At 31.1% G+C, this 72,089-nt stretch overlaps 4 protein-coding genes across 5 annotated transcripts; 3 read left to right on the forward strand and 1 right to left on the reverse strand.

Moving 5' to 3' along the window:
- The first annotated feature begins 1,622 nt into the window (after positions 1–1,622).
- On the forward strand, positions 1,623–11,989 carry ACDO1 (Protein kinase superfamily protein). Its single transcript, XM_047296668.2, has 14 exons — positions 1,623–2,027; positions 4,085–4,291; positions 4,362–4,451; positions 4,567–4,713; positions 5,248–5,412; positions 5,565–5,705; positions 5,805–5,984; positions 8,123–8,318; positions 8,918–9,045; positions 9,303–9,374; positions 10,779–10,891; positions 10,991–11,138; positions 11,223–11,292; positions 11,692–11,989. Exons 1-14 carry the CDS (start codon positions 1,761–1,763, stop codon positions 11,754–11,756), a joined length of 1,989 nt encoding a protein of 662 aa, XP_047152624.1. The 5' UTR covers positions 1,623–1,760; the 3' UTR covers positions 11,757–11,989.
- A 6,792-nt stretch (positions 11,990–18,781) lies between these two features.
- Positions 18,782–34,259, forward strand: LOC124824261 (uncharacterized). Its single transcript, XM_047296670.2, has 20 exons — positions 18,782–19,094; positions 19,472–19,540; positions 19,634–19,706; positions 19,899–20,021; positions 20,305–20,474; positions 20,833–20,985; positions 21,880–22,023; positions 22,433–22,493; positions 22,643–22,947; positions 23,738–23,869; positions 23,967–24,089; positions 24,481–24,564; positions 24,698–24,829; positions 24,975–25,092; positions 25,187–25,312; positions 26,051–26,185; positions 27,094–27,236; positions 27,357–27,497; positions 27,924–28,247; positions 33,895–34,259. Exons 2-20 carry the CDS (start codon positions 19,490–19,492, stop codon positions 33,988–33,990), a joined length of 2,634 nt encoding a protein of 877 aa, XP_047152626.2. The 5' UTR covers positions 18,782–19,094; positions 19,472–19,489; the 3' UTR covers positions 33,991–34,259.
- A 2,045-nt stretch (positions 34,260–36,304) lies between these two features.
- Positions 36,305–44,550, forward strand: LOC124824263 (E3 ubiquitin-protein ligase, putative (DUF1644)). Of its 2 annotated transcripts, none has more exons than XM_047296676.2 (4): positions 36,305–36,476; positions 42,278–43,273; positions 43,892–43,928; positions 44,004–44,550. In XM_047296676.2, exons 2-3 carry the CDS (start codon positions 42,423–42,425, stop codon positions 43,926–43,928), a joined length of 888 nt encoding a protein of 295 aa, XP_047152632.1. In that variant the 5' UTR covers positions 36,305–36,476; positions 42,278–42,422; the 3' UTR covers positions 44,004–44,550. The 2 variants fall into 2 exon arrangements, with proteins under 2 accessions (XP_047152632.1, XP_047152631.1); XM_047296675.2 differs by having other exon boundaries at positions 44,101–44,550.
- A 1,637-nt stretch (positions 44,551–46,187) lies between these two features.
- Positions 46,188–49,197, reverse strand: LOC124824264 (Zinc finger protein 622). The gene is made up of 5 exons (XM_047296677.2): positions 48,912–49,197; positions 47,364–47,954; positions 47,099–47,268; positions 46,769–46,984; positions 46,188–46,675 (listed from the first exon to the last, which is right to left on the reverse strand). Exons 1-5 carry the CDS (start codon positions 49,194–49,196, stop codon positions 46,516–46,518), a joined length of 1,422 nt encoding a protein of 473 aa, XP_047152633.2. The 5' UTR covers position 49,197; the 3' UTR covers positions 46,188–46,515.
- Between the last annotated feature and the right edge of the window lie 22,892 nt (positions 49,198–72,089).

Below are 72,089 nucleotides of genomic sequence, written 5' to 3' on the forward strand. Positions count from 1 at the left end.
GTTTATTTCATTTAGAGCTGTTAGCATTTTTAGGTGAGAAATCACACTCAAGTCTACTTTGCAGAGGTACAATGCGTTACCATAACTTTTGTCAAAACGTAGCTTGTATGATACGTCAAAGCATAGGTCTTCAAGGGAAACATTCATAGAATGTTCTTCATATCTCTCAACGTCTTTTTTTAGGTGCAGTGATTCTGATAAAGTCTTGTACTTTTGTGATATACACAAATATCAAGAACAAGGTATACAAGTATCAAAGCACTTTATCGTATATGCATTAAATATTTTGAACGTTAATGAACGTTTAGTTGTATTGCATATTCAAAACATTTTATCATTTATCAATTCATTAATAAATGCATCATTTAGAAAAAAAACATATGATCATCAAATGGTGTAAAACATTAGATGATTTATCAAAAGCTATTTGAGATATGCAGTGTTTAGCGGACTTTTGTTAGACGATACATTTTGTGAGATGCTTGTTTGAATTAACACTGTTTTGAATAAAACATACTTTTAAGCTTCACTGTTAATAATGAGATAAATGCTTCTGTTTGTAAAACATTGTCTTGTAAGACGTTGGCTGTTTAGACGTTTGTACGCAGTTTGTGAAACGCTATTTGTTACACATATAATCTGTTAGATGATTCTTTAATAAATACACTTTTTTTTCATTAGGCAATGTTTATAAAACTTTGTTCATCACACAATATAGTATAGAAAACGTTATCATAAGTTTGTTTTTGTCTATAAAAGAAATTCAAAATATTTTTCTGTTAGACGTTGTTTCTTTTAAACCAAACTTTCATTTAAAGAAATATTTCGTTTAATGTTTTTTTTTAAACTTCAAAACTTGAGTTGTTTGAGAGTTTAATTTGTAGATGATCTTAACGTAATAAACATATATCTTTTTTATCTTTCTCCTTCTTTTTTTATACTGAGGTCTTCTTATTGTTATGCAAATCTTAAATTGCAAACAAACTGATAATTAAATACAAATATATGTAACCATACTTCTTATAGATGAAATCAAGTAGCTACTAGGCTACAACTTTGATGTTAGATTGAGAATATCTTAGAAAATCTAGTTAAACTTTTAAATTCTTAATCTCTAGTAGTTTGTAAGGGTTATATAGTTATTTTAATTATTAAATTTTACAAATTAAGTTATTCAAAACGTTTAAATTTTATTTTTGGTATAATAATTTTGTTTTTGAATTTTTTTACCGAATTATGTTAAGTTATTTAATTTATTTTAATTTTTAAAAAATATTATTATTTTAAATATTGGTCTTCTAAAAGTCAAATTTGAATAACCCACACATATATTATAAAAGGTTGATAAGTTCGGATCCAAATCTAATCCAAGAAGACCATTGCGGTAACCTAGTTTTATCACCTTCCCTGTCCCACTAGTTACATAAATGAAAATGATCAAAACTAAAAAATATAGCGAGATAAGTAGCCAACTCAGCTCAAAAAGTGTCCACATAAATTTACACTTTCCCTTCAAAGAAAAAAATGGTGGATGTGGTTGTGTTTGGTTGTGCCACGTGGACCACACAGCTCTCAAAGTGTTTTTGTTCTCTTCTTGGCAACACCACATTCTCTTGCTACATGCGTATTTTAATGGAAAACCAACGTTTCAGCTCAATTCGGTTCTTCATTGACTCTGAAATCTCAACTCTCTGATCACTTGCAAATGCTCCAAATTTAAGGATTTCAGATTCGATTTAGGGTTTCAATTTCCCTCATCCATGGATTCCATCTACGCGAGCTCCTCGTGCACGGTTCCCCACCTTCTCCGTCGCGACACTCTGCTCTTGCTGCCGCGAACCTTGAATTTGTCTGCTCCATCTGCGCTTCAGCGGACGAAAAGGGCGCGGCGCGTGCGGATTTCGAGTTCCGCCGCGACGAACGGCGCCGTTTCGAGGGCTCTTCAGGGAGTGACCAGCACTGCGCTGGAGCAGCTCGATATCGAGCGTGGCGTCTGCATCCCTTTCCGCAAGTACTCGCCCGAGATCGTACGTACGCATTAAGCCTCTCTCTCTGTGCATGTGTTTTAAGTGTCTCGTCGTCGTTTTAGTGTGTTTGGATATCAGTTAGGATGAACTAAACCCGTGTCATCGCTGGAAAGTTTAGGTGCATGTTTGAATTAAAGTCGGGAGACTGCAGCCGTATTTTATCTACTCTCAAATTAACTCATTTCTCCTTCATTTGCTGCATTTGAATTTGTAAATGTATTTTTCAAACTTTAATCCGAACATAGCCTAAAACTTCCTTTCAACATGATCAAATTGGTCTCCAGACATGCCTTTAGTTTTGAAGCATCTATGGCACGCATCGCTGATTCCGCCTTTTTTGTTTCATTTGCAACTTGGGTTGTATCTGGTCTATTCATTAAACCAGTCTTTTATAATTTGGGTTTGACCTGATTCAATTTTAAAACCTAGTCCAGGAGTTGAACTGGTTAATGTGGGATTTTTATGCTCGGTACCGGACATTTTTATCGTGAAGTTTGCAAGACTAGACATGTGTATGTGGTCCAATTACGAGTTAATAACGGTTGTTCTGATAGGCCTAACACTAACCACTGAGACTATCTTAATTATTTTGATTTGAGTTTAACTCAATTCCAAAAGTTGCTCCCTATACAATATTTAGCCATGTTAGCAATCAACATTGTCATCCAACTTACCAACACATGTTTAATTAGTCACAAAAATATAGCAGTAAAGTTATTAAAAATCTGTCATTGCTCGCCTTATTTTTCATAACTTCATGAATTTAAACTGTTTGGTAAGGTCATGTGATAAAATACTGTCATGATTATTTCTTAGGGTATTTTTTTTTTTGTAATTTTAGAATTTAAATGGACGCGTGCATCTATTACTCAATGTATGCGACGCTTAAATTACATTTGTGTCTTTGGACGAGTGACCCTTTACAATCAGTTACAGTCCAGGAATCAGTTGCAACTGGTTCAAAGTAACCTAATTTTAGGAATGCTTATTTAATGCCATGATTCATAGAGTTGGAGGTGCTAGCTTCGTTGGGATCTCCCTTCTGATAGTGATGCCTCTGCATACCTTTTGCATTTTGTAAAAGTTTTTAGTTTAGTTGTTTGGGTGCTAGACAGAATTGTTTTATTTTAGTGCCCTGAGGCCTTGGATTTAGATGGTTAAAGGGCACGTTATAAAGCGGAAATGACAACCCCTAATCAACGGGGTAGATTCTTATTATTTATTTATCTTATCCATATGAATGTCAACTTTGCACCTGTTTTCCCTATTAATTACACCCTTTTTCATTCTTTTTAGAACAAGGTTTTAAATAACGCATATAGAGGTGCAGAGTTGGCCCTGCCCACTACAGGGGGCTTCTGTAGCATAGCGGTTTAGTGTAGTGGTACCATGTATTGATTCCAAGAAATACCTCAGAACAGGGACATCAGGGTTTTTTTGGAAGCCTATTTTGGGATTTTAATTTCCAAAATTGAAATATTATACAAGTAAATGATAATGAAATTGATAGAGGACTTGGATTTGAAGATTATGACTTATATTTCCTATCTAAGAATCTTGTATTTGACTTTTACTGGCATTTCCTTGTATGTATTGTTTGAGACACCTATGACTTTTTATTGTTAATAACAAATGTTTTTAAGTAACTTTTGTCATTTTTTGGAATTTTTATGTATATATTATACAACATGTAAATTATAAAATAATTCAGTGTGTGCGCAGCTATTTGGGATTTAAAACATTGTTTGAGAATACAAATCCAAATAAAAGGGGTATTTGCCTAACTTAGCAGGTGTTAAAGTAATTTATTTTAGACTATATTGTATGGCATAAGATGTTAAACTTCAGATATCTGCATGACAACTGACAAGTATGTTATGCATGCTACTATAAAATGGACATAGGTTTTGTCATAAATGGGGTTCAGTATCCCGTTTTGCAGAGGGATGGTAGCTTTTCGAAGCCAGAGAAAGAAAAAAAAGCATGCCAGTATGCTGGATGATTATTTCTAATTTAAAGGTACTTAAATTTGATGACATTTTCCTTGTGGTTTATAGGTGAGGAATAATGTGTTGGAATCAAGAGGATCCACTTTGTCACTTATGTTGCGGGGAGTGGAGATAGTTTGGAATCTGGGCTTGTACTGGTCTAATTTGGTGTATGATTTCTTGGTTGGAAGGGATGAAGAGGTTGTTCCATATCGTGCTCGACAGCTTAGGAACCTCTTGTGTGATCTGGGGCCTTCCTTCATTAAAGCTGGTCAGGTGTGTTTCTTAGTTTTGTTCTCATGCCAGCAAGGGGTAGTTTAGGTAGTTGATATCGTTTGTTTGACAGGTCCTTGCAAACAGGCCAGATATCATTCGAGAAGATTATATGAATGAACTCTGCATCCTTCAAGATGATGTTCCTTCATTTCCCAATCAAGTAAAAGTTACCACTGTGCATCAACTGTATTTTCTAATTTTATTTATGCTAAGCATTTAGATACCATAGTCACTTGGACATTATAATTCTGATGAATGACCTAAAAATGTCCTAGATTGCCTTCAGAATCATAGAGGAGGATCTGGGTCAACCCCTTGAAGCTGTTTTCAGCAAAATCTCATCAGAGACAATAGCAGCTGCAAGTTTAGGTCAAGTTTACCGAGCAACATTGCGTGCCACTGGTGAAGATGTTGCTATCAAGGTTTTTGTTTTTCTCACCTTGCATTATAACTCAGTTTTAATGTAAATTGTTTGATCAGCTAATAGTTTTCAAATTATCCGCTAAATTATTTTGCTAATCTTCTTTTTGCTGCATCTAAGCCATTGCCTTTACGTTATAACACTTTAATTTCCTGCTGTGACCTGACTTCTGTGCTAAAAACATTGTGTTTACAACAGTTTTACATGTTTATTTTGTTGGGTTGATTCATTGTTATTGTCCATACTTTTCCCAACCAGTAGACTTTATTTCTTTCTTTTTAATTTTCAATTGTATTTGACTCTTTGTCAATATTTAGCAATTAGTGATGTATGATTTATGACTTTTTCTTCTTGAGTTTCCACTTGTTTTCGTATTTTATTAATTTCTGTTGTCAAATATGGCTTTAACTGAAATATTTATATGGGTTTTATAATTAAAGTGCTCAAATGTATTGCTAAAATATAAACGAAGGGGAAAACATGAAGTTTTAGATCAATATTAAATCAACTTCTGAAGACATTTATGTTCTTGCAGGTTCAGAGGCCTGGGATAGAGCCCATTATATATCGGGATCTTTTCTTATTCCGCACTCTGGCTTCATTCTTAAATGGCATCAGTATACAGAAGCTGGGATGTAATGCTGAGCTGATTGTTGATGAATTTGGTGAAAAGCTTTTGGAAGAGCTTGATTACACCCTGGTAACTTTATGTACTGCCTTGAGTTTGTCATGGTAGTTTAATGGGGTGCTTTGAACTCATCAATGCACCCAATATGTGTTTCTTGGCATTTTTAGTGTCTTTCACTTTATATTTGTTCTAAACAAATTTACCGAGTTCTCTATCTATTTCAGGAGGCCCGAAATCTTGAAGACTTCCTGGAGAATTTTAAAAATGACCCTACCGTCAAAATTCCCAGGGTTTACAAACAATTTTCTGGTCCTCGTGTACTGGTAATGGAATGGATTGATGGTATCAGGTGCACCAATCCACAGGTTTGTTTATTTCGATTAGGGATGATAATACTATATGTTGTATCTTTTTGAAGTAGCATCGTTTGTTGTCTCGTGGATAATAATTCTCCCGTGAATCAGGCTATCAAAGAAGCTGGTATTGATGTAGATGGATTTTTAACAATTGGAGTGAGTGCTGCCCTACGACAATTGTTGGAATTTGGACTATTTCATGGAGACCCTCACCCTGGAAATATTTTTGCCATGCGTGATGGGCGAATTGCATATGTGGACTTTGGCAATGTCGCTGTTCTCAGTCAGGTAATTCTTCATATGGCAAGCATGTAGGGCAATGACCATTACTTTTTTCACTCTCTGATCAATCAATTACTGTTTTGGTGTGCTACAAAATAATGGCATATAATGAAATGTTTAGTTGCATTCATCCATAACACGAGTGTGGATTTAGGTCACACAAAAGTAGGTGGAGTAATAAACCATGCCGTTGTTTATTGTTCATCTCTGATAATGTTTGTCATTGCATCAAATGCCTAAAGCTGTCATACATGTTAGTTTAAACCCACATGTTTCCGGTACATGTTATTTTTTTGTAATGAATATGATCTCCCTTACGTTTCTCTGATGTGAGAGAAGAATATCATTTGTCTTGATGCAAAACTGCTGTAAAATCGTGTTAATATTTTCTTTTCTCTATACTTCCCCCATTCCCCCACAGTGACCTCCATACAGTCCTTTTTTATTTTTTTTCTTGTCTTTGAATATTGAGTTAAAAATAGTAATTTAACATCATGAGCTATATTATCTGATTTTGCAGCAGAGTGAAAGACCTTTAAGGTGAAGTAGCTAATGATATAATTACCAAATTTTTTAAAAGATTTTCATACTGCCTGTGCCTTTTCATTTGATTTTGTTCCATTATAGGATTAGGGGCCCCCTATACATAGTTTTATGCTGCATTGTTTAATGGTCTAACTTGAATGCGGGACAAATAATGGATTTGTTATATCTTTGAAAGAAATTAATAGTTCTCAAATTTATCCTGATTTAACATTCGCGTGAAAGTCAATAACTTTCCTTCAAGTAGAACAGATTTTATTGCAGATTTCGTTTTTTTAATAAATGTAAAATGTATATTAGAGAGAGAGAAAGATGAAAGTCAAGGGATTATATATTATTCTATGAAGGCAAAATAAAATACAATGAATGCTCTGCTCTACCAATGAAATACATCATTATGTCTAATAAATCCCGTTCAATATTCTTTCATGAAAGAAAAATAAGCAATAATTTCGGCTCTAATATCTACTGTTGCATTACGTAACAACAGGACTAATTGATTAATTTCTGTCTTGTGAGTGCTTCAAACTTAAATGAATTAACCCCAGAAGCATAAGTTGCAATCAATTGAAGATCCTTGCCTAGCAACATCCTATACCTTAATAAAGTACAAATACAACTATAAACTACGTGCTTTTCCCTATGGCTTTTGACATGTGTAGTGCACAATATTGATAGATATTCCTTTTATGAGGGTGTTTTTATATTTTGACAAGTTTCAATGCTTCTGTTTTTGGTTACATGAGAAGGGTTTGTGAGAATATGTTTATGGAGCCCAACTGTACTGTTGCACATACCCCTAGTGGTACACATTTACCTTATGTTTGCTTCGGTTGATTTTCTGTTCACCAAGATGTATTTAGAGGGAAAGGGCAAAAACCAAATAACGAAAAGAATATCAAACCTTAAACTTTCTGCGCTGTCAATTTTGTTTTCTGATTATATTTTATTATTATTATACTTTTATAGTATTATAAAATAAATAATTAAAATAAAATAATTTAATTTTTTATAAGTTTATGTTTCTATAGTATAGTAATAATTAGAATAAAAACATTACAACAATAAATAAAATGAAATAATTTAATATTTTATTCAGACACACTCATATACACACACACACATATATATTATAAAAAAAATAATTAAAATAAAAATACTAAAATTATAAGTAAATAAATAAATAATTGTTTTTTTGAAATGTAACTTTTGATTTGATAATAATTTTTATTTTAATTTAAAATTTATTTTAGCTCTAATTGATATTTTAAAAATTATTTTTAAAAATTTATTTTACAAATTATTATTTAAAATATATACCAAAAATTTATTTTACAAATTATTATTTAAAATATATACCAAAAATTTATTTTATTACATCAATCACGTCTACTATAACTATTTCAGTCAATTTAAACATCCTTATTTCCTACTTCTTTCATTTTCTTTTCCACTTCCCCTTTAAGGATCTATTATGCAAATGGAAAATATTTTGCCTTTAGGATGGCTTTCATTATAATCTTGAGCATGGAATTTTGTCTGATTCTTTTCATACTTTTTTTTGTGGCTGACAACATGTTGATCTGCTTCCATTTCTTCAGCAAAATAAACAGATTTTAATTGATGCTGTTGTCCACGCTGTGAATGAGGATTATGCTGAAATGGCTAATGATTTCACCAGATTAGGCTTCCTGTCACCAGGAACTGATGTCACTCCTATAATTCCTGCTTTGGAAGCAATTTGGCAGAACTCTGCAGGAAAAGGACTGTCAGATTTTAATTTTCGTAGTGTCACTGGTAGGCATTTTCCTTGATTATTTAATATAAATAACAATTACTATAATGTGACCATTTGATCTAACTTCCAATGCTTGACGAAATAAATTTTCTAATTTGGGTGAATTTTCTTGTGTTGTTGAATGGGGTTGTTAAAGTAAAAAGCCACAATGAATTCTGTCGGAGCATGAAGAAATTGTATGGACTCGTAGTTGCAAGTTGTTTGGCTATGTCGTTCCATCTTATTCTTATCTCTTAATGCCACATTTTCCCTCAGTGGAATTTATGGAGGTTGTCAACATATTTATGGAGGACTAAATCTCTTCTCTTATATAGGATAACAAACTAGTGACTTTTTATTTATTCTGAAGTACATGTTTGGTTTGGCATATATATATATATATATATATATATATATATATATATATATATATATATATATATATATCATTGTGGATCCACATTTAGTTTGTTTGAACGTTAAACCAAATATGCACTCAAACATCTCTATTGTGATTTAGTTTGGTGTTTCAAATTTCTTGTAATCTAGGAACACGTTATTTGCATTTAGACTTCAATTTTTTCACGCCCTGATCAAATTTTAATGAAATACACTGCAGGAAAGTTTAACCAGTTGGTTTACAATTATCCCATTCGAATTCCAGAAAGGTTTTCACTTGTAATTCGATCCTTACTGACCCAAGAAGGCATCTGTTTTACGCTGAAACCTGACTTCAAATTTCTTGAGGTAAAGACTCCATTTTTATGACTTGTCCAGATTTTAAGTTCATTTGATAACTGCGTGCTACTTATTTTTAGAAGGCAACTTTTTTTAAGTTGCATTAGAAGAAAGGAAGCTGTATTATATGGTATAAAAAATAATAAAGTTCTAAATACTTTTGTGATTCATTATTGTAAACGAACAAGTTTGAGAAACTGTCAAAACTGTTGTCCCTTATGATACCTTATTTTCCAGTCTAATATGATCACCAGTATTTCAAATAGGTTGCCTATCCTTATGTGGCTAAGCGACTATTGACTGACCCAAATCCAGCTCTACGTGAACGCCTCATACAGGTTAGTAATTATGTTCAAAACGCAGAAACTTTTATGCACATAAATTTTATTCTGAATAATTTACAATCCTCATAGTTAATTTGTGCCAATTTATATTTAAAATTTGTGTGCCAATTTATATTTAAAATTTTGAAACAATTTCAATTATCATATGGGGTAAGAAGGTTGGAGATGACAGATGACAAAGGGGCCCCATAGTGACATACTTCCATGAAGTAAAACCAATTTAATTTCTATATTTTTGTATTCATAAGTAAACGATATTGCTTTATAATGGCCACTGGAGAAAATGCTAGTTAGGCACGATGGGTTTAATTTTGATGGAGATAGCTAGATTTGTACACTGGCATAATGTCTTTTGGTGTCATTAGTCTGGTATCTTACATCATCTGTGTTAAGTGGTGAAAGGTGATATTGTTATATTGGCTTATGCAATAGTGAATCTGTATTGTATTCTCTGTTACACCCATGCTATGATGAACTACCTAGATGGACAGAATGAAATAGGTTAGCTAGCCAGGTATGAATGCCCGCTGATCTACTGGAAGATATTTTACCTTGATCACTAGTCAAATCAAAGGGAAGTATAGGACTCTTGATTCGAAGTTACAGCCGTACCATAAGTATCTAGAATCCGTGGTATCCCGATTCGAAGATGTTGAGTTCCACTACCTACCACGAGATCAAAACTGTTTTTAAGATGCTTTAGCTACTCTAGCCTCTATGGTGGATATGCCGTCGGACGCTGATTTGCAACCCTTGCCTTGATAGTGCAAAAGAGAGAAATACCAAGTTTACATTTTTATGTATCTATCGGCATAATATATAGGAATGGGATCAATAAATCTTTATGTTTTTTTACCCTTCTCTTTAAATGTTAATACAATTGGGTCAGCTATGCTAGAAGCTTGATTTGCTGTAAAGTTCTGTCCATTTTCTCTCTTCCCTCTGCTACCTAGGTCAAAGCACAGCAGACTCCTATGTGAAATTTTCTTTCAGTCAGTGTCTGAGTGAGAAATACTAACTTTATCCTTTTTATGGATCTAACCGCATAATATATATGAACAGAATCAATAAGTCTTTCTTTTTCCACCTTTTTGTTTAAATGTTAATACAATTCTGTAAGCTATGCTAGAAGCATGTTTTGCGGCAACGTTCTGTCCATTTTCTGTCTTCCCTCTCTCTGCTACCAGGGTCAAAGCACTCAGGACCTCTATGTGAAATTTTCAGTACACTGTCTAAGAGATATCTTTAGCAAGTATTAAGTAGCGACAATAATTAATCCAGATTCCATTCAAAGTATTTTTGAGATTCTGTCTTGTTCTAAGGCTGAATACTAAATCATACTTGCTATGTAATTGTAAACTTATGTTGCTCCTCACTTGATATACTTTGTTGTTTCAGGTTCTATTCAAAGATGGTCTTTTCCAGTGGAAACGGCTTGAAAACCTTATTGTTCTTGCAAAGGAAAATGTGGCGAAAATGAGTAACAATCCAGCATTGCAAGTGAAAGACACGTTCGTATTTCTTAAAACATTATCATTGGCAAAAAAACACGCATGTTTGTTTTACTTTTAAGTCATTCAGTAATACTCATTAGAGGCACCTCCATACAGGCAAATCCAGAGGGACTTGAAAGTTGAAAGAAAATTGGACCTCACTGACACAATCAAAGATGGAGCTCGCCTCTTCTTTGTTGATGAAGGAATACGTAGACAGCTTCTTCTTGCTTTGACTGAGGATTCAAAGCTTCATATTGAAGAGGTTTGTATTAATAGTATGACCCTTTCCACTTCCTTAAAGGTCCTTAATTTTGTTCTGGAGAATTCTGACTCGTATTCTATACAGCTTGTCGATGTGTATAGGTTGGTTGAAGATCAGATAGACATCCCTTCTGTGGCCGTAGAAGTAGCTAGAGGTAAGATCTAGTGAAACTTGAAAAAATTGACTTAATTCAACTTTAATTATGTCTAAAAAATATAACGATTTTATCAAGTGCTCCCTCATTGATCTCGTAGTTTTTTGTCGTGATATTTAAAGGGACATGAGAATAAATTTAATTTCTTTGCACCATTGTTAAGATTTCACTCTCAACCTATCGGAAATTATGGTAAAAAGTTTTTGAGATGCTCATTTTAAAGGTCAACAAACTTACCATGACAATGTGATAAAAGATTTACGTTGTAAACATGTAAAAGTCATGGTAGATAAACTGTATGAACAAACTCACGAAAGCCTGATAAAAAATTGTATGAAAAAAATTCTTTGAAGACTGGACTATATCTTTTAACACAATTAATCTACCAAAACTGTGCAGACTTACCAACAGTTGTGAGGGATCTCCTACTTTCATGGAGTGAGTCAATCTTGTCTGATAGATAGCTAAATCTCTGGGCTGCCTGCACATAGTCAGATGAGTATACTTTACACATCTTCTATATTTTCTCTCAATTCTTTCTTATTTATAGTGCCCAAGGTTTACTATATATAAAATTTTGAATAAATGTGTAGAAAATCAGTTCTACATTTGTCTAGGGAACAATATTTTGTTCAGTAAATATTAAGTTGTAATTTAACTGGGAAAAGTCCAAAAGAGTGATACAATCGTTTAGCCACCTTCAGCGTTATTTATTGTATAAATCTAGCTAATGTTTGATTTAAATACTATTGGTAAAAGAAATGTAACATCAGTAAATAAAAATCATTATAATTATGAATATGACTTAAAGAAAAAGTTTAATGTTTATCCATTGCTAAAACAATTTTATATGGTCATTCAGTTGGCATGACTTGCAAGAACCCAAATTGACCGACTCAAATGCTTTCGCTTAAATATTTTAAGTGATTAGTTCAAATCCAACTCAATCAAATTTAGGAAGTATAACCTAATTAAACTCATTATCGATTGAGTTGGCATTGAATCAGCAAGAAACTCTGCCTTTCACCATACCAGTGAGTTTTGTAACAGTTGGATGTTTTTTAATTTTATTCTTTGCTTTTTAAAGCTGATTCAGTCACCATAGAAGTATTTAATTATTTACCTTTTTACTAGTAATTCTTCATGTATCACGTGATAGATATTCATTTTTATATAAATAAATTCTATAGTAAATATTTCATATAAAATTATATTATAATTAAAATTTGTAAGAAATAAACACTTTTAACATGTAAATTATATTTTTAATTTATGATAAACAATTTAAATTGGAATACAATATTTTTTTATTTTAATATGTTGCAAGAATTAACTCTTTTGTCATGCAAATTTACATCCCCAAATTCGCACAAAACTATAAAAATAAACGTAAAACTATGAAAACAAACACGAGAACAAAACTGTAAAAATAAACGTGAAACTATGAAAACAAACGCGAGAAGAGATGACCAATTTATCATCACACTTTTGCTGCAGGTGTGACACATGAAAATAAATACAGACTTAAAACATGAGATAAATATTTCTAAATTTATTTTAATTTTATTGTTTGTTTCGGGTAAGAGGTTGAAGTCTCCTACTCAAAACAGTAATTTTGCATAATAATATTGTAATAAAGATTGATAATCAGAATTAATTCATTAACTGCCTTTTTCCTTAAAAATATATTTATAAATATTATATTTAGTTTATCCTGATCGTGGCTTGGTTCATAACCAGCTGAGTGGTCATACATTGTTGGTTCAAATACAGGAGGAACAAGCTTTAGGACAATTTTAAAGAACAAGCTTTAGGACAATTTTAAGGATTGCTACTTTAATTAGTTTGTACTGTTATAAAGTGTATTCCATTTAGGCTGACTGGGAAAAATATTAAGATTCACGTTGACAAAAAGGGAAATAATTGTGTACAATGCAACGTTATTGATGAGATGAGGTGTGATAAGAATCATTGTTCCAAAGATATATTAAGCAAAAAATAAAACTAACACATTCACATGGTAGCAAAATTGACCAACACAAAGTCAACAAAATACAATTCATGCATCCCTTTAGCCACATCAACACTTCACTACTATGTCCATACATTCTGTCAACACCCAATTTCGTCCGGGTAAGTAAATATTTAAAAAATAATAAAAAATAAGATAATAATAATTAATGGTGGGTAAAAAGGGATAAAATATTTTTGAAATGTTAGTTTAATATGGTAATAATTTGAATTAATATTATGCTAATAATTATAAACAATAACTAAAATAGTATATTAATATAATTTGTTGTATCAGTTGTTTTTAAAGAGGAAAATATGATTTTCTGACAATAATGATAATCATTGTTTTGAACATTATTTAATTTGTTTTCTTGCAACCATGACCATTTCTTTTCCTATTTTGTTTTATTGTCAATTAATTCACAATTAAGGCAAGATTTCCACAATATTATAACGTGTGTATATAAATACGCACTCTGCCATAGAAAAAGAGGACGAAAAAAAGATAGAGAGAAACATGCAGAAATAATAGAAAGAGAGTATAGAAAAAAAAATAGGTTCTCACGGTTCGGTCAACGACAATCATCAAAGAAGAAAGAAGAGAGTACTGAAAGCTAAAAAGGTATGTCATCTCTACACCATTCTTTTTCTCTTTTTACTCTGAAATTTTTTTCTAAAGGTATGTTTTTTTCCTACACTCAAATAATGTTTTTTAAATTATAATTTTTTTATAAGTATGTGTCGGCCTATGACCGGTTTCTTTCTTTTTCCCACCATTCTTAAATAAATAAAAAATACAAAAATCTTCAAAAAGATGTCAATCTTGTTAAACCAAATCTTTTTCGGATTCACTTTTCAAAAATCTAAATCATTCAATAATAATTTTCAAACAAACTCACAAACATTTTTCTACATAAAGAACTACGTGATCCCTGATTGTCCATTAAATGGATGTACGTAGGACCAAGGTCAATTCTTGTCGAGTTCATGAAACAAAAAATATTTTTTTTGTCTCTTAATAGTTTCTTTATATTATTTTTTTAGGGAAAATTAAACATTTAAAAAAAAACCACGTCAACCTTTTTACATTTAATTAAAGGTACTGCCTATGGGCAGGCGCGATAGGGTGCTAACACCTTTCTTATGCGTAACCGATTCCCGAACTTAAAAATCTACTTTTCGCAGGCCATGTCTTATTTTCTGGTTTTCCATAGTTTTTCCATAATAAATTATGGTGACGACTCCATAATAAATTATGGTCGCCGTCCCGTCGCGATCCCGGTTGCGACACATTCCATACTAAATCAACTAAAAAAGTACATAAGTACACACCTACCAAGAAAAAAATTCCAACTTTATTCTTTTGGAGGGAGAGAGAGAGATTTTGACTTTCTAATTTTTTAAAGTTTATTTTTAGTTCGTAATTTATTTTCTGTTAGTTTTTAGTTCTTTTAAGGGTTAAATATGTTTTTAGTCCCTAAACTATTGGTCGTTTCTGGTTTTCGTCCCTCTTTCAAAATAAGGTACAATTTGGTCCTCATTCTTTTCGAAACGTTCGTTTTAGTCCTCGAAAACTAAACACTGTTTAAATATGTTTTGTTGCTAAATTTGGTCCTCATTTAGCAACAAATGAGGACTAAAACCAAAATTCCGAGGACTAAAACAAACGTTTCGAAAAGAATGAGGACCAAATTGTACCTTACTTTGAAAGAGGACGAAAACCAGAAACGGCCAATAGTTTAGGGACTAAAAACATATTTAACCCTTCTTTTAATTTTAAATATATATATATATATATATATATATATATATATATATTTATATTGTGGTTTAATTGACACTTTACAAGAACATGGTTTGGATAATGTATACTGGAATAAAATGGTATATTTATTTAAAATTAGCGGGAGAAAACTAGTCTTTGGATATTTAAAAGAAAATAAAAACACGTTTAACTGAATTTAGTATCTTACATTAGATTTGGAGTTTAAGTTTTATATAGGGTTAAATATGTTTTTCGTCCCTTAAGTATCACACGTTTTTGGTTTTAGTCCCTACTCAAAACTTTGATGGTTTTTAATATAGTTTTGAAACTCTGAGTTTTAGTCCTTCAAATTGAACGGTGTTAAGTTTTAGTAGAGGTGGCAAACGGCGTTGCCACGTGAAATACCAGCTGCCACGTTCTTGATTGAAATCAAATTAACAATTAGGGTTCTTAATTGGGCAATTAGAGTTCTTAATTGGGGCAAAGTTAATTAGGGTTCGGGGCAAAGTAAATTTTTTCAATTGGAGAAAATTTCACGGAACGACCACCGCAACGAAACCTCGTTTCATCAAACGCCACATTTAAGCTGGGCTTCTTTTCTCCTGGCGAAAAAAGTGGAAGGAAATATCTGGAGATTTGGTATCACGGCTTGAAACAACAAACAATGGTGTGGGTTGCCAACAGAGAAGATCCTGTTGCCGATTCCAGTGGAGTTTTTCGAATTGCGGAGGATGGAAATCTGGTGGTAGAAGATGCATTCAAAAGTCGCTGGTAAAAGATGACGAAGAAGAATCCAAGTGTTAATTGCATTGCAGTGCTGTATGTTCAGTCCCAAAAGGGTCCGGCCCAATTTTCTCAAGGCGGGCAAGCTCCTGTCTGAGACCAAAGCGCAACCTGACAAAGAGAGAATTTGCAGATTAATCTGTTGGGCATGTGCCAGGGCCGCTATCCCAGCATCTGTGATTGAGCACTTGGAGACATCAAGATCGCATAGCAATGCACAGTTTTCAGCAATTGCCATCAAGCTAGCATCATTGATGTTTCTACAACCATCAAGGTTTAGGTTCTCAAGATTCCAACCATGAAGGTTGGCCAAGGATGAAACTACTTTGTCTGTGACATTTGTGCAGCCACTGAGGTTCCCTTTAACCAAACCAGCCTCAGAACTCTCTAGCAGTGGAAGAACCCCGACATCAATCACTCCATCGAGTCCACTTAGTTCAACATGCTGAACCCAAGTTCTTTGCTCCCAGCTGCAGCCACGAAGAAGAACCCAACTTCTTCAAATCTCATTTATAAAAGATAACGAAGTGCTCTTGACTTAATCTCAGTTCAACACTTAAACATCCAACGTGGCAGAGAGTGAACAGAGCAGATCAGTGATCATGTGGCATCGTCGTTTGCCACATCCACTAAAACTTAACACCGTCCAATTTTAAGAACTAATAGTCAGAGTTTCAAAACAATAAGGACTAAAAACCATAAAAGTTCTAAGTAGGGACTAAAAACAAAATCGTCTGATACTTAAGGGACTAAAAACATATTTAATCCTTTTATATATAAGAAAAAATAATTAAAGTGTGGTATTCTGATAAAGGTAATTTTGGTAAAAAGTAATCATCAACTAAATTTATAAAATATTCTCTACTTATAACCTAGTATAAAAAAACTATAGTAAATAACACAAATTTTCTAATTGATTTGACACTATGTTGGTTTCTTTTCTTGAATGTACAAATAAGAGAACTAAAAATGGCTTTTAGAGCTGCAAATCTTCCCTACCATGACCAATACAAAATATTTTTAGAAGTAATTTTACCTCAAGTTGTATTCTAAATATATATTCATTTTTGTGGTTAATTTTTTATTTGAATTTTATTTTTTTCAAAACTTATATTAAGATTGAAAGATTATATTATAATGTTCTTATTGCTTCGACAAATCAATTTATATACGAGTGTTAATATCTGACCTCGAGTTTGAATATAAATATATAATTAAGTTAAACATTGAAGAAATTATAGTTCATAGTAATCTTAGCTTAAAAATAATAACTTGATGTTGTTGGTCTTCGAAAGAGATCATAATTTATTTTATCATTAATAAAATATGAACTAAAGTGAAATTTCTATATATAAAAAAAAACAAAGAAAGATTAGAGTAATGAAAGGTTATAAAAAAATAAACCGAAAAAAATTCAATCCATAATCAAAGTATTCAAAAATAAAAATACCAATTCGCGATATATTTTCTTAAAAGATAATCCAATTGAGAACTACATAAGGCGCAATAATTCATGCTAAAATTTAGCACAAAAAATTTGGAAACTAGTTTTTTTTTACCTAATTTGTAAATATTGTTATAGTAAGTTCCCTTTATAAATTATTATTGCAGATGCAGTTAAAAAAATGTTTAAACATATAGTAAGTGTTTTTTTTATCATTGTCTTAGATATATTAACCTTATACAATTTCAAAAGTTATAAATCATAAAAGCTAGAATGATAACAAATTTCAACTTTTAAACTCGATATTTATAATATTATGAAATTAATTAAAATTAACAACCATGTACGCCCTTCAAGCTCAGTCCGTCAAGGATTCTGAATCATATAAGCTTGATACTAATAGAGATTATACTTGAGTTTTAATAAAACGAAAATGTAAACTTAAAGAAAAACTTATACATATTTGTTTTATGTTTGTCTAACATAATTAATTTAATTATTATTATTTTATAATAAAACATACGTGTAATATTAAGAATATAATTGTATATATGTTTATATATTATAATGTTGTACCAAATAATTTACAACAACCTTATATTTATTTTACAATACTTTTCACATTTTATATTTTACATTCCATGTTTTTTTAATACTCAGAAAGAAAGAGAAAGAATGTTATTTATTTATTTTTTTTCTTACTCCGAGCACATATTACTTTCGGTCGATAGGAGAAAACAAATTAATTAGAGGATTAACATAAACTATAAACTATGAGGGACATGAAGAAGGTGATCAGGTTCTCTTATGAAGATGTTTTGAAGTCCATGATTAATTTTGTAATAAATAAAAATAAATGTAGAAGATGTTTTGAAGTCAAAAGTACTTAGTAAAATGTTATAATTAATAAAATACACTTAATTTATATTTATATTTAATATTAAAATTATTTTTAATCAATATGGTACCCTTAACTTTTAAAATTAAACAAGTCATATATTTTATATATACATAATTTCTTGCAATCTATAATAACAATGTAAGATTTATAAATGATGATAAATATATAAATTTTACTTATAAAATATAGACTAGATAGTGCATGTGCATGCATCGAAAATACAAAAGTTTTAAAATTGTTATTTAATTAAAAATATGATTCTATAACAATTTTTAATTTTGCAAACAATTACGATGATATCAAAAATAAGTTTTATTTGTTGGCAATTTAAAGTTTGAAAAATTAGTGAAAACATCTCATCATTCAACTATAAACTATATATAATAGATAAATATGTTAAATTTAATAACTATTAGGTTAAAAGTTATTTTTAATTAATTCTTATTAAAATATTACTGTATCAAAACATACTCATTAAATTCTATTATTTTACAGATCACAAAAATTAAACTCTAAAATACAGCGCAGACCAAAAATAAAATTTTCAAAATAAGTTGATTGTTTTAAAAATATATTCTTTAGGGTTGTAACGTTGAAATAAAAAAGCTTCACTCCACACGGCAAAGCTCAAAGGAAGGCAAGCAGACGACGGCGAGCACGACGGTGAGCACGACGGTGAGCGCGAACCAGGCGAACGGCGAGCGTGAAAGCGAGTCATCAAAGCGCGACAAGGAACGGCAGCAAACGAAACGCGACGGTGCCCTAAACTCAACGACGTCCTCTTTCTTGGTTTCTCCCTATTTCAAACTCGCAAAATAGCTACAAAATCACCCACGGAGCCTTTGCAGTTCTCGTCAATTTACCAGCGTCACCATAGAAGAATACCCTATCTTCTGGTAACATTCCATTCTCATTCTTAACTTCGGTGGAAATCGGTGGTGGAGGCATGCCTTGTTGCCACAACATGGCGGTGGCGATTTTATTGCCATAAATCGCTATGGTTTCAATATATTTCTCACAACGGAATTTCAGGTCTCCGATATTTTCCCAAATCCATAAAACTTGATTGGGCTATATTTCACTCTTGCCAATGTCCTCCAACAAGGAGCAGAGGCACAACATTGTGAATATATTAAAAATCACTATCTCATCTCACATCCACTCTCAACCACCCAGGCCAAATTACATGCTTTTTTTCATATCTCTTGTCTTTTCTTTGAATTAAAGTGAATGACTATAGAATCTAACTCACCTATTGTTTTTTCTTCTTTAGTCTCATTATTAGGGCAAGATGACTCGTTCTAAAGCCAACTCGAAGAAACAGCATGGCATTGACTTTAAGGTTTCCTCTAGGGCCCTGACACAACTTTATTATATTCTGTAACTCTGACTCTTGTTGAAACATTTTTAACATATCACTTTTCAAAATTTTCAGAAAATAAGGCGAAAGATTGGGAGGAAACTGCCACCACCTAAGAATACAACAAATACTGAGATTAAATCTAAAGGTACCTTCCTCCAAAATTAAAATAGGTTCTGTTCATGACATGTTTATTTATCAATAGTTTGGTTTGAAAACCAAAACCAATCTAAATTAAAACTAGATGCATGGTTTGGAATTTCTTTTTAATTGTTTTATAACTTTTATTTATGAAAGACTTTAATGTCATGAAATAAGTTAACCAACATATCTCCAACAGCAATTGTTCTGCCGGAACAGAGTGTGGCAGCAGAGAAGGTTGGTTTGGCTGTAAACAAGAAGGGTTTGACTTTAAAAGAACTTCTCCAGCAAACATCTCATCACAATCCAAAAGTTCGTAGAGGTATATTTTTATTTTATTATATTGTAATTATGTGATTGCCTTTCAATGTGTATATCGGCATCGTTAGTTCTCTATCAAACAAATCATGAACGCTGCCAATATTTGTAATTATTTTCCAAACCTGTCAAAAATAATTAAGCAGCCATTAATTATATTGTTTGGATCTATAATAGTTAGTCTTCTAAGGGCATATCTTGATTGTATGAAAATTAAGTATTTGAATATTCATTTAAATTTGGTCATCATCATGTTAATGTTCTCTTTTTCACATTCTAAACTACAGAAGCATTGATGGGTATTAAGGATTTATTCACCAGACATCCAGCTGAACAGAAGTTGCACAGGTATGTCACGGTAGAAAAACTTCGCGAGCGCATTGGTGATGATGATAAAGTGGTTCGGAAATCATTGTATGATCTCTTCAAAATTGTGATTTTACCTTGCTGTAAAGAGGTATTTCCATTTTATTTGCTTGAATCACTTTTCTAACCCATTAGGATGATAGACTCATATGCCATTACCACTTGGATGAATTTTTCTATCTTTTTATCAGTTATGAAAAAGTAAATGATGCTGCTTCTTTCTCATGATTTATGCTATATTGCCTCTGGTTATTAATCTATATTATCGTGCATCAAGATGACTGGCTGTAATACTTTGGAGCTGATTGTTATCCTTACTGTTCCTCAATTCTGATTATGAGGATATACTTTGTTTTTCCTGTATCCAGTAATCTTTATATTACTACATCATTACATTAAAGTTGATTCTTTAGAGACTTCATTTGCTTTATTCTCCCTATATTTTGTAGGACAATCAAGAGCTGGTCGTTTCTTTATTGATGCCTTACATTTTTAATGCAATGACTCATTTTTCGGTTGATGTTCGGATGATGGCATTTGATTTTCTTGATCTCATTCTCGAGTTCTATCCTCCTTCCTTTTCACCCTTGTATGCAGAAAAGGTGATATTATTTACCATATTCTAAATTTCTTTATCTGTATGTTAGGATTGCTCCTTGAAATTGATTTCTTTTTAAAATTCAGCTCTTTGGTTTATGGTGATTATAGGGGTGGGGAAATGGAGTGGGGTTGAAGGGGATTTTTCTCTTGCATTAGTGACAGTTCTGAGCTCCTTAAACTTTCTGATGCTCTTGTAATTGGATTTTACATCCACCTCTGCAATGGAGCTTATATTTGACCGAATGTCAAAACTTTGGTCATACAGTTTAATGCCAATGATTTTTTTATTTTATGCTATTTTCTGTCTGAAATGTTGCTCAACAATAGTAAGAGAAACATGAGTGAATGTTTCAATATATCTGGATGTTGTAGAACTTTGATCCAGATATGACAATAGGTTGAAACTTACTGAGGGGAAATTTCTGTACATTAAATATTTTTTTGTATTCTGAAATTTTATGATGATATAATGTTTGTTGGAAGTCTCACATCGGCTATAACTAAGGCCAATTAGTGGGTGCAAACCTCACATAACAAGCTGGTTTGGTAGGTTTGAGTTAAGCTTAAAATTCGTTTCTTAACAATATTATTGATTGAACACTTGTCCGAGGAATTTAGGAAATGTAGTTCACAAATTGCTGTGGCAATATTTTTTCTTAGTTGTATTGACAAAACACAGATCTATGACATTTCTATCTCCCATTTTTTTCATGATGGGTTTCTGTGCCATCATTGTATTATATATTTCCCAGCCCACCATTTTATTCTATTCTTTGTCTGTATACTTCTATTCTTTAATTGTTTCTGAAATTGAGTTCTATATCCACTCTAATTGTAATTGTTGTATTTTTGTATTTGATGCTTAAAATTCACTTTGCTGGTTGTGTGGTCAACAGATTTTTCTGAATTATGAGGATATTCTAAGGAGGAACCAATACTATTTACAAGATAAAGGAAAACTAAAGGAAGCTCTTTCTGGGTTGGTGCGCTGCTTGTCACTCCTTCCATGGAATAAAGCACAAACTGATTTGCCGAATAAGGTATTTTATTTCCATTTAGCTGTTAAGGCTTCATTATATGTATAAAAAGTACAAGTATAGATGCTCTGTTCATTTTTTTTTTAATTTAATCTTTGGTATTTTTATGTATAAACCACTCTACATTTTTATTTTAGCAATTTTTTTTTTCATTCCATTTATACTCAGTGTTGTGCTTAAATTTGACGATTTATGTGCATCTGGAACCCATAGCTTTTTCTCAGAATACATTATGTATTTTATAATTTGCACAGATTCTAACCCGTTACTACCTGGATAAGTACATATTTATGAGTTATAATTTATGATCTAAACTTTTTGCTCTTCGGTCCTGGTCTCACTGCGGTTAATGCTAATTTTATTCTATCTTTTTTGCTCACCAATTTTTTCTAATATTTTCTATTTTTAATAGGATGATACTGGCCGAAGGGTATTGTTTGCCTATGATGATGAAATGTCTATGAACTCAAATGGTATGATAACTTAAAACTGCAATTTTTAAAGCACATAACTAAGTGAATGTCGTTGATTGAGTTTGCATAATTCTAAAAACTTTGTCAAGCTTTTTATGTTCTCACTGATTGTTTGACTGTCCCATTTTATGCTTTATCTGTTTGTGTAGGTTTTTCTAATATCGTGAAGAGTTTGAAGGATCTAGTTCCACCATTAATGAATATTTTTCTGGAGTTTATTCCATTGATTCATTCGATGGAAAGTCTTGAAGGGAAGTCTTTTGCTTGTATGATATCCATTCTGCATAGCATAGATCTTATAGTTAGGTCTATTACTCATGGGAGTGACAAGAAATCAGAATATCCAAGTTCTCAAGGTGGACCTGATGTGGCTGATGTTACCATCTCTTCCGCACTCCTCAAGAAATTATTTCCTCGTTTTCCACTCAATCCCACTGATCATCTTTCAGCAAGGGTATGTGTCTGTTTTTAACCCTTTAGTGGGGACTGGTGAGTAGAAACTAATTGTAAAATTGTCGTCTAAAGAGGATATGGAACCATTCGGATTAGCTATTTCCCTCTTTGATAACCCGATCAACATAAATTTGATTTGCTAAGTTGATTATTTTGCTACTGCTTGGTTGATGTCTGTAAAAAAGAATTTTATAAGAAGATAACATTAAGTACCCAGAAGGAGGACGCATAGCTCCCAGTCTTCTTTGCCACCTGCCAAGGAGGTTTCCCTTACAAAAGTCATGTTATTTTTCTAATTAGGTCCAAGGAGGATATATAGTTCTCATTGTTATGTTCCCTTTTGTCTCTTAAATATTTTCGTTTCCTCTCTGAGGAGAAGCAATTGTATCATGTATCCATTGAACTGTTAGATTGACAGAATGTGACTTTTGGCAACGCTTGTCTAGTGTTCCTACTCGTATACTTTAAAGAACATACATTTATATCTTAACCAAAAGCTTCTATCAATATTTTGAGTATTAATTGAAGTATTAAATGTTGCAACCTTTCTTGAGTTGATCTTGATTTGTGTGTTTGCTTTGGTCACCAGCCCTCAAATTTGGTTTGTTAAGGTCAAGTTTACATTCCAAAGATAAATACAGTTTACCCCTGTCAATGTCCTGTGATTGATTACCCTTTTTCTGTTGTGTTATTGTGATCTGGTTCCATTTGTGAGGTGGAGTAGGGAGCAGCAGGATTGTGATATTCCTCTAATTTCATAAAAACTAATTTTTTTCTTTTTTTCATTGCAGGACTGTGGTAGGTTGCTTGACTTGAACATGGTCATTACCAAAATATTTTTTGAATTAAATGAATGGATGTGTCTTCCTCCACATTTGTTGGAGAGATTTCTTGAATTTTTTGAAAATGCTCTGCTTGGGAAGGTTTGATAGATATGCTAACATTATCCTTTTGAAGTTTTATTAAGTTGAAAATTGTGGTCATTCTATAGCTGAATTGGGCTGGAATTTTATTATACAGTTCTTCTGGACTACGCAGTCTGCTAAGGCTGTCTGGGAAGAAGAGCATTTAGTTCTACTCCTTCCATTTATTCCAAAAATTGTTTCACGTGGGGTAGGCGATTGGACATCACGCCTTCTTCAGGTCTGACTTGTTGAATGAATTCTAGTTCATTTTTGTTAGAACATGGATGCCATTAATTTTGAATATTGACCTTGTAATATTTTCTGGCATTTGGTTTCCCACAATAATTACAAAATTCTGTTTGTAATTGTTCTCTGTCTGATTCTAGAGATTGCGAAAAACATGGTGAAAGCAAGATTTTATCATCAGTTGCCTTGCTAATTCTTGAAAACAATAAACTAGTATGACTTTATTTTTTGTTATTGTAAGGGAAAATATACTAACTACTGAAACTAGAATAGAAATTGAAAGAGTTTATTTTTTGGTTGTGTCATCTTGTGCCATGTTTTATTTATGATGTTTTTTCTTTCATATAGAGGTTTTAATGTTGCAAGATTTGTGACACTTGCAGGCTTTTACCCTGACATTTAGGGAATGCAAGCCAGGTTCTTTGCTGAAAGCCTGTGTTTCTGCCATTGAAGATGTGTTAACTTACGTGAGTTTGGATTCATCTCCTTCTGAGAACACTATTGAAATGAAATTCTTGATTTTTGGATAATCTCACGAAAACAATTTATTTCCTTCCTTCGAGATTAATGTGTTTTTTTTTGTCTTTGGTCCAAATATAGATGGAAGGCATGCATTCCACAGGGACAAGCAATCCACAGTATATAGTTCTTCAAGAGGCTTTACGTGCATGGACTGGAGATCTCCCTCGGTTGCTTATCCAGCTTGGAGATAATCACCCAGCCTGCTCCCAGGTAGTTATTATTTTTATTTGATAAGGAGGACTTTATTTGAAATTCATGGTTGACTGCATTTTGAGAGATTAATCTGCCTTTGCATTGATCTTAAGTCTGCAATTTAATTTGTCCCTTTACCTAAAGCATTTTATGTTCATCATAGGCTTTGATTCGTCTTCTACATCGAATTGGACAGCGTGCTTGGAATCCAGCACTTGTTTGCATGTATAACAACATGCAGCAGTCATTGCAAGATTTTTACTGTACATATCAAGAGGGAGGTAAACATGAACATGATGTTGACATCGTATTAATAATACAACACCTGTGAGTTACTTTTTGGATTCTAACTGTTTTGTTTTTTTCACGTTGCAGGACCGATATGTTTTGGTCCTTTTCTCAGGCTTCCTAGAGAATCTCAAGTTCTCGCTTTATGTTCCATTTACTATTTCTCTCATTTGGACCTGCCTATTTTAAAGTCATTAGTCTATTGTTGCCTAAGTAAGCTTCAGGCTCATTTAAAATTTCACTGACATGATTTGCTTTTTTAGTAATTTTGTCTTCATACCTCCTCACTTAACATTTTACCTACTATCATTTGCATACCTAATGTTGAGTAATTTGATTAATTTAAGGTATTGAAAGGTTTATCATTTAAATTTGTTTGAGGAGAATAAGGTTGCAACCTTTTTCTTCCATTTTGTAATAATTTGTTTTAATAAATGTGATAGAAATAGCACAGAAGTCCCACAGCTCTGATTTTTTGTAGGATTTCTTTTGGAAACATCTCGAATGTATTCCTCAGATTCAAGTAATATTTATTTTTGTGAAAATTAACTATAAACCATGTAATTGTTGTTTCTTAAAAAATAAGTTATTTTTCTGACTTGACTGCCTTCATTTTCTATTTATTTTATTGCCTATGATAAAAATATGGTTATCTTGTTAAAATCGTGTAAGATTGCTCTTAAAGTTTGGACTTTTCCCGGCAAAGTAGTCGTTGAAGTGATAATTCTAAAACTGTGATGTTATTGTGAAATAAGTGTTTTGACAACTTAAAACAATGGAGTATACTTTTTGTACAGCATTTTTCCCTCACTTTCTGTACTAACGTTTTTAATGTTCAGTGTAGCCATTGTCTTTTAAGTAGAAGTAGGATTTATATACTAATGATATAAAGGCTGTAAAATTTTCTAGGTTAAAGCTTCTTAACATTAATTTTTTTTTGTACTATTGCAGGTGATGATCTAGACTCCTATGTCTTATTTTGGATCATAGACGTTCTCCAGTTAGCCTATGAGCGGGGGTGTATAGAAATTGCGGATTACTTGAGTTTTTTCATCACCTTGGTCGCACGTTTCAAAGTTTCTCCTGGTAGCTTACGAAGATTTATTTGGACTAAATGCTTTTGTTTCATCTCCAGTTATCCATTTCTTGTTTCACTTTTCTAATTAAATGCTTTTGTCCATAATGCTCAGTAGTTGGGATCAGAAAGAACTGGCAGGGGTTGAAATTGGTAATGCAAAACAACATATCTCATGTGATATGACCCAAAAATAGAATAGGAAAACTGTTTAGTATTATTAATACTGTAATTTGATTAATCAGAGGGGAAGCTTCTCTTACAATAAAGAATTAGGGGAAAATAGACGACCATAGCTGGGGCAGATCTCCTTACTAAATGTAAATGTAGAAACTGAAATAAGAATAATCCCTTTCCTGGGGAAGAACTCCTTCAGTCAGCTAAGCCAGTTATTTTACCTTAAGAATCGTTATAACTTTCATTCTATTACCTTCCCTGACATAATCATTCTCTCTCCCCCAAGCATGATCCTCACTCCCTCTCCAATTCCTTCTGCCTGCAATCCATTCTGTTTATACTATTGTTCTCTTGTCTTCCTCTCCTTCCAATTCCATCCCACTCTTACCACTGTTCTTTATTTGTGAACTCCTTAAATGCAAGCCCAGTAATTGATTACCCATCACCAGTAATGGGTTACTATTACATTGCTATCTGTACTCATCCAATTTTGCATTCCTGCCATCTTTATCTTGCTTCTTGGTAACTTGTAAATAACAGTATTTGTATGGCATTCTTCCCATTCTCTAGCTAGCAAAGTTACTTGATTGAAAAAATATTTGTCATTGCTATGTATGCATAACATGTTCGCAGCTTGAGTAATCTTTTGTGATTGAAATTTTTTTTTTAATCTTTGTAAACCTACTTTTGGCAATCTTCATTCACCATAGATTGAGAAATTTTATTACTTTTAATTTTGCAGAATTTGGTTCCTCTGGTTTTAAGGGTGACCCACTTTGCCAAACTTTAAAGTCAATGACAGCTAAGATTTACTCAGGCATTCAACAGATGGGTGACAAAGCTATTGTTCTACGGTTGATAGAGAGATTGATTATTGATCAGATAGTAAGCTGACACATTTTCTTTTGCATTGCAATTTTTTCTATTTACTTTTCTTGTGCTTTGTTCTTAGCTCATTTATAATTTTCATATAAGAATGATTTCTCATACGTGTTTGTACCACAGTCACAAAAGCCTTCTTTGGATAATAGATGCTCTCTCCTGAGAATGGTTGTTTCAGTTGATTCGAAGCCCACACTACTTTCTGAACAAAGCATTGCCACTCTAGGCCATCATCTTTCGGAATATCTGATAGATGTTGTGCAGGTAAGTATGCTTCCAAAAGCTGACTAACAAATGATATAAATTTGTACTTTGTTGTTGCCTATTTATCTACTTATTCTTTTGGATACACCAGATGATGCTTTGTATCAGAATTAGCTAACTGTTTTTTCTCTATCCTTAATTTTTGTTTTGAAAGTAGAAATGTCCATTGTTTTTAAAATTTTATGATTGATTGTTATAGTATCTTACATATAAAATAAAATTTGACAACTTCCAAAAGAAAATGCAGAACTTAAGTGTGTACAGGCAATTATTATAATAAAGGCCATGGGGGAATACTGTCTAAAGTATCACTATTTCTGTAATTTATGAGTTTTCTTTTATTTTATTTCTGAAGAAATGGATCTTTATTTCTGATATGAATTGATTTTAGTACTTTCATTGATTCTAAATTTCACTTTACCACAGTGCGTTCCAGAAGATGATGGACAAAGAACACCTTCCTTTCCATTCAGCTTCCGGTGTTATTATACTGTACCTTGTTTTTTCATGTTGGACCGGTGCCATGAACTTATGAATCTTGTGTTGAAGAAATTGGGATCGGTTATATATGATAGTAGCGTTTTATTAAAATCTGACAAATGTAGTCAAGATGTAAGGAACTGCTTGAATAAGGTGAATGCTGTCACTTCTGCTCTTTCCTTGTTGCACGGGGATCCTCAAACACGACGGATTATGTCTCTATACAAGAAAAATATTGATAACGTCATAGAGCAAGTTATTTGTTTACAGGTAGGTTCTACCCTGATGAACAAGAAAAACTATTGACTGTTTATTATGGAGGTTGCTGTCCATTAGTATAACTGTCAGAATATGTGAATTATTGTGCAATTAATATAGCAATTATGTGTAATCCTGCAATTATGTCTAATCCCTAAAATTAAGGGATTAGGATTAGTAATTATTGGGCAGATTTCCTTTTATTAAGATCAGGTATTATTGGGTAGATATCTCCTGATTTAGAGACTTTATTTCAGGAGATTTTTTACCTTAATTAGACAATAGTTTGTTTCTTTTTAAACACTTATGTATTGTTTCAAAAGTATGAATGAGAGAATAATTAATTCCAGCATCCTACTACTGTTTTACAACATGGTATCAGAGCTCTAGGTTTTTCCTGGAGCCCTGGTCTTTGTTTTTTGTCTCACGGCCTTCATTGCCGTTCCTCAACTATTGCTGGCCTTCATTGCCATTCTCGTCCAAAAAAAAAAAAAAAAAAAGGGGCAGCCTTAATTGCTGCTGTTATTCTTTCCGCTGTGTTAACCTAACATCCGATTACAATGTCTGGTGCTACATCAAGTAGAGAAGTCTCTAGTCCTTCACACAAAAATGGAGAACTCCAAGGTCTCCGAGCGTCATACAGGTTGGATGGAAAAAATTTTCTCAAATGGTCCCAGTTTGTTAGAACCTATCTCAAGGGAAAAGGATGCCTGGTTCATCTCCTTGAAAATGGTCCAAGCATGGAGGATCCAGCATTTGCAGCATGGGATGAAAAAGATTCCATGATTATGTCTTGGTTGTGGGACTCCATGGAAGCTACCATCAGCGACACTTGTATGTTTCTTAATACAGCTAAAGATATTTGGGACTCCATAAACCGCACATATTCTAAAGCCAATGATGCTGCCCAAGTATATGAAATCAAAATAAAAACTGCAGCCACAAAACAGGGAAGCAGAGGAATCACAGAATATGCGGCACTGTTGCAGAATCTATGGCAGGAACTTGATCACTACAGAGTTTTTGAAATGAAGTGTGCTGAGGATGCAATCCTCTTGAAGAATTTCATAGAGAAGGATCGTGTGTATGATTTTCTTGCAGGACTAAATCCTGAATTTGATCAAGTTAGAGTGCAAATTCTAGGGAGAAAGGATACTCCTTCACTAGAAGAAACCATCTCTATTGTTCGTGCAGAAGAAAGTCGAAGGAGTGTAATGCTTGAGTCTCAACCAATGGATGGGTCTGCTCTACTTACCAAACCTGAACTGGTGCAGAAAGGAAATGAGCAAATTCCTAATTCTCTATGGAAAGGAAATAGAGATAATTTATGGTGCACCTATTGTCAGAAACCGAGACACACAAGGGAGAAATGTTGGAAATTGCATGGCAAACCTCCAGGAAAGGAGTGGGTGAATCGTGGAGGACAACAAAAGTCCCAAGTGCACATAACACAAACAGAGATTAAAGAATCTCCAGCAGTAGACAGTTTCAATATGGAAGAAATAAAGAAATTGAAGAAGCTATTGGGGAATATGGAGGAACCCTCTGGATCATGTTCTCTTGTTTTCTCAGGTAAAACTTCTTGTATGAATACCTCATATAATGTGAACTCTTGGATTGTGGATTCGGGAGCTACAGATCATATGACACATTTATTCCACTTGTTTCATTCTTATACACCCTCACCAAGTAATAGAAAAATTATTGTTGCAAATGGGTCAGTAGCTACTGTTGCAGGATATGGTAATATCCAAGTAAACCCGAACCTTATGCTTAAAAACGTTCTCCATGTTCCCAAACTCTCAGCCAGTCTTCTCTCCATAAAGAAACTAACCTCTGATCTCAATTGTTCTGCAATGTTTTCCCCATCTCTATGTGTTTTTCAGGAACAGGACTCGGGGAGGAGGATTGGACTTGCTAAAGAAAAAGATGGTCTTTACTACTTGGAAGTATCTAAAGAATCCCAAACCAACCAAGCAAAATCCCTTCACAGTATAACAAATAAGGATGAACTATGGTTGTATCACTATCGTCTAGGACATCCATCATTTAAGGTGCTACAATTTATGTTTCCTCATTTGTATGAAAACTTAGATATCTCAAAGCTTCATTGTGAAACTTGTGAGTTAGCGAAGCATACTCGTGCTTTTTTTCCCAACAGCAATAATAGAAGCTCTCAACCTTTTCAATTGATTCATAGTGATATATGGGGACCGTCTACAGTACCAAATATTTCTGGGGCCCGCTGGTTTGTAACATTTATTGATGATTGCACTAGGGTTACTTGGCTCTATTTGCTTAAACAAAAATCTGATGTCAGCACTATCATTCCCATATTTCACTCAATGATCACAACTCAATTTGGAGTTAATATTAAAAGGTTTAGGACCGATAATGCTAGAGATTATTTCAACCAAACCATATCCTCGTATTTCCAATCTAATGGGATCATCCATGACTCTTCATGTGTTTATACCCCACAACAAAATGGAGTGGCAGAAAGAAAAAATGGGCATTTACTCAATATAACTCGGGCTCTTCTTTTTCAAGGGAATGTTCCAAAAAATTATTGGGGAGAAGCTGTTCTTACTGCATCATATCTTATTAATAGACTTCCCTCTCATGGCCTAAGTAATAAGAGTCCAATAGAAGTCCTAAATAATTTCTTTCCTCACTTTAAGAAATCAAATGGATTGATTCCTAGAATATTTGGATGTACAGCCTTTGCACATGTCCCTGTTCAAGCTAGAGATAAACTGGATCCCAGGGCTGTTAAATGTATTTTTTTAGGATATTCAGCCACACAAAAAGGGTATAAATGTTATGATCCTATCATTAAAAAATGGTATATCTCAGCTGATGTTACTTTTCTTGAAACTAAACCTTTTTTTAACAAAACCAATCCTACAGAACAATGTCTAGAAGACCCTCATGAAAATACTGAGTTCTTAACTCTGCCATATATCACAACCAACAGATCTGAGCCTCCAACTATACAACATAATTCTGAACGAGGATCAGAAGCTATGGATACAGATTTCCCCATTGAAGCAACTCGAATAGAAGCTGACAATCCTCCGAGATTTAACAAGGTTTACACCAGGAGAAAGCAAATTCCAGAGATGATGCAAGTCCATGAATCCAATCCAAGTTCTGCACCAGAAAATGAAGAAATACCTGAACCAGAAAATGAGATTGACCTTCCAATAGCCATCCGAAAAGGTACTAGAAATTGCACTAAAAAACCTCTCTATCCTCTCTCAAATTATGTTTCTTATGATAGATTATCAGCTAATCATAAAAGCTTTATTGTAAACTTGAATTCTGTGGTTATACCAAATAATATTATTGAAGCACTAGCAAAGAAAGAGTGGAGAGATGCTATGCAAGTGGAAATGACAGCATTAGAGAAGAATAACACTTGGGAAATTGTGGATAAACCCAAAGAAAAGAATATTGTTGACTGTAAGTGGATATTCACAGTAAAATATAATGCTGATGGGTCACTTGAACGATACAAAGCAAGATTGGTGGCCAAAGGATACACTCAAGCATATGGAATAGACTATGAAGAAACGTTTGCACCAGTTGCTAAAATGAATACTCTAAGGATTCTTCTATCCTTAGCTGCTCATTTTGATTGGAAACTACTACAGTATGATGTTAAAAATGCCTTTCTTCATGGAGACCTAGAGGAAGAAATCTACATGAACATCCCACAGGGGGTTGAAGGAGATAGACAAAATAAGGTGTGCAGACTTAAGAAGGCACTATATGGACTGAAACAATCTCCTAGAGCATGGTTTGGGAGGTTCTCAAAAGTTATGAAGGGATTTGGCTACAAACAAAGCCAAGGAGACCACACGTTGTTCATAAAACATTCAGAAAAGGGGAAGGTAACAGTTCTTTTGGTGTATGTGGATGATATTATAGTAACTGGGAATGATGAAAAAGAAAAGGAAAAATTGAAACAAAGACTAGTCCAAGAATTTGATCTCAAAGAGCTTGGAAAACTGAAATATTTTCTAGGAATTGAAGTAGCATACTCTACCCAAGGAATTTTTATATCCCAACAAAAATACATAACCGATTTGTTGGCTGAGACGAAGACTATTGGATGCAGACCCGCAACAACTCCAATGGACCCCAATCACAAACTGAGTAAATCTGGAGATGAACCAGAAGTAGAAAAAAGGATGTACCAGAGGCTGGTTGGAAAATTAATATATTTGGCGCATACCCGACCAGATATTGCCCATTCGGTAAGTGTAATAAGTCAGTTTATGCATGAACCAAAGGAGTCTCACCTTCAAGCTGCCTATAGGATTCTACATTACTTAAAAGGCACTCCTGGAAAGGGAATCCTATTCAAGAAGAATGAAAAATTGAACCTTGAAGCCTACACCGACGCAGACTATGCAGGATCTCTAATTGATAGAAGATCGACTACTGGATATTGTACTTTCCTGGGTGGAAATTTAGTAACTTGGAGAAGTAAAAAACAGAATGTAGTGTCTAGATCATCAGCTGAATCAGAGTTCAGAGCACTTGCTCAAGGAATATGTGAATTATTATGGATAAAAATTATTCTGGATGATTTGAAAGTTGATTTGAAGGGTCCCATGAAACTGTACTGTGATAATAAATCAGCAATAGAAATTGCACATAATCCGGTTCAACATGACCGGACAAAACACGTTGAAATAGATAGACACTTCATCAAAGAAAAAGTAGACGAAGGTCTATTATGCATGGCGTATGTCCCATCCAGGCAACAAGTAGCTGATGTGTTAACAAAAGGTCTCAATAGCCCTATCTTCCAAGATCTTATAAGCAAACTGGGAATGACCAATATCTATTCCTCAGCTTGAGGGGGGGTGTCAGAATATGTGAATTATTGTGCAATTAATATAGCAATTATGTGTAATCCTGCAATTATGTCTAATCCCTAAAATTAAGGGATTAGGATTAGTAATTATTGGGCAGATTTCCTTTTATTAAGATCAGGTATTATTGGGTAGATATCTCCTGATTTAGAGACTTTATTTCAGGAGATTTTTTACCTTAATTAGACAATAGTTTGTTTCTTTTTAAACACTTATGTATTGTTTCAAAAGTATGAATGAGAGAATAATTAATTCCAGCATCCTACTACTGTTTTACAACAATAACTTATCTTTTCCATTGGATGAATCAAAATTGTGTTTAGTAAAGGTGTTCAGTATTTTTGTGATTGTCTATAATCCACTGTATAGATAGTTACACTTATGCAGTGAGCATAGTTACAATCTGCACCATATATATATATATATATATATATATGCTCATTTAGCATGAATCCATGATATGGTATCTCTTTTGTGTTTTTGGCTCCATAAAGTTCAAGTAGACTGCTTATTGCATGCCATACCATACCTAGTAAAGCTAATAGATTTGGCTGGGTTGAAATCTGGTAATGGAATATTACTAGTTTCCCAAAGGACGCTTCTTCACTTGTTGTGGCTTTTAACGTTTCAATGTATTTTCAGTTTTTGTTTGCCCTTGTTCTTTATCTGTGGGATGAGGCTATTGTTGTTGATATCGCTCTGTTAGCATATCTAGTTCCCAAAATTTTATAATATAATGACTGTTATTTGATTATATTTTGTTTCTTATGTAGTCAACAGGGGAGATCAGCATGAAAATTGAAGAACATGACATCATGAAACGTGCTCTTGATCGACTGAAGATCTTACGAGATAACTTAAAATCTTAACGTTTGTGAAGAAGAATGTTCCGGAGTGACAAATAGCGTTTGACATGAAGGACTTGGATTGAGCTATGTGGTGGGCAAAATGTTATGAAGCATACTCAGTTTTTGTGAAGTAGGAATAGTATTTCTCACCCAAGAATAATGCAGAATCTCAAGTTTTTTTTTTTTTTGGGTTTTCACACTATTATTTTATCAGGAGCAGGTAGTTAGGTAAACAAATTCTAAGACATTAAACTAGGTCAATTAATTTAATCTAAGTATATATATATATATATGTGTGTGTAAAGGTAAAACTTTTAAGAGTTTATTTGAAAAACTATAAAAAAGAAGTCAAATTTTTAATATTAATTATATATAGTCAGTTATTACAATCGATCATAATCAAAATCAATTTTTTTTATTCATGTAAAAAGTGTAATTTTATTACTGAAAAATGGTTTTAAGCTTTATTATTTTTAAATTAGTCCTTAATTTTATTTTATTAAAATACAAACATTTTATCTCTTGTCGTTACATGTATGCTACTGAATAATGACAATCCGGACATATAAAATAGGATAATGATATCTTGACAACATTTTAACATTATTTATGTGTCATTTTGTGACTGTTTTGTGTTGGTGTTTATGATTATTATTATTATTGATTGTGGAGTAATTTTGGATCAATGACATGTAGATGATGTTAAAATGTTGTCAAAAAAATATATTGTTAAAGTATCATTATCCTATAAAATAATTTGATTAACTTACGAATACGATTAAACCTTTTTGTTTTATTAGATATAGAAATGCTTAAATGAAAATAAAAGATATTTTTAATATTTAATAAAATATTTTTCCAAAAAAGAATTAGTTAAAAATATTTAAATTTATAACATGTTTAAAAATGATATATCTTTTTCATTAAATATTGTCTTTTTTTTATAGAATGAAGTTGATAATTTCATTAGGAAGAAATCATATTCACGGAACCATATTTTTGTCGTGATTACGAAGTATGTTAAAAATAATAAAAAACTAGTTTGACTTTGACCATTCGATCACAATAGAATTTTAATTTGCATAAGATATCAATGCTTTTATTAGGTAAAAGAGAAATCGTTAGACTAAGATTCAAATCCAATTAAAAAATGGTATGAAGAAATTGATGTTGAAAGAAGAACATTAAAGTTTACTTAAGTATTATTTACTAACTTTTGTTTTTATATTAAACATGCAATTATTAATCAAATTCTATAATCATACATTTTACTTTTTTACTATCGATACATAAACTGACAAATTATTCAATTTATCTGTTAATGTAGTTATTATATTAAGTAATTTTAATTTAAAAGTACTTTTGGCACTGATTATTTTTTTATTAACACGCATTTCATTGAAAGTAGTCAAGTGACTCCTGTTAAAAAATTTAAAAGAGGTAGAGCAAAGAAGTCCATGATTAATTTTGTAATAAATAAAAATAAATGTAGAGGATCTTTCAAAGTCAAAAGTACTTAGCAATCAATTCTTAAGTTAAATTGAAAAGTCAATACTCAAAATAATATATAAGTATACGATTATTAAATGTTATAATTAATAAAATAGACTTAATTTATATTTGTATTTAATATTAAAATTATCTTTAATCAATATGGTACCATATCTTCTAAAATTAAGCAAGTCATATATTTTATATATACATAATTTCTTGCAATTCAAAATAACAATGTATGATTTATAGATGATGATAAATATATAAATTTTACTTATAAATAGTGCATGCATCGAAAATACGAAAGTTTTAAAATTGTTATTTAATTAAAAATATGATTCTATGACAAATTTTAATTTTGCAAGCAATTACGATGATATAAAAAATAAGTTTTATTTGTTGGCAATATAAATTTTGAAAAAATAGTCAAAACATCTCATCATTCAACTACAAACTATTATATATGATAGATAAATATGTTAAATTTAATAATTATTATGTTAAAAATAATATAAACATGTTTTTTAATTAATTCTTATTAAAATATTACTCTATCAAAACATACTCATTAAATTCTATTATTTTACAGTTGACAAAAATTAAACTCTAAAATATAACGCAGACCAAAATTAAAATTTTCAAAATAAGTTGATTATTTAAAAAAAATGCAGTAAATTTGAGTGACGTCTTAGACACTTACGTTGTCTTTCCCTTTTCTATATAATAATAATAATAATAATAATAATAATAATAATAATAATAATAATAATAATAATAATTTATTATTATTATTATTATTAGTAGTATAAAAGAGAAGAAATTGAAGAAATGTACTTGGAAGGGAAAGAGCGGAGAGAGAGAAAGCGCGTACCTTTTCACACTAGTGCTGAAACTAGCATCCCCATTTGCACCAAAGATCGGAGCAGCAGCAACAACAACACTTGGAACCGAAATACCAATCCAATCCCTTCGTACGAGGTTTCTCTGTTCAGTTATCAATTCTCGTGTTTAAGGTTTGGTGGCCTTGTCTTTCTCCTTGGACCCTGTTTTTCAATGTACTTTGATCACTTTTGTGTCAAAGTTTGTCACTTTTTTTCTTCTTCTTTTATGGGTGTTTGATTATTTGCTGGGTCCGTTTCAATATATGTCTTCCTCAGGTTTAAGTCTTACCATTTTTTTACCATCGGTTTGGGATACTCCTTATTTCGGATTGGTCAACCTGGTCATTTGTGTTGAAATTTTGGTTGTCTATTTTATTTTTCATCAAAAATGGATGTTGGATGGTTTTTGTTTGAGTTCTTTAATTAGTTGTATTTGTTAGGTGGGTTTGTTCTTTTATCTATCTGAAACACCTGCTTCGTTATCTGGTAATTATGTGTTTTAGTATCAATATGGGGTCACTTTGTTTTATTCTGTAGGTGATTTTTCTGCTATTTGATGTGTTGACAGCTGTTCTTCTTTGGTTTTTTCCGTAAAATTTCGGATTTGGATGAAGTATTGTTTATGGAATTTAACTGGTTATGATCTCTTAAAGTGATGGTGCTCTCTGGCTTTTGGATTGTATCTGTATATCAGTTTATTGGTCAATCAGTCAGTATTAGCGCACTTCATCTCTGAATTTTGATTTTGTACTATTTCTCTGAGGAACTTAGAGGAATACGTAGTCATGTAATTATATCTTTAGCTGAATAGGTTCAGGTTTTTGATAGGACACAGTTGAGAATTAGGGATTTTAGAGAAAACTGAAGCTTTAGAGATTACTCTCAGCTGATCTATTAATATAAAAGATATGCAATTTGAAATACAAAGAGTTTGAGAAGAAAATCTACACCCTAGGACCCTATATGGTTGACAGGTACAGCAGAAAACAGCTTTACCAGAAAATGTTCTACAAGACAATAATAAAATTTTCTAACACTCTCCCTTGGAGCATAAATATAAGTACGCATCAAGCATGGAGCATATGAATTTCATTTGAGTACCCCTTGTAGACTTAGTCAACCCATTTGCAACCTGATCATCGGAGCTGATAAGTTCAGTGCTAATTTCTTTCGACAACAACTTCTCTCAAACAGAATGTCAATTAACTTCTATGTGTTTGGTTATTTCATGGTACATACGATTACAGACAACGTGGAATGCATCTTGATTGTCACAATACAACTTCGTTGGTTGAATGTCACAATTTCAATTCTTGGAGAAGTTGTTTGATCCACAGAGGTTCATTGGTGATTGAAATCATTGCCCTATATCCAGCTTAAGCACTAGATCAAACAACAATGTTATGCTTCCTGCTCTTCCATTGTGCTCTTTTAGGAAATTATATTGTCTCCAATAGATATATGTTAGATATATTATATCTTTTATCTTTTAGTTAGTTTGTTATTATTTCTTATTTGTATTTTGGGCTTAGCCCATATTTCTTCTATTATAAATAAGGAACCCTATATGTGTATTTTACACAAGGGAGATTAATCCAAATATAGTTTTTCACTATATTCAATATGGTATCAGAGCAGGTTCTCTGATTTTCTTCGAGGGTTTTTGCTGTCTGCCGGCGGCCGGCCGCCATGGCCGCCGGCAGCCCCTAAAATCTCAGTGGGCAGTCCATTTTTTCCTTCTTAAATTTCTGCCACAGTCAGCACCAGTCCAGACCCAGTGTGCCACTGATGTCGCCGCCACTTTCCGCTGCCGTCTCTGCTAACTCCGGGCACCGTCGCTGCCGTCGCCGCTGCCACCGCCACCGCCGGCCACCGTCATAGTTTCGACGGGTGACCTGCGGATCTCGAACGTCTCTTCGAGCGACGACCAACCACGCTGGTTTCGAGAGCCGCTTCTCAGTCACGCGCCGCCACACAGCGCTTCTTTCAGGCCACTCCGCCATCGCCGGCCGCCGTCACAGTTTCTACCGGTGACCAGCGGATCTGAAGCGTCTCCTCGAGCGACGGTCAACCCCGCCGGAGTGATGACCAGACTCCTCACCACGCGCCTCCACGCGCTTCTTCTTCTCGGCAGTCTCGGTCGCGTGTTCTGCACGCGCCGCCTTCCTGGTGTCGGAGTTTCACCGCGTCACTGCAGATCGTCTCGCCGGAGCTTCTTGAGTGTGTTTTGGTTCCTGTTTCTCCGTTTTGTTGGCTTGGGCTCATACCTAGGGTTTTCGCTGTCCAGGCGCCGTTTGCCGCTGCGTCGTTTGCCGCTATCGCGCCGTTTGCCGCTGTCCGGCCGTTTGTCGTTGTCCGGCCGTTTGCCGCTGAATGCTTCCAACCATTGTAGGCCCCCATCACCTCGTCAGTTAGTGATGGTAGTCCCTGTAGTTTTGTCGCTTCCCGCCACTACAGGCCCCATCAGTCCCATCAGTCAATGATGACAATTTAGTCCCTATAGTTTTATAGTTGTCAACTGTCGTTGCAGTCGCTACCGCCTCAAACAGACGCAACTGTGTCAGTTCTTCTTGGGCTAGAGTTTAGTCTGATCTTCTTGTGATACACTGCTAAGTATCACCACTTCGGAGTTGTCCAGCAAAGAATTTTGGACCTCCAACATATCTTTGGATCTTTGATGCCTTTGTTTCAGCATTGTAGCTTAATATTTTGTTTTGTTTTAGTGGTCCAGCAACTGTGATATTCCACATTTCCGCCCTTCACACTAAGGGGAAGTACGTTTCCAAGACACTGCAAGTCACATATATATGGGTGTAGTCCCTGCAGTTTTGTAGATTTCAGCTACTACTGTTGATCCCGTCACCCATCCATCATTGATGAGGATTTAGTGTAGTCCCTGCAGTTTTGTAGCTCTTAGCTTTCAGCTACTACTGTTGATCCCGTCACTCATCCATCATTGATTGGGAATCAGTCCTTGCAGTTTGTCATTGCCCACAGTTTTACAAGATGCTGTTAGTCCATCTATGTTTGCCTCACACTCTTGAAAGACAAATCATCTAGTTCAACACTGAGTTTATCTATTCCAAGCTTAGTTCATACAATTTGTATGCTCCAGCTTGAGGGGGAGTGTTAGATATATTATATCTTTTATCTTTTAGTTAGTTTGTTATTATTTCTTATTTGTATTTTGGGCTTAGCCCATATTTCTTCTATTATAAATAAGGAACCCTATATGTGTATTTTACACAAAGGAGATTAATCCAAATATAGTTTTTCACTATATTCCATTGTGCTCTTTTAGGAAATTATATTGTCTCCAATAGATATACAATACCCAGTAGTGGAAGGCCTATCTATAGGAGACCTTGCCCAATCAGCATCACAATGCCAGAAAAATTTGGGTATTTCCTTTATCTTCATACAAACAAGATGGAGGATATTGAGTAGAATGAATACCCTTGGGAAGAGCAATTGGCCAATCAAACTCTTGATCATAACTTGGAATAGTTTTATGGCTGGGTGATAGAGAAGGACATGGAGCAAAATCACCATGCAAACTTGTCCTAGCTCCTTGTATCCGACATTGATAAGGAATAAGAAATGGTGAAGGTGGTAAAGGCTTGGAATCCGTAGGATAAGGACATGGAGTTGTATTCAGTTGAGAATTTTAGGAGAAGTGATCAAGGAATGGTAGAGGTTAGACTTGTTGGACAAAGGCAACATCTTGTATTGGAAGAAGAAAAATAAAAGAGTTTCTTCAAAGTTGACACTAGTCAACATGTAATACTGTTTTGTTTATGAAGAATAGCAGCACCCCTTTCGTAGACAAGAATAACCAAGAAAAACATATTTGATGGTTCTTGCAGAAAGTTTATCTAGCCCCGGAACAAGAATACATGATGAATCATGAAATAAAAGTTGGAAAAAAGAATGGAACGAGGAATTTTGTTTTCAAGGGATGAAGATGACATTCTATTTATAAAAACAAATGGTGGTAAGAATGACTTCACTCCAATGATGGATACATGACTAAATTTCTTTTTTTCTGCTCTACCATTTTGCTATGATGTGTGTGGACAAATTGACTCCGTGTGAGCAAGAAAATTTAGAAGAAAAGTATTTTTGGCATTATGTTATTGTAGAAACATTGAGTATGTCCACCTATACCTACACGTCTTGATGATGGATCGAATAATGACTAGGAGTGACAGGCAGAGCAATCCAATACCACTCTGTTCCAAGTTGAGAATAATGAATTTTGGAGAAAAATGAAGCATGGGAGGTCACTCTCAGCCTATGAAGCATGCACACACACATGAACACTTGCAACACTTATAATCTCCAAGACATAGGCTATGGCGACACATGCACACACATTTCACATTGTTATGACATTTAAATTGACAATCAAGATTATTCAAAATCATCTATAAAAGAGTTAGTCAAATATAAAAATCTAAATACATTATTTCCTAATACAAAAATGGATCTAATCCGTCCATCTAAAATCGAAAAAGTGAAAAAAGGTTCTAATTCATTTAAGATGTTTCACCCCCTTTCGGTCACCACTATCACTGAAAAAGACACCGTCTTTGTTAGATTCGTCTAAAGACAAAATTAAATCCAGAAGGGGAAACACAAAATACAAAATGTGAAATACACGGTTTATTTTGTTGAAAGGACAAATAGGAACTCAGTAATAAGTTTCTTTCTTTTCAACTTCAAAAAAATTATTGAGTTTGTGTCGGAACCTTGTTGGATTATATCCAAGGTGTGTCAGAATCACAAAAAAAGGTTTTATAAGTTTGCCACTTTAACAAAGTGTTTGGCATGTGTTTGTATTTTACAAAGAGACATGCTGTTAGGGTATAAGGTGGGAGGTAATGAGAAGGAGAAGAAAGGTAGGAGGGAAGTGAGGCTGAACGGTATTGACCGTAAAGGCCGAACGGTGGAAGGCACGGAGAGGTAAGGCCGAATAGTGGAAAAGGGGGAACGGTTAGACCGAACGGTGGACAAAGGGGAACGACCAGGCCGAACGGTGGGAAGCAGGGAAGGACTTGAGCCGAACGGTTGAAGAATCACCATCTTAACTGCACAGCGGTTTGGGGGGGGGGGGGGAGAGCTAATTACAGTAAAAGGAGCCACAATAGGAGAGAATATTCAGTATAAGTTAATTAGAGTAAATAAATATATATCCTAGGGAAATATTCAATATAAGATATTTATAATTAAGGATATATGCTAGGATAATATATGGGGGATATTTATATTAAATATAAAGATATTTATATTAAATGCAGATATATTCTAGGGAAATATTCAGTAAGAGATGGGGCGGGAAATAATTAGTATAAATAAAGCTAGAGTCTAGGGTTAAGGGAGAGATGTGACAGACATTATTGTCTTGTGAGGGAGGTTATGCTCCCAAATAATTGATGGAGGTTATGCTCCCAATTATTGTTTACTTTTTTTTTATTCAGATATTACCATCAATAAAAGATATTCATTCGTTAAATTCCATTCTTTCATTATTCTTTTGCTTGTTGTGAGTGTGTGAGAGGGTGATTTCGTTACGTCTCCTACTCGGATACATAACACATGCCATTGAAGAGCTGTGTGAGATTCATACCTCTCAGCCGATGTATTAATATAGAAAATTATGCAATCTGAAATAGAAAAGGTTGATAAGAAAACCTACACCCTAGGACCCTATATGATTGACAGGTACAACAGAAAATAGCTTTACAAGACGTTCTAGAAGACAATAGTAAAATGTTTCTAACAGGCACTTTCAACACGTTTTTTTGTCAAAACGATGTTCTGATTGGTTTTATGTGTTTGCTTGCAGTTGCGCACTTAAATATTCAAAGGTGTCTAAATTCGAAGTACCTTTGTTGTACATTCTAAATTATATTGTCTTTGTCTCTTTCCAGGATACGGTTTTCTTCATACATTTTCAAGTTTTCATCTCCATGTTTTGATTTTGAAGAATAAGGAGCATGTAATTGACTAGCACAAATATGGTTTTGTTATAACTGAGCTGTATATGGTTTTGGGTCTGGTGGGTTTAAAGAAGGCATGGAGGATATTCAGTTGACCATCAACTGGGACGATGTAGTCTGTCCTATATGTTTGGATTTTCCTCATAATAGTGTTCTTCTTCAGTGTTCATCTTATGATAACGGATGTCGTGCTTTTGTTTGTGACACAAATCAATTGCACTCTAATTGTTTGGATCGCTTCAAAAATTCAAGTGGTGTGCCAGCCTCTCTGGTGTCTTCTACTGCTTCTGCTGAAAATACTGAAAATAGCAATGCTAAGCAATCCAATGATGAATGCAATCTGACTTGCCCCTTGTGTAGAGGTGAGGTTTCTGGGTGGATTGTTGTCGATAAAGCTCGTGGTCATCTTGATGAGAAGAAGCGCTGTTGTGATGAGGTGCAATGTACATTCATGGGAAGTTACTTGGAGCTGCAAAAACATGCTCAGCTTGAACATCCTCATGCACGCCCATCAAAAGTTGATCCTGCACGCCAACTTGATTGGGAGAATTTTCAACAATCATCAGAGATCATAGATGTTCTGAGTACTATTCATTCAGAAATTCCCAGAGGGGTGGTTCTTGGAGATTATGTGATTGAGTACGGGGATGACGATGCTAGAGATGAGTTTGAGGACTTCCCTGGAGATGAGGGCAACTGGTGGACCTCATGTATTCTGTACTTTGATAACTTCAGAAGATCGAGAAATAGAAGAAGGGCAAGAGTCAGTCACACAAGAAGGAGTAATCGCCGTTTAAGTTATGATACTTCAAACTCTGATGAAGGTTCTGTCGCATCTGTGGAGTATGCAGATTATAGGATAGAAGAGACTGATGATGATTTTGTTAGTACAAGTGGCTCTTCAAGGAGTAATGCTGGTTATCGCAGGTGTATAGACTTTTCTTTCTTTGTTCACCTTTACAACTCATGTCTTTATGGTGAAGTTGCGTGCATAACCTTTTCAATGTTTCTTCTGGTACCATGATAAGTAGTCTTCCGTTGCTAAAGATGAATTCTTCTGAAGCTTAACATTCTAAACAAGTTACCATTTTCTACGTTTCCATTTTAATACTCTAACTTTCTAAATGAATGGTATTTCATTTGCATTACTGCAAAGCGTGTAATTACTCAATTGAAAAACAAACATGATCTTATGATTTGTTAGCAACCTAAGTTTTTGTGGTTCATTCAAATGTTACAGTTGTAAATTAATGTACTAGTTAGCTATTTCAGGCTATTTTGATAGTTTTTGACTTGCTATTGAATTAAAAAAAGAGCATGGTATGGTGCTGAATATTTCTTTTTCCAAAGTTGGATTTAGAAGCAATTTTCTTCGACAGTTAATGATTAAATTCATCTGACTCAAATGTTTGCACATGTTATCATTTCCCAGTTATTCAATATGACTTAAAGACTGACTAACTGTATTAGATTAAGTGTTTTATTTTGATGTTTGAACTTTGAATTATAATTTCAATATCCTTATCTCAATCTTGTTATTCACAGATCCCATAGACGTCGGTCCCGCTTTTATGACAATTAGGTATGTTTTGGCTGCTCAAGATTTTGTTATTGTTTAAAGTTCCTGATTATGACTTAAACACACTGCTAATTGTAGATTTCCTTGTCTTGAAAGTGCACAACAATGGTGCTGAGGGATTTTGTTCTACTTATTACCTCTAAATATGTGTTTGGAATTTTCTCAATGTTTGCAGACAGTGTGTGAAAGCAAAACTTCAGGGGACATGAATCAGATTGTGATTTGTCATGCAAAGAATACATTTAGCTCCTCTGTTGCTTTTAGCTTGAGATATGGTGATTAGAGGACTCTGTAAATTTGACACTTGCATGTGGTCACATACTCAGTTTCATTTCTTTTATACATTTGCCTATTAATTTCCTCATAGGCAGCCACAGTGATTTAGCTAGCATTCTGCTGCATAACTATGGAATAATGAATTTTTTTTATCTTATTTTGGCTGTACATATAGGATATAGTAAATTGATTGTGATATGAAGAATAACACAGATGCTAGCTTCTATGTCACTGAAAAAGTATTGTATGTTAGTTCCCATTTACTAATTGCCCATGTCACTTCAAATGTCAGCAATTACATTTGTAATTATGCATAATGGTTGTATGGGAAGTTTCTGTTTGGATTCAATTTGGTTCTACTTGAACTTTATGCAAAATATCTTGCAAAACCAATTCTAATGTTTTTGTGGAGATGCAAGAATTGTGTAGTCTTTGCCTATAGCTTTGATAGATTTGTAAATGCTATCATTTATAGATTTGTAGAATCAATTCCTTACACTACATTTCTATGTAAAATCTATGATTGTGGTTAATTTAAACTTGCAATCATTATCTCAATCATGTTTAATGGTGTAAAATTAATTTTATTAAAAATGAATTCTAATAAACTTTAAAACAAATAGGCCAAGTAAGAGCATATCTGATTTAGGTGAAAATTAGTTCTCCAAACTCTGGCGTGTTTTAATACAAAATCTTTGGTTGAAATAATCTAGGGGATTTCTTTTTGCAACCTCGTGATTTTTCTCCACGTTTCCATAAATATGAAGATTCTCACTTTGTTATTCTAGTTTAAAGATTTATATTTTTGGATCTTGTAATTCAGAAACTTTTAGTATCGGGTAAAATGTGAGATTCTGACTGGAGAAACGACGATGGAAGATGAGGAAAGAGCATCACAAAAAGAATGATCAACTTTTACATATATACTTTCATAGAGGCGAAAGAAGAAACCATGGGTGCAAAGAAAAAAAAACATCATCTAATTGTTTAAAATCACATTTTATATTGGATTATTAATGGTGTGGGAATTAATATGATTTATAATGTTTTGGTTCATTCTTTCACATATAAGATGATAATGAGTCTATTTTAAAACTCACTAATAATATTTAAAAAATATATTTATAAATTTTTAAAATAAAATTTAAATAAAATTATAAAAAATATATAAAATATATATAAATTAAATTAAATATAAATTAAAATTTAATTTGACAAAATATAAATTAATTTTAATTTTAATTAAATTTAATTTAATAAAGTATAAATTATTTTTTTAAATTTTTTGTAAATAATTGATATTTATAAATAAGAATAGTATAATATTTATATTCGATCCTATTTAAATATATGTAATAAATACATGTGAGAACCAACGAACTAACAGTTGCAAATGATATTTTGTCATTATTATTCACATGTTGAAAGTTTTAAATGGCTTTCTTGTATAATATTTACACACCAAATGTAATAAATAACAAATTCTAATATAACCAATGCAAATATTTCTAAATTTTGGTGTGTGTTTTAAAAGGACGAACTAAATTATTTTGGTAAAAATGATTTTTCAGGTAGCACTCAATGAAAAATTGTTTATTACACTAGCATTATTGATTGTTACGTAATTAGATAATAGCAGTTAATTGACCACAGAATATTTATGTTACTACTAAAAGAAAATTAAAGTAATCAAGGAAACTTCTTCAGCTATGTGACCGAGCAATTTCTCATTCTTTAACTACAATTAATTGGTTTCAAAGTATAGCATCACAGGTGAAAAAAAATACTCATCTTAAAGCAAACCCGGTAACATTTTCATTTCATATTTTGGAATCCAAACAATCATTTCTCTTCCTATTTGAAATCCATATGGTTTGATGTCATAAATCACAACTTATATTTTGGAAAAACGAAACCAAATACATAAATGCTTTATGAAAATGAAACACTATCTAAATTATTCTCAAAGCCTAAAACAAGAAAAAGAGAAGTAAACAACCATCAAAATTGAAAATTGCAACTCCAACAGGAATACCACTCAATATGGTCCTATTGTTTTCATGGCTACAAATATCACCAATAAACTGTTTCCTTGAAATGATATTATAACCCCCAAACTAAAAATAACACCAATTAAAGGTGTCCTTATGGTCCAGATGTTGATGAAAACATCAACAAAAAAAACATGTAGAGTAGCTCCTGTTTCTCTTTAGAAGACATCAAATCACTCTAGTTTCTTTGGATTCGTTGTGGATGATTCATGAGATCAATAAATTTAAAACTGCTTCAGAAAGAAAACTGGTAGCAATGGCTCCTAATATGGGACATTATTTGGCAGGTTTCGGATAACATTACTCTTCATTGCTATCTTGGAACGCATATTCTCCACACCTGACCTATTCATTTCCTTCAGCACTTTCATCCTCACAATTTGCTCCCTTGATTGGACAGTGGTCAAACCCATGCTCCTGTACCTGAAATTAAAGACAAAAAGAATCGCTCATCATCATCTGACTACGATTTGCTTGAATCACAAAGAAATAGATCACAATGTTTGGAAGGTGAACCTTGAAGCCAACGCAGCAGTAATGGCCATACTATTTGCTGGTGATGGTCGGGGTTTCTGACGATAGTAACGCAAAAATTCACGAGAACCAAGTGTTCTGGTTGATATTCTATCACCAGATTTCCTGGTGATTACGAGCTCAGACCCACCAACAAGTTCTACATTGTTAGCTGTTTCACCAGATACAATGAGCTGCTTGCCCTGATCATCCACATAACTGAACCAAAAAAAAATATACATTGGAGATTGAAGTATAAGCCTTGCCATATTTATAGAGATAGTTTACAAAGAACAGTGAGATTGAAATGAAAGCAGCTGGAACTGTACTAACCTACTGCTGTAGTCATAGAACTCTTCTAACTCTACCTCTTCCTCATCATCACCATCACCAAAGTGCACTTTACAATGGCTTTTTGCTGCCATATGTTTCCTGACTGCTTCTAAGCTGCTGAAAGGATAACATCGATCATTGCAGTACAGACACTCGTAGTCCCTTTTGACCTAGAAAATGAAAAGAAGAAATTACGACCAAACCCAAACCAAACTTTTTTTTTTTGTTGATATGTGTGTGCTGTAGGGGTAGAACAGAAATATACCCTAAGGCCAAGATATGTGAGGAGGCCTTTTGGATCCTTCAAATACTCAACATCTGGAATGAAGAATCCGTGATGCTTGTGCATGTGAACCATGCAGTCTTCAATTGTTTTGTGCTTTTGATCACACATAAAGCAACATGAGGGATCTAACTCAAAGTCATCCTCATCATTGTCATCTTCATCTTCATCCATATCAACATTTTCACCTTGCTCATTCACATTCAAACCAGTCAAGGACTTTGCAGCCCCATCAACCAAATCATCTTCAGGATCAACCTCCTCCCATTCATCTTCACTTTCTTCATTTTCAGAGTTATCTACCTCTCTTCTAGGAGGAGGTCTATTCACAACACGTTGTGGAAGTGGCTTAATTATTGCCTTCTCATCTGCATCACTAGCTCCTTCAGAGGCCCGCATCATATGACCACGTGATTTAAGGTGCTCAGCATGAGCTTTAGAACTTTTATAATCCTTTCCACAAAGACCGCAGGTATACAGCATTGGGGTCTCACTCACTTTATTCTTCTCTTGAGCAATCACAGATTGCCTAGCCAGAAATAGTGCTTCTGTCACCCCAGGAACACCAGCCACCTATATGTATTAAAAAATTTAATTTCAATTTAACATTTTTAAGGAAACAAACCAAGCTCTTCCTGGTAAATTGAATATTCACCAAATCCTCCCCCTCACTTATTGGAGGGTTATATATAGTTAAGGTAAGATATACTTTATATAAGTATATCTTAGTCAAACAACAATCACATAGATGGTTAAATTTATTTTAATTCGTTTCAATCTTAATCACCCATTTCAATTACATGGTTGAAATTTGCTTCCTCACACTCATCTCTTTTTCAAGTGATCATATGACTATTAAATAACTCCTTAATCCTAATAATCTGAGATAAATTTACTCCTCTAACTTGACATCTCATATATGTGTGTGTATGTCTCCGTTTGCAATATACCCTAATCTGCTATATATTTGCAAGCTTGACAACGCTATTCATATAATTTGGTAAACTTCTCCAAGAACCTAAACTCAATCAACCTAAGCACTAAACTATCAGTTTTCTCACCTAACTTCTCCCAATAAAGAATTACATAAGTTGATTTTAACTTACAAGAAAAATAAACTAATTTTACTTTCTTATTTTCTTCTCATAAGTGCTCCAGCATATTATCCAAACAGAGTCTAAAACACCCTCATAAACACACCACAACAATTGCTCCATGAAATGTTCTAAACACAACTGATTCGAAGCAGCTTTACCCAAGCCAACCCTCACCGAAAACACATTCCATATTACAACACAACCCACACAAAACAAAATTTACGAAATAATAAAAAATAAATGAATAAATAAATAAACAAATAAATAACACAACCCACGACACATCTCTCCAAAGAATTCAGGCAGTAAAATAACAACCCTAACAGAGAAAACCTTATTTCATTGCATATTCTCAAAGCTTTCAATCTTTCTGGATTGAAACATACAAATAAAGAAAGAAATCGATTATGAAAGTTGAGAAGAAGAACAGAACCTTGCGTTTGAGATTGTAGCGGTGCCACTCGGACTTGTAATGGAGCTTTTGCTCAGTGTCATCTTTGAATTCCGTGTTGCAAGCGTTGCACGTTAACCCTGGCATGCTTCGGAGATGTTCACAGTGTTTTTTTGTTTCGATTTTTTTGATGAAACTGAAAAGGCGAAAGCAGAAACAGAGTGTATATATATGTATACACACACACACACACGCGTGAGCAAGAGGATTGAGGAACGGTCGGCGAAACGAAGATGAAGAAGGTTTTGCTCTCAGCGCTTGCGTCATTCGTTTAGGACCCGTTTAACATTCTTATTGAGTCTTTTCTTTTAGGCTTTTTCTTTATGCACATCCACAATTTCTTTGTGCACCCCAATAGTAAAAAGTGACTTCCGAATTAACTGTTTTGAAATTTTTTCATAAGCTTTTTAAAATTTTCAAATTATGTTTTCCCGAATGAGAATTCTGAAAATTGGATTTTTGGAAAACATAAAATGTATTGCAGAACAAACTTTCAGAATAAGTTCTGTAAAATAAATTTTCGAAACACATTAAATGCATTTTAAAAAGAGCTTTCCAGAATGGATTTTTTTTCCCACTTGTTCTCTCTGTCTTTCTTCTTCATGTGGCAACAATGGTGGTTTGGTGTAGTAAGTGTATCTTTTTAATCTTTTCTGCTTGCGGGTGTAGGAACAAAAGCCTCTTTTTTGTTTTGGGCTTTTCATCTGTGCACCTCCCAATATGTGTGAATGACCAAATAGTCCTACTGCATTTATGGCTAAATAAATTATTCCCTTCAAAATATTTCAAAAACATCAAATTTAACTTTATCATAAACTTCAAATACTAATTTATTCTATATTTTTTGTTGAATTTATTTAAATTAGTCATAATATTATTATTTTTCAATTTTATTATCATCGTCTAAATAATTAACGGTCATGAATAATGTCTACCACATACAATTTATGATTTTTTTATTTTATTTGTAATTTTTAAAATTTTTAACTTTAAAAAATATTTATATGTCAAATCAACGTTGTATCACGTGTTTATATGAACAATGAAAAATTATGTGAGCTTATCACCAACATGTTGAGACTTATTTGAATAATTGGAGTTGAAATCAATCCTTAGTATGGATAATGCTACATAAAAAACTTTCTATAATTTCTAGAACATAATTTCTAAAATAGATTTTTCGAAATAGAACTTTTAAAATAAAGATTTCTAGTTATATAACTACAAGAGTACTCAAAAATAAAAATTTTAAAACAAACTTTTCAAAATATAATAAATATTGAGTTAAGTTTACATATTACTTTTTAACATAGTATCATAATTCTAAGTTAAAGTCTATTCTAATGAAACTTTTTGTTTGTTAGGTCTATTGTTTTACTTGATATTGGACCACCATCTATTAATATCAAGTCTTATACTTGAAATATATTTGTCTTAATGTGAGGAAAGTGTGTTGAAGATCCAACATTAACAAAAAATAAAATAATTTCATAATATATAAATAAGTACAAACTTTATCTTACAGATTATTTTTGTAGAATTGAGTAAATTTAAACCCATTTATTAACAAAATATATAAGATATATTATAAAATGAGTTTTTTTGGAAGGAGCCTTCCATAACAAGTTTGGGAGTTACTCCTTCCACCACCACCACACACCTTCTCATTTCTTTTTCACCCCTCAGTTTAAACAGATGACGGATGTGAATATGCATTTGTTTCTTAAACCGTAATTGAATACAAGAGTTTTACTCTTTTGTTGTGTAAGATCTTTTCCCCATATAGATAAATCTACACTCAGTTGAGCCGATAGTTTCATGATGCAGTCAACTCAATCAAGCTATTCAAACCTTTTTTATTTATGGATTTTTTGATTAAGAGCTTCGGGAGTCTGATAACTTCTAAGTTTCCATTATCTTTTCTAATTATTTGATGATATTTTCTATACCATTTTATGGCTAATAGCAAACTTGTAAGTTTTGACTAGGAAATAAAGTATTTGGCTAACTGAAAAATCTTGTGAATTGATGATTTCTTCTGCAAGTTGGGAATTGTTGTGTCACTGCTGCAGTTCTCATTGCAAATATGTTGTTTGATGATCTTCAACATGTGGTTCTGTGGAGTTTCCATGTGAATGCTCCTTCAATGGAGAGAGCGAAAGAGAGATTGTTGAGGAAAAATGGAAGTACTCCATAAGTGAATTAGAAAGAGATATAAAGGAAGACAAATATATCATGTTAGGTTATGCCTATACACGTTACAATAAGATAATGGAGGAGGTTTAGGATATTTTTGGAATAAAAAAAAATAATGGGAAGATGTAGGGAACATTTGGGGTGATGAAGGGAGTAACACCCAACAAGTTTTCCTGAACAAATGAAATGAGATTCAACATGAACTTTTTTAAAACACCCGAAAAATAAAGCTTTACGGGCCAGAAGCCGAAATCAAACATAAATAAAGGTTTTCTTTTGCAGCCCCTTTCCAAACTATCCTTCATTAAAAATATAATAAAAATTTTCTCTACCTCCTTATTTTTAATATTTTTCATATTAGATTTCTGATGATATTTCCAGATTTAGAAAACACCTTTTGGAATATCCATTTTTGAATATAAGAAAGAAATTTTCAGAGTTAATATTTCAGAACGTATTTCGAGATCTGAAAATGTCTTTCAAAACACTTATTTTGATTTTTTTTTATATTTCAAAATACTCAATACAAAATATAAAAAACATTCTGAAACCTTTTGGAATATTTCTAGATGACTATTTTGGAAGGTATTTTCGGATCCAAAATGTCTTATGGAATAGTTATTCAAGAATATAGAAAAAAATTACAGAATGAGTGTTCCAAAATGTTTTCCCAGATTTGAAATGTCTTCCAAACATCTATTCTATAAATGTTTTTTCTTATTTAAAAGTATATTTCTGAGTTCGAAATGTATTTTTGAATCAAAAATATATTTTAGAACAATTATTCCAAAATACAAAAGAAAATCCAAAAGAGGATGTTCCAAAAGCTATTTATCTTCCGGAGCGTATAAAACATAAATCTTTGATGTAACAGTGAATCCTGAATTCTTACACCCCATTTTCACATTCCTATTATTACAACATTTTTAATGGTTTTCAAATGTCAATGAGAATCTAGTAAGCAAAAATGCCATGCAACACGAAGAAAGAGATAGATGGAGGATAGAAAAAAGTTAGTTTTGTTAGAAAGTAATAAAGTACTTTTAAAATCTAAATATGGAGTGTTATAAGTTTTGTTGGTTAAACTTTTTTTTTTGTTTATCTACCCAAAAAGTTAATAAAATTAGTTAATTTTAAAAAAAAAATTATGGGTCAAATTGGGTATGCTACTATTTCTGAATTAACACATTTATACGTAAGGATAAAAATATTTTAAAAAATTTTGGTAGTAAAATTCGATTACAGGAGACTGAAGTGAAGGTCTAAAAACGGGTCTATGAAATGCCTATTTTTTCTTCAATTTCTAAAACTGCAAATGCTTTTCTTTGAGGTGATTAGAATATTATTAAAGCGATACTTACCGAAATAGAAGAAAAAGTGTGTTCGTGGTGTGGCCGTAGCTTTCAACACGTGAAAACGACACTCACAGATTAGATAACAAAGTAACAAGTTCCATGTCCATAGTAAATTAAAATATAAAAGAAACTAAAAAGGTAGAAAAGTGAGAAAGAGATATGTTAGCTTTATGAACAAAGATAGATACAAACACCAATCAGAACCTAACCATATAAAGTATTGATATCACTTAATAAATTAATGAATCTTTCATCTTTATATATTGTTTTGCTTTTTTATTTCTATTTACTGTGGGATTTAAACTTACACTTAGATTCTCAACAAGAAACTCCCAGAAAAAATAACTGAATAATAAATTTTAAACCTAATTGGATTTCATAAAATAAGATATAAAAATAGAAAAAAGAAAAGAAAAGATGCATAGAAGAAGAGGTTTAGCATTGACCATTGAAACCGTAGTATGAAACTCTCCCCCACACACAAATGATGAATTTGGATACGCATCTATAAGTATAAGTCGTGTGGTTCATATAGAAACAAGAAAATTCAGAAGACTCTTTAGGGACTGAAATTTCTGGTTTCAACACCCCTTTGGTTTGGTTTTCACATGCAAATTTTTAGTACATATATATATATATACACACACACAAGTCTTTGGGTCATTATCTTTTGCATGATAATTGATATTTTATAATGATTTCTAGGGTTTGAGGAGAGGTAGGCTAGAAAATATTGATCACCATGAGTTCCCACTAAGAGAGCAAAAGGCCAAGTGAAAGAGGAATGAGCAAATGATGAAGGCACTTTTGTATGGCTTTAGTGGGATTTTAGGCTTTAGTGGGTTTTTGTGGATATTGTGATAGAAATTATGAGTCCCATGACTCTCTCTCACACACATATTGACACCACCAAACCAACATGCCTAAGATTTAGATTCTTGTGTGATATAAAAAGTGACATTTTCACAAGCAAAACGGTCCACGCCTTTATGGTGTTGGATCTGTTTGTGTGCAATCCTAATAGTATGTATGTGACAACCTCACATGTCACTTACACCACACATCCACGACACCCCTATCCTTTCTCTTTCCTATTTTATGGACCCTTCTCTTCTTCCAACCAAATTTCTACAACAACGTTAAATCAAATTTGGTAGATTGTTTATTAAGGATGTTATCTTATTTTTGGTTTCTGATTGTCTAAATGAATTTATGAAAGACAAAATATATTTATGAACTATACACAAATAATCAGACACATAATTTATTAATATCACTTTCAAAGATACAACTTTATTGTAAAATGTTCAAGTTTTTCATCTTTAATTAATGTACGACTTATCCTTACTTTAATTTCTAACAATTTCTTTCTAAATGGTGAGTTTTTTTTTCTATTGATACACTCTGTCTTAAATACAAGCATTACGACTACGAGTACTACAATAGTGAAATTTTGAATAGGAGATAGAAGAAGTAGTATGATGGGGAAGTTTGAGATAATGCAAGAGAAGATGAGAGTAATTGAAAGCACATAAAATGTTTTTTCACTTTGTGAAAATAGTTATTTGTCTCGTGTTTAGTGCTTTTCCATCTTGTGACTACTCACTCACGAACTTCACAACTCTTCTTCTACTTTTGGGTTTTCCTCTCTCTCAAACTCCTACCCTTCTCGTGATTCTCCCTACCAACTTTTCTTTTTCTTTCACTTTTTTTTTCTTCATAAAATACTTTAATTTTTAATTCTCTTAAATAATAATATTTCACTTTTTATTTTTAAAAATCTTATTTTTATAGATACGGATGGGAGATCTATATCCATAATAGAATAGTTAACAGATGAGTTTGATTCAATTTTTATTAGATAAAATATGATTCAACTTTTAATGGATTAAAATTGGTTAATAAAAATAAAATTTATTCAATCCATGTAGTTTCTTACATATACTCATAAACAAATAAAAAATATTGTAATTGAGTTTTAAATGTAACAATTTTTTTTTCATAGAGTTTCATGCAGCTTCAATTTTGGAAATTAATATCTTGAGCTATTTGGTCTACACCCAGAATAAGTTTATCCCAACTTAACACATATTTTTCAAAGTAAAATTTGTTGTAAAAAAAATAAAATATAAACACACATGAACCTTAAAATATCTAGGGGTGGGCAAACTGCACTATTTGCACTGCACTATAAATCTATTACAATTAACTATAAAATAGTTTAAAAAAACTGAACTGCACTACAATGCACCTTTTTCTAATAAATAAATGTGGTTTTGCACTAGTACAACTGTCAATGGCTAATCATCGATAGAGTTAAAAGAATTAGTTCAATTTGATTTTTTTTTAATAATTACAAACAAATAAATTAATATTCAATAACATCAGACCATTTAAAAAAATTAAATTATAAATCTATATAATTAGAATTAGTAAATAATTATAATAAAAAATTTTAAAAAATTAATGAAATATTATTGGTACTATTTTATCATATTATTAAAATTAAATTAATAACTATAATTATTTATCATTACTATTTATTATTAATTTAAAAATATAAAATGTCTAAAATTTGATTCTCATATTAAATATAGTTTAATTTAATAATATAAATTTGTTTATATATTATTTTATATAGATTAAAAACTTAATCTCTAAAAAATATTTCTGTTTATCTCGCGTTATTTGAAATATTTTTATTTTGACAATTATCTAGTTTAATATAAAAACTCTCATCTTTCTTCTCTTCTCACCTTTTTCTGAATTCTCATATATATATATATATATATATAATATTATATTTTATAATTATTTACATAAGTACTTTTATCTTTTTATTTTTACAATTATAGTTAATTTTATTAAGTTATAAAAATAATTACCAGTTTTTGAAATATAATTACAATATAATAAAATTTAGTTTTTTTTAAAATATATAATTATTTTAGTATAAATTTAATAATATCATTTTATTTTAATAATTATTATAATAATAGTTAACTTTTTAAGAGACTTGAAAAAAAACATTTATTTATTTATCTATATATATATATATATATATATATATATATATATATATATATATATATATATATATATATATATATATATATATATATATACACACCTGTGCCTTTATTTCTTATGTTTGTGTTGTTGGAAATAGAAGAAGAGCAAAACAATTAAACAAGCAAAAGTAAAATAAAGTACATAGTTTGAAGTAGTTAACTAAACTGTTAATAAAAGAAGTTCAGATTTTTTAAACTGAACTACAAATAAGTATAATTCAGTTTTTATAAAAAGTAGTTTAGTTTTTATAGTGCAAAATAGTATAGATAATCCATAGTTTAGTATAATTTAGTTAATCATGCCCAGCCCTAAAAATATCTAATAGCACATAAATTATCCAATACCAGAAAAACAAAATCCAAATTAAAGGAAATGAAGCAAGGATATTTTGGTGATCATATAGGCAATTAAACTAAATGTTAGGTTTATTTTGTTAGGTTTCTGGAATCTCATTAAAAGTGATTGGAAGCTATCAAAGTCCAATTATCCATTGAGGGTTTCAAAGTTAAAATAAATGTTTTTCTGGATTTGATCTGATGTGTTTTTAAAATATATTTATTTTAATATATTAACTTTTAGGTTTCCTTATAAACTAGTATAAAAAATTGTGTTTAGTTTTCAAACTAAATTATAAATTATATTATTTTTGAACTTTATTCTAACAAATTAAATATAATTATAGCACAACTTTCATGTCGTTTATTGAAAAATATTTTATATGCTTTTTATAAAATTTAGAGATGAGATAATTTATTTGAATAACAAACGTATAAATCCCTATTTTTTTAATATATTTTTAAATATTAAATTCAATATATTTTGATATAAGAAAAAAAGGCAACACCAAGAACAAAATTATTCAAAATAATATCTTAAGCAAATGAAAGTGGCAATTCAAAAAACAGTATTTATGAAGTACCTAAAACAGGGACATTTGCCTAAACCTAAGCCCCTCTTTGAACTTGACACTTATGTGTGAGAGAGAGAGTCAAGGTCCTTTCACACTGCATCATGTATCTTCAAGATCCAAGTGGGGTATGTTAATAAGGTTCAGTTTCCATGCCTTTTTTTAAAAAAATATAATACTTTTTTGTTTAATTTATATTATGATTAAAATTCATTCCAAACATATATTTAAATACGTAAATTATGTTTTGGCTTAACGAAACGAGTAATTTAAATTACAATAACATGAAATACGTTTTTAATCTTTCAATTTTTCATATAAAATTGAAATTTGTTTCTATCTTTTAGTCTTTAAACATTAAAAATAAACAAATATAATATTTCATACCTAACAACTTATTAATTTTATTGTGTCTCAACTAAGTTATTTACATCATTTTAACACGTTTGAACTAAAATATTAGTTTGGAACACCGTTTAACAACTAAAGAAAAGCTACTTATTTATTCATTTTTCAAGTTTGGAGACTAAAATATATTAAAGTTTAAAATATACATGAGACTATGCATTAGTTTTTCGATTTTTGTGATTTCCTTCACTCTTGATCATGTTTATTACATGAAGAAATTTCTTTATAGTCTTAAAGCAAGGGCCTTGCGTCTGATATCAGTGCTTTGCTGACTATGTTTCTATCATTAGATTCCAGCATAGTGTTTCAGACCACTCTTTCTTGGTCTATCAATATGGTTAAGATATAACATACATCCTCCTCTATGTTGATAACATCATTCTCATCATCTCATCCTATGAACTTCGAAAATCTATCATGACACTCCTTGCCTTTAAATTTGCTACGAAAGATCTTAGTCCTTTGAGTTATTTTCTCGGGATTGTTGTGACAAGACATGCATGTGACCTGTTCCTCAGTTAGAAAAAATAAGCTTGTGACATCATTGCACACATTGACATGACCTCTTGCAATCCTTTTGCTACTTTGGTTGACACAGAGGAGAAGCTCAATACATCTTTCGACACACTATATGAGGATCCACTTTGTACTGGAGTTTGGCCAATGCCCTACATTATCTCACATTTATTATATGAGGATCCACTATATGATACACGCTGCGGGTAGTTACTACTCGCATATATTTATTATCTGCGAGTAACAGGTAGTGGATAATTTAATACTCGCTTTTAAACGGGTCGAGTATGGGTATTAAACTATCCGCCTAGCAGATACCCACTACCCGCAAAAAATAATAAAAAATTATTAAATTTTATTTTTTAAAATTAAATTTAATTAAAAATAAAATTAATTTATATTTTATTAGGTTAAATTTAATTAAAATTAAACTTTAATTTATATTTAATTTACTTTATATTATATTATATATATTTTTTGTGATTTTATTTAAATTTTATTTAAATTTTATTTAAAATATGTATAAAATATATTTTTGTAAATTTTTGCGGGTATCCGCGGGTTTTAAAATACCCGCAAGTATTTTCTAAGTGGGTACCCGTGCGGGTAGCGAACAGGTTGCGGGTCAGATTTTTTTTGCAGGTCGGGTTGTGCCCCACCCGTTGTCATCCCTACATATGTCGTTCAACAAGTCTATCATCACATGCATGCCTCTCTATCGAGCACATGCAAGCATTGAAACACATTTTGCAATATGTTCAAGGTACCTTATAGTTTGGTTTGCACTTTTATACGACCTATATTGAGAAACATATTTTTTATATTGATGCTGATTGAAGTGAATGTTTTGACACTAGATGCTCCACATGTGGTTCTTGTGTGTTTTTTGGTGACCACCTCATCTTCTAATTTTCAAAATGCCAACATACTTTCTTCTCTTCTAATGTAGAGGTAGAGGTCACTAGTACAAAAATAACGTATAACGTCACACGTTTAACGTCGAACCATTGGATAACTAACGTTAAAAATGAGCGGGTGACATTTTTGTGAATAAATGCAATTACTAAACGTCGTTTAGAATTGTAATTTGACGTAAAAGGATATAAAACGTCGAATGACTTTTAAATTCGACGTCAAAAGGTTAGCGAATTCAATAAAAATTTGAGCGGGAGATTGAAAATTCATTCACTTTATCTTAGCACGCGATACCCTCTTCTCTTCTCAAAATTTTCTCAAACGAAGTTTGACGAGCATCACATGTAATCTTTCTTTCATTTGATACAAATGCATGTTAATTAATTACTTTATGTATGATTTTTGTTTGTTTTAACCGATTATTTTCGTGCTCTTATCCTTCATAGGCGCATTCTGCTTTCTCTCTCACTGTGACGAAACTTTATTCCAACGAACCCACCTTTTGGTGGTTAGTTTTCGTTTTCGTTTTGAAGAACTTATTTGTTGAACTTGTTTGTTGTTTTTTTTTGTTAAACTTATTTGTTGTTGTTGTTTAGTTGAACTTGTTTATTGTTGTTGTTTGATTGAACTTGTTTGTTGTTTATTATTATTGTTCGTTGTTGATACTACACCACACGTTCATAGTTTATGCTTTAAAAAGAAGATCACAATTAATTGTTTGTTGTTTATTATTATTGTTTGTTGTTTTTTTGTTAAACTTATTTGTTGTTGTTGTTTAGTTGAACTTGTTTATTGTTGTTGTTTGATTGAACTTGTTTGTTGTTTATTATTATTGTTCGTTGTTGATACTACACCACACGTTCATAGTTTATGCTTTAAAAAGAAGATCACAATTAATTAAAAAAACAAAAAAAAATTGATTAACGTCGAATATTGACAAAATTCGACGTTAAGTTAACGTCATATAATAACAAAATTTGACGTTAATTTAATGTCGAATTTTTTAAACTCTACGTAAATTTAACGTGTCTCCTGATATGACGTCGTTCGCGAATTCGCCGTTAAAAGTCCAAAATATTCGACGTTGTACGTTATTTTTGTACTGGTGGGTGTTGCCAATGTTGTTTATAAATTTTGTTGGCTTTGTAATCTTCTCTTGGAACTTAATTTTCCTCTTCCTTTCACTACTTTGATGTATTACGATAATGTTAGTACCATTTATCTATCCAAAAATCTTATGCAACATCAACGTACAAAACATATTAAGATAAATATTCACTTTATTTGTGAAAAGTTAACATGTCAAGGATATGTACCTTCCTACCAATAAATATATATATATATATATATATATATATATATATATATATATATATATATATATATATATATATATATATATATATATATATATATATATATATATATATATATATATATATATATATATATATATATATATATATATCCATCAAAGATCTAACTCAAATTCTTTTTATGATTTCTGAGCTAGTTTAAACGTCCATAAACCTCCCATTGTGAAGGTGTAATAGAATAAGAATTATTTTCCTTAATTAATCAATTGATTTCTATGATTAGGTTCAAAATCATTCCCTATAATTAGGTCATTAGTTCCCAATAATTAGGTTTTATATAAATTAAAGAGTTAAATGTAGTCATATGATTTGACTATTTATATCCATTTCCAATGAATATGACACATGTTCAAACTATCACACTATCGCATGTTCTTAAAAAAAAATATAACTTAGAGAGATAAAATATTTTAAATGAATAAAAAATAAATTAATTTTATTTTAAATAAAAAAATTCATTCTTTATCTACCTTAAATTTTCTCCTATAAACTAATAAAAACGATTCTTATATCCGTAGAGCTGAAAGATTAAAAAACTACAATTAGTCAAAATAAAATTCCCTCTCACATATAACAACTTATTAATCTCTTTCTCTGTGATTTTCGTTTCCTTCTCTTTCTTTATTCTTCCTTTCCAAATTTTCTTTAATTTTTTCTTTTCTAAAACTAAAAAAATATTAAATCTTTATTATAAATTTGAAATAAAAATACTCATTCACTCCTACAAACTTATCTTTACCCACAATACTTAAAAATGACCCCTTTTAACTTTCATACATACTACTTTTCTTTTTAGTTTCTATGTTAAAAGATATATATAATCTAATAAGAATAATATAGATTCAAATTATATATCACGAAAATTATTTTATTATTTTAAATTGTAGAATAATTAATATGGTTAATTGTGTGCACAAAAGTATTATTGTGCACTATTTTCTGAAATATTAAAGATACTAAAAAAAAACATTTCTTTACAATGAATGATAACTGTACCCAAAAACAGTTGGTGCAAATTAAAAAGAGAAAACAACTGCACCAGATGAGTTCACATGTATTGAAATCGAAGTCTTCTGATACCGATTGGGCTAATAATCATCACTACCACTGAAAATAATACATTTATTTTATTTTCTCTTTCTCTGCATTTATTCTATTTGAGGTCATTACATTTACCTATTATGATATTCTATTTAAGTGGTTCAAAAAGAGATGAAAAACATATAATAAAGCAAAAATACTGGTTATTAAAATGAAGAGAAACAAAATAAAATAAAAAAAATTCAGATTTTTGGTCTTAGAACATTATTTAAGTTGAATCTTTGACAGAAATAATCTTTAACTAAATTTTATTCCCATTTAAACAAGATTAATTTGAGGTGAATTATTAGATATGGATGAACTATACTTTTGTTTATACAAATGAAAAAAAGAAGTGAGAACTTTGTTTTTCTACCTTTTCCACATCATTTCACCTATTTTGTTAGAACTAAACACATTGTAATTACTATGCATCAAAAGCCAAGGACCACTAATATATGTACAAAATATTAGGCAACAAATGCAAAATGGTCATTGACTTGTATGTGTACCATCATACATCATATCTATGCATTATGACTCTCCATTTTCGTTCAATCTCAACCACTTCTTCTTGCATTGTACAATTTTATTCTATCACTAAAGGTACCTAAAACTTTTTCCTTCTTTCTTTTGAACCATAAGTACTCACATATGATGAAGCATGTGGCATGGCAATGGAAACCCTAATTAAATTTAAGAAAATTTAAAGCTTCTCATTGACTATCTCCAACCCTAATTTGAGTTAAGATTATTGGGAGAGATAAAACATGTTGGTGCTCAAGCAACACAAATCATAGTCATTCTACTTTTGATTATTCATTTGCATTTTGATGCTTACCAATATGCTCAATTAAGTGGAGAGAGAGTTTGATTGAAAGAAAGAAATTACACTAGAGTGAAAGAAAATATACGAGAAAAGAAAGACTAAAAATAATAGAATAAAAGTATGTATTTGGTTGAAGAGAAATAGTAGACAAGTTATGAATATAATTTTTTTAGGCGAAGTTGGGAAACCAAATATAATTATAATTATGTTGTTTGTTTTTATATTTTTTGAAAAACATTTAATTTAGTTTATAGTTGACTCTCCTCTCCAAACACCAAACTTAAAATCTTATTTTTTTCGCATTTGTTATTAATGTCCATATTGTTGGTAACGTTGTTATTATTGTTCTGTATTATCAATGTTGTTGCCATCACCCTTGCCTCCATAATTATTATATAAACCATTACTACTTTTTTTCCTTTGTTACACATATATACTTTTTCCATCCGTCTTACCATTGTTATTATTATTGTTACCATTATTATAATTCTTTTCAAATAATTACATAATTTAAATTATAATGACTATTATTAATTATCGATAAAAAGTGAACTTTAAGCCTAACTAAATTTCACACAAATATCTTGTAAGGTGAGGTTTACACTCACTTATATACTCTAAATTGACCTTATCTCTAGTTGATATGGAACTTCTAACACATTCCCCTCATGCCGAGGTATATATATATCGAATGTGAGATTATACATTAATAGGTGGTCCGATAGTGGATGAAACAATATATCCAATAAACAAAAAATATCGTTAGGATAAATTTAGACACCGACTTTTTTAATAATATAGTGATAAATTTAGATACCAATTTTAACTAATTTAAAAATTATTTTAATTATAAATAAATTTTAATTTATAAATTAGTATCTAAAATTTATGATTATAGTGACTAATTATTTTTTATCATTAAAACTTGTAGTTTATAATATTTTTCTGAAACTTCAACTAAATTAATCTAAATAACTAGGTTAGGTTAGCAGAGTCTTCTATTAAAATACCATAATAATAATATATTTATAATTTCATAGTAACAAATAACATAACATGTTCAATGTATTTTTCTTTATGTTTCACCGATTACATGTATGAATGATGACTAATTTATTTCAAACTGTAAAACTTATTAATGTGGTCTTCGCCCTTAGAACAAAGTCTTCTGCATTTATATGGTAAAAGAATTGAACTTGACTACATATTAAGTACCTACCTATTTATCAAGTATATTGGTAAATGATTAAATAATATAGTGAAATGCAAGTTTCATATTTTAAATATTATTTTTAAATAAATTTAGTTTATATTTTAATTCTAATCTTTGTGATTTCAAGTTAAGTTTTTTCGTTCTTATGTGAACATTTTCTCGAAATACTATTTATTGAATTATTTTAATAATTGACATATTGAACTTTAACTAAATTAATTATATTTTACCTTATAACTTTTTAAACAATATTATAAAAGCTTAAAATATGTTATCTTTCATAATTAATATTTTAATTTATTTGATCAATATTATATAATATTTTAAAATCATATTTAAATGCTTTTATTAAACTAATTTTATATTTTTAAAGTATAGAATTATAAATGTTCATATGTTAATACTTCTATATATTTCTTAATCATTAAAGTAGATTCGTGTTAATTAATATATTTTTATTTGTATTTTTATAATGAGATAATTAATTTTCAATAAATTCAACATTTTTTTATTTTTAAAAGAGTATTTAGTTTAAAAGGAATTTTATGACTAAAAAAATGATAAATAAAATTTATTTTTAAAACTCTTATAGACTTAACATTAAAGAACCTTAAGAAAATGATTGGACAAAACATAGTCTAAAGTTTTAATCACAAGCCAATAATGTCAATATCCTCTTTTAACAATCACTTTCTTCTTAGAATATTATTATTACCTATTTATTGAGATTTGTGAATATTCTTAATTACTAATATTTTAAAATGACTGGAACTCTTATGAATATGACTTTTGCCGCGTGTTGACATGAACAATCGTCAATAGCTGATACCAAACAATAGTCAATAACTTAACTATTTTACCAATTTTATTTCTTTTTCATTTTTTTAATTACGAATTTATTTCTAACTCAACAAAATTTTATACATAATGTTAATACAAGTAATTTGTTGTATGAATTGTATCATTCTATACACGGGTATTGTGGTTTGGTTTTCATAAAAGTTGGACAAATTTATTATTTAATCCGCTAAAGAAATATCGAATTACATTGAGATGATTTTATTTTATGTTAAACTCAATCCTATCTAATTTATTTTCTCGGTTTGATCTAATTAAGTTAATTGAGCAAAATTTTAAAAAAATTTCTATCTTTTGTTTTTTCTGTTAAAAGTGATTATTTTAAAATATGAACATAACTAAAAAATAATACAATGATCCAATATCAATTAAGTTGTTTAAGGTCAAAAGTTGTTATGAAGTTTTAATTCTCTCAACTTCTCGTCTAAATTGTTTCGATGATACATGCAAATTACACTTTGATATCAAAATCAGCTTAATATTTAATATTAGAGATGCACTAAATGCAGATCACTTACATATTTAATCTGTATCTATAATTTTGAAGTGAGTTTTTGATTAATAATAGCTAATTATAATCCACTTGTGAATAATTACACTTTAATTCTAAATTTGTTAGTATTAGGATTAATTGTTCTCAATATTAACCATCAATTCTTCATGATTGTCTAGTTCTACTGGTCTCACTCATTGCAAAAGTTGACTCTCCTATTCTGACTAATAGGTTTTATATAATACATTTATCAAATTTAATTTAAAACTCCAATAAAGTATCAAATAATAAAAAATTTGTTCTTCGATACATAAAAAACAGATATAAGAGTGAGTATGAAGTAATCCATAGTGAATTTATCATTCAACCCATAAAAGGGTGTATTAATCACACGAGAGCAATTTGTTTGGAGTTAATTAATTATACTTTTAGTTTATACTGAAATGCATAAACTTTGTACCAATTCACACTATAAATACATAACGCTCTCGAAAGTCAACTATGTTAAACATTTTATACTGCAAGAAGGTACATGTTTCTCTTTTTGTTCATGAATTGCAAAGTTTGATGGTTTGGGATTTAAAATTATTATAGATTTGAATGGAGTCACATTAGATTAATTATAAACTATTTAACTCCTTCAATAAAAATGAGAATAAATTTAAAATATAAAAAGTAAAAGCATAATTAAGAATTTTTGGTATGAAAATAAGAGAAAATTGAAAATTGAGGTGGAGAAGGAGATGTTGTTGACCAGTTAATATAGTATGGAAGGTGAATAAATGTGCATTAAGTTGGAAGAAATTGGGAACACAAGATTCCAGATGTTGAGTTGCAGTGATTAACCTAAAAACAAGGCAATAGCTGAAAGGTAATTGGTGACACTGACACAGTTGTACCTAAACCCTAGACTTCAACAACTCTACAACACCGTGCATGCAAAATACCTAAACATCTCTCCTACTCAAATTTACATATAAATTAAATAAACAATTTTTCTTAATATTTATCTGTAAAATATCTACGTGAGACATCATTCGCTGAACTATCCATTTCTCAATTTTATTTAAAATCTGTTTTATTTATTTTTAAATATTTTATTTTTTTAACTATTTTAGTCTGAATTAAAATTTTGAAATTTAAATGCTTCAATATTTTATATTAATTAACTATTTAATTTTTCGTCAACAAATACAATTATTTTAATGTCTCTAATTAATTTTATCTTGTTTGCAAAAGTATACACTACACATATACGGCTCCATACCCACAAAGCTCTTTACCATTCCAACTTCTCAAAATGATAATATGGTGCCCGTCAACAATTAGAATCTTTCAATAGCCTTGGAGAGAGTGTAGAATAGTTTTATTGATATAAAAGCTTAAAATCAACTAAGAAATGAAATTCTAAATTTTATTTTTAGATTTTCATATCTTTATTCATTTAAAATTCAACTTAAAATTAAGGATGACAAATGCTATTGTCTCATTTCGTTTTAATTTAAATTGGAAATTTATGCATTAATTAATGTGTATGGATAATAAATGATTTTTAAATTGAGTATAGGAATGTTGATGTGTATATATATATTATATTCACCTCGACCTTATTTCCTCACCTGTTATAATTTTAAATTGTATTTGTTGACGAAAAATTTATTAAAATAATTGTTATTGTTAGATAAAAGTTCATAATCCCAAGTCATTTTGATTAAGTGCTTTTACAACAAAGTGTAATACATAAACCTTATTTTATTGTAGCATCAAATTAGGGCAAACGTAAGTGCTTTGTATATAGACAAATGTAAAACACCTTGTGTGATCTTTTCCTAATAAGCTAAGATTTGAACAAATGATAAAGATACATAACTTTTAAGCATTTTATGGTATAATTAAGATATATTAAATGCTTATTCTATGTTCACAAAGATAATTTCTTCTATTTATCTTACAAGAGGATCTCCTAAAGATTTGTTCACATAAAAAATCCCTTAAAGATTGTGCTAAAGTTTTTCCACACCAACAACCATTCTAAAAATAGTAAATGCCAAATTTATGAAGATCATAACTTTGTACAACCTTGCTTTTTATTCCACTTTGGATAAATAATTCTTGTTTGGTTAGTTAGAAGTGATGGAGGTCTAAATAATATTTGTTTGTTTAGTTAAGATTGATTGAATTTCAAAAAATACTTAGGTAGAAGCACATTAAGCCACTCTTGGTCTAAGTACATAATGTCAATTATGGCAATACAATAAAAATTGTTTAGTGTTTACAAGAAAAAATCACAAAAAGATATATGAATTAATCACTCCTTCAATTAGAGTCTAACATTACATAATGAAGAATTTACAAAGAATGTTATTACTCTAAAGTTGTCTAGCAAGTGAAATTTTTCAATAATAACTTAGAAGCTTGAGAATATTTTTGCATACAAGTCTCACATGATTCTTGTATGTTTCATTTGGTTCTTCTTACATACAAGTCTCACATTTATAGGCGTCTTAAAAAGAATTTTTGTAGGTTGCATATTTTTCTTTGTCCTTGTTGTTAATGTTTTTTTTAACAAGTTTAAAACTTCTACTATTATTCTCAACATGCATGGTAAATGACACTTTTACTCTGCAAATTCTTTTGTACTTCTAACAACATCATCATTATGATATTTAAACTCAAAGAATTTGTGTGTGTTTTTTTAAATAATCTTTGAGAAGTGTGATTAAACTTCCTTTAAATGTAAAAATTCTTGCATTAATAATTCTTCTTATGATTTTCAAGTTAAGCTTTCTGTACTAAATTGGAAAGGTTTCCTATCTTCAAATGTCGCATTTAACACTTCTTTAAACATGTGTGTAATAATTTTTGTATATGTTTAGAGCTTCTTTGAACACATGTCTAGTCTTCATGTTTGTGCATCTAATGCTTCTTTAAACTTGTGTCTATTATATATGTTCTTGTGTCTACTTCTTTATCTGGTCTTTATTTGCTAACATCTAACATTTCTTAATACATGCTTATTTTCTTTATATGTTCTGTTTAACCTTTTTGTATAGATTTTACTTTAAGTTATTTGTTATTTATTCTATCTTTATATTACATTTGTCTCAAATTATTTAGTCTTATATGTGAGGACTGAGAAAATTTAAGTAGGTTAGTGGAAGACAGGTGGTTGCAAGAGAGTGGACCATTCGGTTTTGACGGTAGTATTTAAATGAAAATTTCACAATCACGTTCCACTTTCTGCATGCACTATATCTTCTCCAACTTTCTGAAATCTTCTTTTCTCCTTCTTCTCTCTAACTTCTCTCTAGAACTTCACACATTCTCTTCATTTGATCAACAATCAGGTGGTGCTTGAGTTTTCTTGGTGTCAAGAGTTTTCTTTCGAACCGATCAAGTGGTTGTTTAAGCTGGTAAGTTCTTCTACTTCTTAGAAATTCTGTTTCCTGGCACATGCAAGCCAAGTTTCTGGTTACATGTGTTTATCATCTTCTTCTCTTGAAATTCTGATCACATTTCTGGTCTTGTGATTAGTCTATTTTCATCAACCGGTGAACTTTAGGTTTCTAAGATTTCTGGTGGTGAGGAAGTTTCTGCACTGTGAGGTTTTCTGTCCAGTTAAGAGGTAAGGTAAGTTAGTTAATTTAATTATGATTTACTATGTATGAATATGTTGTTTGATGATTATGCATGTGTGTAAAAGTGAATGAATTGGTATTCGACATTGATTGGACGTGTGCATGTGTGGATAATTTGATGTTGGCTTGATTTCTGTGTATTGCTGAGACTTGTGAACTGGTTGAGAAGTTCTACAGAGTTTTGTAGAAAGTTGAGCGCTTGTTGTTGAATGCTCGATCATGTTAGTTAATTGGGCTTAGCGGTATTCGGTTTCGTAGTGATATTCTGTCTTAGTGTTGTTAGGTTTAATATTGACGTTCAATTTTAAATGTACTCGTTTTCGACCTCGGCATTCTTCGGGTTGGTATTATCATTTGTTATTAGTCGTACATTACGTTTAGCGATCGTTTTTGGTAGTGCTCGATCTTGTACTAGCGCTCGTTCTTGGTAGTGCTTGGTACTGTACTAACACTCGTTCTTGGTAGTACTCGGTTTCGTACTAGCGTTCGGTCATGTACTAGTATACAAATTTTTGTAATGGTGTTCGATTTTGTCATAAATAGTGAGTTTCCGTTCGGTTTTCTTCTTTGAATGATTATTTGAACTTTAAATGCTAATTTCACTGTTTGACTCTGATTGTTTGAGATAGTTGTATTGATCTATTGTGTATGAGAAATTTTATATGAAAATTTAAATAAGGCATATGTTTCAAGTAAGGTGGAAGAGAATTTCAAGGAGGAATGTCTCAGTGAAATGTGTATTGAAGTGGTAAAATATGAATATGGATAGTGAAATCCACGGAGTTGGACGACGAGAATCCTGCTGTTTAGATTATGATCGTTTGGTCATATTACTGTTTATAGTTTTTGGTTGAACCGTTCGGTTGCATCTTAATCCTGCATTACCGATCGGTTAGGTGTATAATTTTGGAATGGTGTAAAACTTCTATAAAGCTTTAAATTTTATGGTTATTTTAAGATAACTGTAATCTTAGTATAATGTCTGTGACTGTCTTACAATATTATTATATGATAACTCCTTTATATGATTTTATACTATATATTTTTGGAATGTTACGTTATAAACTTACATAGTCTATAACATGATAAATAATTTTATTAAACACATCAAGATTATTTGTTATCATTAAAAGTATGTATACTTTTTAAAATTGATTTATTAAGTTTAAAATCATAGTTATTTTCAAATATGTGAGAATTAAAAAAGAATGACTATAAATATTAAAGAAAAATACTTGATCCAATTTGTTAATCATAAAAAAATTGAAAAATGGATCAACTCCTACCAAAAAATATTATGATTTAAGTGAAATTGTTTTTTTTTTTGTTTTCTATATTTATTTTGTAATTTAAACGGCTCTAGACAGAACCAGAGTAAACAAATGTGTCATTATATTTTAAAACAATAGTTATATTTTAAGATTAATTGACATAATATTATTTTATTAAAAATGAATACAGTTATTATAATTTATATATTAAATTAGTAAATTAATTTTATTTATGTGATTTAATTTTTAAAAGTACTTGTATTTTTTAATTTTTTATGTAAAAAATAATTGTTTTAAGAAACCAAAAATGTCATGCTAAACTCGTTGTTGTTCTGTATTTCATAAAATATACTACATAAAATAAGATGAATATATGCTTTTTCAATGAAGAAAAAAAAACATGTGCATTATGGACACGTTTGTCATATATAATAAAAAAAATTCCATTATTATCTGAAAGGATAGAGATAAATAGTGTAATTTGAAACGTAAAAAGAAAATGTAATTTATATATTTTAATATATGTAATACGTGTCCATTTTATTTACTTTTTTGTCAACTTTATAATAAATAATAAACGGACGGGTGGCGGCATATTATTTTTCTTTACGTTCAAAGTGAAATTATTCTATATTTGATGTCAATTTAACGTATTTTAATATGAGGTTAACATGAAATTCAATATAAAAGATTGAAAATATTGAATTTAACTTATTCAAATATGACGTTAATGAAATTCAATATAAAAGATTGAAAAATATTGACGTTATACAGTGTCTTTTATTAATAAGTAGTAAATACAATGCCATTATTACTATAATAACAATAATTTACATAATTAAAAAATATTATTCTTATTTAATAAATTAAGCTCCAACAGACTAAATATTACACTTATTATAACACAAAGTATGAGATCCTAAAAATTTATTTAAAGGAAAAAGAGGTTTTTATAGAACGAGCACAGAAATATTTTATTATTAAGAAAGGAAAAAAAAAAGTATAGAAAATTTGTATAATTAAATTTATTTGTATAAAATCTTTATTTTTCTAAAGTTCTAATATTCTCTTTCATCATTTTTTAAGATTCAAAGAGATATTTGGGATCTTAGTAAGAAGGACAACAATTGTAACCGATTGATTTTTTCTATAGAACAAGTTTAATTTTTACTTATTTACAAATAATTTTGGATTTGGCATCCATGTGATAATATGAGTATTGCATATGGCTGTAGGGAGTTTCTTAGAACATCTTGACTTTCTACTGTCCTAAGGATAAGTGTAATAATTAATTTAAAGATTTCTTTGTGTCTTTACAAGCTGTTAGAGGGACATATGACTTAAAGGCATAGTGTTGAGAACTCTAATTGAGATGGAGAAGTTAGTCATGAATGGCATATGTGCTTGAATTGAAAACATAGTTTTAATTATCTTTATTATATGTTACTACCGTTGGTAGGCAACCGACCGTGGCTTGTTGCATTACCGAGAGTAGGCGACCGACCATAGATTGTGTTACTATCGAGGGTAGACAACAAACTGTGGCTTGAGTTACTATCGAAGGAAGGTAACCGGTCGGGTGTTTCATAAAACAACCGATCGGGTGAGCGCAAGTAAAGGAGAGGGCAGACAACTGTTAAATGTCCACGAATGCGTGGTTAATGAGGTAACGGTCCTTGTCGAGTATTTAAAGTGAGCATTGAAAGCCATTAAAAGGTAAATTAATGAATGATATTCCCTGTTCAATTTGATAACTATAGACTTGCGAGAGCCCATTCTGACTTGAGCGTCGGAGTGTTTCCGGACGGAGGTAGCAGGAGTGTTCCCCGGTCCCATTCAGCAGAAACATTATGAATTTGGTTTTCATTTGCAGAAGAAAGTTGTGATTAGTATGTAAATTTGCAGAAAAAATACTAAAAGAATCAATTGATAATGTGTATTTTTCATATTTTCTAATTTTAACTTAATCTTAAGCATTTATAAGATAAATAAAAAAAATACACATTTATAGCTTATTTTTTCAGTTATCATGATTTTTTTTCTTACGGTATATATAATACAGTCATTTATAGTAATTTATAATTGTTTACATGTTAATTTGAGTAATTTATATTGTTTTGATCACGATAACCAATTCCATTAGTAATGTTGTTTTCACTACATCTTCATTCGATCATATTTAATTATACAAATAAAAAAAGAAAGAAAAGTAGTAAAGGACAAGATAAGTGATGTTATAAAAGTATGTGTTAACAAATATTAGATGATCATATAAATCTTATAATTTTATAGAAAAGAAAAGCATGTTATAATGGAGTTTGAGTAATTTGCTTTATGCGCAACACGCAAACGCAGTTTCGTTTTATTTCACTATAATATTGAAAATTGATGATGAGTCACTCTATTAGGAAAAGTAAAAGAATAAAGTTCTTAAATTTTAATTTATTTATTTTTGTAGAAATATAATATAAAACAAATAAATAAAGTAAATCTTTAAGTGACTACATGTAGATATGCATATATTTAAGTAAAATTTTAATAAGAGAATGTTTCTTGATACCAAATCTCATAGGAAGAGTTTATCTATAAATTTTACAAGTACATTGTTGATGCATGAATAAATTATAAATATTAAAAATAGCTTTCAAAAATTAAAGGTAATTTGAACTCTTTTTTTTTTTTTTTTTTTTTCTAAAATACGTCTAATAACTCTATTATTGATTAATCACTTACACATACAACTTATTTCTAGTAATTTAAATCATGTGATCATTTATTTTCTACTCATTTTATAAAAAATTTTGTTGATTCTGAACAATAATCACTACGATGACATAAAAACAAAATTGAAACAAAATACTTCATTATCACGGAAAAATCCTATATGCACACAAAAAGTCTAACACAATTAGAATCTATAAACCTAAGCTCAGGAAATAATAGAAAAATCATTATAAGAAAAAAATGTTAAGACATTTACAAGAAATACACATTAAATACTTTAACTAGTTTTAACACTATTATACACTCTTT

This window comes from Vigna umbellata, chromosome 1 (assembly GCF_029865625.1).
Source record: "Vigna umbellata cultivar VRB3 chromosome 1, Vumbellata_1.0, whole genome shotgun sequence".
Lineage (NCBI taxonomy): Eukaryota > Viridiplantae > Streptophyta > Magnoliopsida > Fabales > Fabaceae > Vigna > Vigna umbellata.

Bases quoted from the DNA above. Each gene is read 5' to 3' on its own strand.
- ACDO1 (XM_047296668.2), top strand. From the start codon at position 1,761: ATGGATTCCATCTACGCGAGCTCCTCGTGCACGGTTCCCCACCTTCTC. The intron at 11,139-11,222 runs GTTTGTATTAAT...TATTCTATACAG, and splicing joins CAAAGCTTCATATTGAAGAG to CTTGTCGATGTGTATAGGTT. The intron at 11,293-11,691 runs GTAAGATCTAGT...AAAACTGTGCAG, and splicing joins GGCCGTAGAAGTAGCTAGAG to ACTTACCAACAGTTGTGAGG.
- LOC124824261 (XM_047296670.2), top strand. From the start codon at position 19,490: ATGACTCGTTCTAAAGCCAACTCGAAGAAACAGCATGGCATTGACTTT. The intron at 19,707-19,898 runs GTACCTTCCTCC...TATCTCCAACAG, and splicing joins TACTGAGATTAAATCTAAAG to CAATTGTTCTGCCGGAACAG. The intron at 20,022-20,304 runs GTATATTTTTAT...TCTAAACTACAG, and splicing joins CAATCCAAAAGTTCGTAGAG to AAGCATTGATGGGTATTAAG.
- LOC124824263 (XM_047296676.2), top strand. From the start codon at position 42,423: ATGGAGGATATTCAGTTGACCATCAACTGGGACGATGTAGTCTGTCCT. The intron at 43,274-43,891 runs GTGTATAGACTT...TGTTATTCACAG, and splicing joins AGTAATGCTGGTTATCGCAG to ATCCCATAGACGTCGGTCCC.
- LOC124824264 (XM_047296677.2), bottom strand. From the start codon at position 49,196: ATGACGCAAGCGCTGAGAGCAAAACCTTCTTCATCTTCGTTTCGCCGA. The intron at 47,955-48,911 runs GTTCTGTTCTTC...TAATACATATAG, and splicing joins GCTACAATCTCAAACGCAAG to GTGGCTGGTGTTCCTGGGGT. The intron at 47,269-47,363 runs GTATATTTCTGT...TTCATTTTCTAG, and splicing joins TCACATATCTTGGCCTTAGG to GTCAAAAGGGACTACGAGTG.